Below are 57,399 nucleotides of genomic sequence, written 5' to 3'. Positions count from 1 at the left end.
GACAACCCCAGGAGTCATGTGCAACTTGTTTGTACCTGTGTATAAAAGTGTACCCCAAAGGGGGGGACTGATTGTAGGGGGGATGCTAGAATCCATAGTGTTTATTTGGGTGTTAGTCCTTTGTCACGGTGTACGTAAGGTGTAGTGGCACAGCAGTGGGTCTGTTCGCTAACAACTATCATTGTACCTCACCTGGCAGTAAACCTAGTCGGCTGCTTTCGATCCTTATCTGATTTGTGGCCTCTGATGGCTCTGTCAGAGTCTGTCATGTTGACTAATTGCGCATGGTTAACACATTAGACGGGGGAGCATACGCATGCACGCAACCGAAAGTTTATCATCATTGACGGAGTAGGGGGCCTGTCAGGAACCCATCAGGGCAACACTGCCTGCCTGATGACAGTGAGCAAGACAACAGAGGTAATGCTTCCACTCTACTCTCACTGATGAGGCCTCAACCAGAGTACTGTGTCCGTTCTGGGTGCCATACTTCAAGTAAGATTGGAAAAAGTACAGAGAAGAGCAACAAAAGTGATGAAAGGTCTAGAAAACATGACCTGTGAGGAAAGATTGAAAGAACTGGGTTTGTTTATTCTGGAGAAGAGAAGACTGAGAGGGGATATGAGAGCAGCTTTTAAGTATCTAAGGGTGTGTCTACACAGCAAAGTTATTTTGAAATAGTCTACACAGCCAAACCGCTGTTTTGAAATTAATTCGAAATAGCGGTGCGCTGATTTTGAATTTGGTAAACCTCATTCCACGAGGAATAACGCCAAATTCAAAATAGCTATTTCAAAATAAGTGCTGCGTAGACACTTATTTCGAAATAGGGGGCCTCCAGCCTTCCCAGGGTGCCCTGGTGGCCACTCCAGGCTCAACCAAGAACACTCCTCTCCCTCCCCCCCTCCCCAGAGCCCTTAAAGGGGTTGACTCTGGCCAGCTCCAAGCCTGCCAGCCCAGAGCCAGCAGTCACTGCCCTGACCCAGTGGCCCCAAAACATGAGCCAAGCAGCCACTAGCAGCCAGCCCTCTGCCGCTCCCCAGGAGCAGTCTGCCAGCTCCCAGGACCCTGACAGGGACTGGAGAAGGCAGGCACCTTCCCGGTCCAGGGTGGAGATCATGGACCTTATTCAGGTTTGGGGGGGATGCCCCCAAGGTCCATGATCTCCGCACTAGATGGAGGAACATGGCCGTCTATGGCTGGATAGCTGCCAGCCTGGCCACCAACAGCCACATTCAAACCCAGGAGCAGGTTTGCATGAAAATCAAGTTGGTCCGGCGAGACCCCCAACCCTGGGCCCTGAGCTTCCCCTCCTCCTTCTTCCCTTGGCTTCCCCCTTCCAGCTCCCTCCTCCCACCCTCTCTCTTTCCCCTCTCCTACCTCCTTTCTCCAGTCTGACCAGTTTCATTTTCCCTCTGCCCCAGTTTTGATAATTAAAGAGAGTTTGTGTTCATGGAAATACACGTATTTTATCTGACATCAGGAAGGGGGCTTAGGGAGGGGAAAGTGAAAGGATATGAGGGAGGAATGAGGCACAAGCCCCCAGTGGGGCAGACCAGGGAGGCTTAGTCCTCCTCAGGGTGGAAGCTCCCCCGCAGGGCCTCCTGCATACTGACAGCCCCCCCGATGGACCTCCCGCATGGCAGCCTGCAGAAAGTGCAGCCAGGCTCGCAGCAATGCATCCAAGGGAAGCACCAGAGTGCCCAGGGGCAGGGCAGCTCTGGCTCCATGTTGCAGAGTGCTGTGGTGTCCCGAGCGAGGGCAACCAGAGCTCACAGAGACAAAATGCTCATCGAGGTAGGCAAGCAAGCCCGGAAACCTGAGAACCGGCTGTCTGAGGTCTGTGCTTAAAGGCCCACCCCCCAGTTAGCATCAGGCAGCAGCCCACACAGTAAATCCTGACCTGATGCCCTGCTGGACCTGGTTTCGACCGGCCTTAAATGCGATTCAGCATCCACTCAGCTATTTTGAAATGCATTTTGTGTGTAGATGCTTTATTTCAAAATAACTTATTTCAAAATAACTCTGTAGTATAGACATACCCTAAGGTTGTTAGAAGGAGGAGGAAGAAAAATTGTTTTCCTTGACCTCTGATGATAGGACAAGAAATAATGGACTTAAATTGCAGCAAAGGGGGTTTAGGTTGGACATTAGGAAAAACTTAACATAAGAGTGGACATACTGGGTCAGTCCATCTAGCCCTGTATTCTCTCTTCTGACAGTGGCCAATGCCAGGAACGGAACATCCTGCCCCATCACCCATTCCAGGTTCTGACAAACAGAAGCTAGGCACACCATTCCTATCCATTGTGGCTTATTGCCATTGATGGACCTCACTGCCATGAATTTACCTAGCTCTTTTTGAACCCTGTTAAAGCCCTGGCCTTCATAACGTCCTCTGGCAAGGAGTTCCACAGGTTTACCATGCACTGCATGAAGAAAAACTTCCTTTTGTTTGTTTTTAAATTGCTACTTATTAATTTCATTGGGTGACCCCTAACTCTTACGTCATGGAAACAAGTTTCCTGGAATAATCTGGGGAAGTTGTGGAATCTCCATCACAGAGCTATTTAGGAGCAGGTTGGCCAGACACCTGTCAGGGATGGTCTAGATTAGTGGTCACCAGCCAGTAGATCGGGATCTACTGGATAGATTTTGGAGCCTCTGACAGGTGCTCCTGACTGGTTTGGCCAGGAAACTATCAAGTGCCCGCACTTCAGCTGTCCTGATGCTCCTGCCCTCTGCCTTAGAGCTGCCCCTCCCCCCAGGAGCCTCTTGCTTGCTGTGCAGGGTGTAGGAGGGAGAAGCGGGGGGCACTGTCATCAGGGTGTCCCTCCCTCCTCCCCCTGCTCCACACACACAAAAGAGAATGGAGGAAACATGGCAATGCAAATCTGTCAGTCGCATACACACTGTGTGTGGGTCTGTCATTCTCATACACACACTCAGCCCTTCGCGCTCGTCTCCTGACCCAACACACACGTGGGGGGATTGTTGTTACTTCTGTTTGTGCTCGCAAAGTGGGTTAGTTTGGAGATTTTGACAGGTCTGTGCATTTCGTAATTTTCATTTCTCTCGCGCTTAAATTTAATTCTTTGAGTACAGCCTCTTCCCGACTTACGAACCAGTTACGGACCAAGCAATTGTTCAGAACTGGGTTTGTTCGTAAGTCAGACTCCATAGAGTTACACGTGACTGCGCTGTTCATAAGCACGGATCACGTTCGTAACTCGGGGTCCACCATTTATGACTGCTTCAGTCGTAACTGCGTAAATGGTGCAACTCAGGGACTGGCTGTAGTTTGAGTTCTAAAATATCTAATCAGGGGTGATTGAAGTAATTATCCCTGCGGGAATTGCTGCTCCTGGAAGTGGCTGGCATGTCCCTGCAGCCCCTGAGGGGCAGAGCAGGGGGTCTCCACATGCTGCCCTTGCCTTCAGACACTGCTCCTGCAGCTCCCATTGATCAGTAAAGGGGGAACCGTGGCCAGTAGAAGCTGTGGGCTCAGTGCCTGTGGATGAGGGGCAGCACATGGCCCCATGGAGCCACGGCTGTACATGCCAACCTCTTCCAGGAGTGGTGCAGGGCTGGGTCAGGAGTAAGCTGCCTTAACCCCACTGCTCCACCACCCAGAAATGGAGTCCAGCCAGAGCCTGCTTCTGAAACCCTGTCCCAGCCCTGAACCTCCTCCTACACCTCATCTCCTGCCCCGAACGTGAGTCCCCCTGCAGCCACACTCCTTCCCTGAGCTTGCCCCCTGAAACTCCTCCTGGACCCCAATCCCCCACCTGGGCTTAAGCCCAGAGCCCTTCCCACACTCCAAACCCCTTGGCCCAGACCAGAGTCTGCACCCCCACCCCATATGTCACAAGAGGGCGCTGTTGCACGGGTGATTGGTCTGGCAATAGTCCCATGTAACACGGGAATATGCCTTTAACAGACCTTACTGCAAGCAATTAAGAAGCAGTTCAAAAGCAATATTTAACTTGAATAGTTAACAATCTAATTCTTAACCCAATTTTCATCCACATTCTCACACACTTCGCTCACCCTCTGGGGCTGGCCAAACCCCAGGTAGTGATGGTTAATTTGACTGAGGCAAGAGTCCGACATGCACATCACTCCAATATTCCGAATCGATGGCCTCTGACCCGTGTGGCAAATCGGAGGGGTATATATCCCCTCGGCGAGGGGCAGTTTGAGTGGGGTGATGTCCGATGATCTCACCAGGAGCATCCTGCTTACAATACCCAATTCTGCTCACCTAGCCACAAGCGATAAGCAATGGCATGTCCTTGGTCGAGTTCTTCCCTCGCTGACTCTTCTTATTTGGAAACTTTGCCTCCTTTGTGCGGTTTTGCTTCTCTCTTTTTCTCAGTGATAAACGAGTCCATAATCCACTGGGGCGCTGACCCGGACCCTAGCATGGCCTCTCATGCTGGCCATTCACACTCCCCATGATTTGTGACACCTACCCCAGGGTAGCCCAGGGAATTATCGGGGGGCTTGGTGCAGGGCTGCAGCAGGAGCCGACTCTTCCCGCTCGCCTCAGTGATAGGAGCCAGAGAGACCCAGCAGCCTGCTCCACCCCACCATCCAGCTCCCAGCCCGTGGCTTTCCACTTCCCACTACTCTAGTGAGCGTGGGGGGAGGAGTTGGGACCACCGATGCCTTCACCTGCCAGGCCCCCGGGTAATTCCTTGGCTGGTGTCCCCTGGGGGAGGGGGCTTTGGGAAAATGGGTGGAGCTGGGTTAGGGTTTGTGGTAGGGTGGGTTGCCCTGGACCCCACGCCTGGGGTACTGGGCAGAGGGTTGTCCAGGTTTCGTGTCCCCCAGGGGCCGTTCTCCTGGCATGAATCCAGGGGACTGGACTCGATGGCCTCTCTAGATTCCTTCCAGTCCTGTGGTTCTATGATGATCTGCCGCTGCGACATACAGCTCGCAAATTCTCCGGTTCTCTGTGCACCTTAGCCAAAGGCTCAAGGGTTTCGTAACCTCCTCCTGATTACAGCTCTGCCCTCTGTCCTGGCAGGATGGCTCTTCCTTGCACAGACATGTCCACCCCTGTGTCTTCCCACCCAAGGTGTTCTCTGCCATTAACCCTGATAGCCTTGGCGTGCTTTGCACCTGGCCCATGCAGAGGCAACTTTTACAGATCCTGTACGGTACGTGGCAGCTGCCTGAAGTGTTCCTGGGTTGCCTTTTGCCTTTTCTTTCTGAGCACAGGGCTCTGTCTGTCTATTCTTGCAGCTAGCTAACTAGTTTTCTAATACGTAGATCAGCCCCTGAGGAGAAAGGGGCGGGGACAGGAGCTGAAGGGTGTTGATGGGGCAGAGGGCTTTGGGGAAATGGGTGGAGCTGGGACAGGGCCTGTGGTGCCGTATCGGTTGCAGAGCTGAAACCAAAGACACAAACAACAGCACCAACCCCAACAGCGCCGAAGTCACAGGCGACCTCAGAACCAGATAAGACCTCGGCACCGGATAAGATTCCGGTACTACCCGCACCACAGGTGCCGAACCAGGCCCAGCACCAATAAAAGCCAAGGCAAAACCCACCAGACCACTGCCTCGTTCGCCAAGCCCGGAACCAGGGCCCCCTCCACTGACACTGATACCTCCTCCATTGGCACCTCGGTCATCTGCACCACGAGATGCTCCTGATTTCCGGCACCGTTCGTACTACAGGTATAGTACTGATGCACCAGTACTGATGGCACTGCAATCTCCATCACCCCGGGACAAATCCCCCGTGCCACCCTTTTGGTCTCCATCACCGACTAGATGCTCCTCCGTTTACCGAGATCACCAGTGCTCTCGCACTACTAGAATATGACGAAGACCGTAGGAATGTGTTTTCGTCTCTGCCTTCCTCTCCAACTGGACCATATACACCTCATGACAGACACCTACCATGGTACCATCACTGTCCTCCATGCTGTTCTGAGTGGTCACCATGCTGTCATTGCACTCCCTCACAACACTGCTCTACAGCACCACTCACACCTGTCCATGGATCAGTACCACGCTCCTGTTCTCACAGTACTCCTCCACTGGCAGAGGGACTAGACACCGGAGGGACAGATCAGCAACGAACCAGACCATGAACCACAAAGTGCCTCACCAACACACAAATCATCCTCCTTTCCCAACGAGGCAGTCCTTCCAGACGCCACGTCTCCAACCAATGACCTGCAACAATTTCACGAGTTTTTTTTAAAGGGTTGCTACCAGCCAAGAGGTTACTCTGAAGTTCAGAAAAAACAACATAGTACTCCTCCACCCGGCTGCCAGATCAAAGATTGTGCAATTATGGAAGCAATTATGGCATGGCTAACACCCTCATCGGTTCCACCTACTAACAAGAGGGCCAATGAGATGTATTTCATACCCTTGAAAGGCATGGGCTACTTATTCCTTCATCCACAACCGAACTCTCTAGTTGTGGATGCAGCAAATAATTGGAGATCCAAAAAACCTCAATACAAATCTGCTGTCCATGATAAAGAACACAAGAAACTAGATTTGTTCGGTAAGCAGGTATATTCCTCCTCCACTTTGCAGCTCCATCCAGCTAATTACCCTGCATTACTTGCAAACCATGATTTCAACAATTATGCCAAATTAACTGAGTTAATGCAGCACTTACTCGATGACAAACAACCCATCTTGAAATCCGTTGTTCAGGAGCGTTACACCATTTCATGAACAGCGCTTCGGAACAGCGATGTCAATAGTCATGTGACATTCTTCCTGGTTACAAGCGGGAGGGGTACCAAAGGATTTATAAACCAAGGTCGAAGACTTACCCTTCCACCAGAAGAAACATTTTGCGCTGCAAACACTGAAGTTTTACACTCTAACAAGAATTCCAGCACAACAATGCACACCCTAGGGATGTACACACCACCTTATCGTAGGAGAGGTTACACCCCTTACCAGAGGAACCAAGACTTCTCCTACGAGACTGTATTAACTGCTTACAGCTTGCAATAAATAAGAAAGTGGTTAAGTAGCCCTGGAGTGTCCTGGTTTCCCTTGGATCTAAAATAAATCGAACCACCCGACAACTGCAGCATCACACTGGGAGTTCACCCCCAAATCGCTTTCAGAATCACTGTGTCCCAGAATGGGACTCCCCCAGCCTGCAGGTCTGACCAACATTCTTCGCTCCCAGATGTGTACAGCGGGACGTGGGGTTTGTGGATGGGTCCCTGATGGAAGTGGGGGTGGGAAGCCTCGCCAGTTCTCTAAAGACTCGAGGGGTCTTGTCATGTGTCCCCCCAACCTGGGCAGGGGCAAGTGGCCAGCAGCTGGCAGGGCCAGAGCTTCTCCTCTGCTGGCCACACTGCCTGAGAGAAGAGGCGCTGCCCCACCCAGTGCAGCAAGAGGGGGAGAGAGTCCCCCCCTCCCACCAGGCAGAGCTGTCCATCCATTGGACGGCTGAGAACAGCTGCTTTGGGGATGCTGTGGGACCCGAGAGTGCCTGGGAGATTCCTGGGGGGCTGCCACCAGCAACAGTGGCTGGGCTCACTCCTGCACACCCCACCCCACCCCCGCCATCTCCCAGCTGGGTTGCTCCACTTCTCCTCCTCTGCGCAATGAGGCTGGGAGCCAGGTTTGGGGGAGCGCAGCAGGCTGGGGCCAGGCCCCTCCACTCCCCACCACCACCAGGAGTGCGAAGGGCCCCAAACCCTGCAGCCGGCACAAGGCCACCCACCAATCCCCTGGGCCGTGTCACTCGGGAAGGGGCAGACTGGGGGCAGGGAGCAGAGGGTGGTGGGGGATGGGGGACAGGGAATGGTGGGGGGCAGGGAGCAGAGGGTGGTGGGGGATGGGGGACAGGGAATGGTGGGGGGCAGGGAGCAGAGGGTGGTGGGGTGGGGAATGGTGGGGAAAGGGGTGGAGTGGAGGGAGTGGAGAGAGGCAGGGCAGGACCTGGGGAGAAGGGAGGGGTTGTCCCAGGCCCTGTACCCCCTAGTGCTGCTGCCAGATCATGGGTAGGGAAAGGGATGGGATGGGGTGGCACCCGCAGCAGCCTCACAAGTCCCAGGCTGCCACTGGCCCTACTGCCTGAGATGCTGTTGGCTGCCCAGGACAGCTCAGTGCGACAGACACCCCCTTGTTCCAAGTAACGCGGGATGGGGAGAGCGCGTGGGCCCCAGGCTAGTGGTGGCAGGGGGAGCAATCACTTGGGGGTGGGGAGGTCACGTGGTCCCCTTTGGCTGGTGCCCCGTGCCCATCCCCAAGTTCTTGGCATGGCTCACGCGGCCCCAGCTCCGTGAGTCGAGGATCACAGCAGAACCCCACTGAAAAGTGTCCAGCCCCTCGGATTCTCCTGGGAGTTGAGCGTCCCTGTGGGTGCTCTGCCCAGCGCCTTTGATGGGAGAATTTCTCCACGCACCCCCCAGCGCTCTGCCTGCAGAGCTGCGAGTATAACGGGCACGGCCTGGGCCCCTGGGTCCTTCTCCAGCGAGCCCAGGCGGAGGTGAGTACTGCCTCCGCAGCGGGGCTCCTTGGCTGTACACGGTGCTGGCGCTGCTTAGTTAGTATTTTTCTTCTTCCTGTTTAAAACCCCCCACAAAAACGTGTTCGTTTCCACCTGGCGGCTCTCCCGGTTCCAAGAGGTGTTCCTCTTGTGCAGAGGCCACCCCGTGTCTGCTGGCCACTCTGTGTGTTAGGGGGACTCCCATGTCCTCCCAAAATGCGCTCACTGTCAAATTAAAAGCGCGGACTGGGGAGGACAGGGAGCGGCGTCCGAAGCTGTTGCTGCTCCAGGCTCCATCAGACCTGCATCCGACTCTGGGTGAAACTCTGCAGAGTCTCAATCAAATACTCCGAGCCCAAGCCGAGACCTGCTCCCTGCGCTTCCCCAGGCAGGCAGCGGGAAGCGGCACAGACTTGCCGTGACTTCGGCACCAGTCACTCCACAGCTGAGCACTTGGGGCTCTGCAGGCACCTCCGGCTCCCACCGGGTTTCGGCAGCTGCTTCCCAAGGTGCGGAGGCAAAGGGCTTTCAGCTGCCCGCCTCTGAGCATGCACCCACAGCCCCCTCAGTGGCCCCGGTGCGACCTCTGGCTCGGGGCAGCCCATTCAAAGAGCCGGAGCAGCACTTCCCTTTGATCCTGCCGCTCCGCTTGGGCCTTTGATGTTCCCGAGGCTGCCTGCCTGCTAGGCCCTGCAGCAACAAGGAACGGTTGCTTGCCTTTCGTAACTGCTGTTCTTCGAGATGTGTTGCTCATGTCCATTCCACGCAGGTGTGCGCTGCGTGTGTGTCGTCAGGAGATTTTCCCTTTAGTACCAGTTGGGCCAGCACGGGAGCTCCCTGGAGTGGCGCCGCTATACTGGCTAATATATACACCTGCTGCCTCTCCACCCCCTCGGTGCCTTCTTCCCGGACTACTCCGATGAAGGGGAGGCGGGCGAGGACATGGACATGATGTGGCGGCACGTCGGGGTTCCCCCGCCTCCTGCACCCCCGTAGTGGTCCGAACTGACTCCACCAGCCAGTGGAATAGAGGGAGTTTATTGCTTCTCCAGGATACAGCACAGCAAAGATGTAATCCGGTTACAGGGCAAGCCTAGGATGCCTCCGCCCCCCTTTATATAGGGGAGACTGGGCCCTTAAAATCCCAGCCCCTTGCTTAGGCTGCTTCCTCCATGATTCCAGATAGAAACTAAAACTCTTCCAGCCCTGCCCCCCAGCCAGGTGCTGGTCTCTGCCCTCCTTCCTTTGTCTCTCCCTGGGAGGCTGAGCCTGGGTGTCTGGGTTAATACACATTTGGGAGAGTCCGTGAGAATCTCCCATCACAGCGCAGGGAGACCCCAGGTCACAGAGCAGACACCCCCCCACTACGCCACACGTGAGCAACCCCTCTCGAAGAACAGCAGTTACGAAAGGTACGTAACCATTTCTTCTTGGTCGAGCGATGGCTCATGTCCATTCCACGTAGGTGACTCCAAAGCAGAAAGCCAGGAGGTGGGGTCGGAGTCCTAACCTTCCACGGAGCGGAGAACAGCCCCACCGAGAGCAGCATCCTCCCTGGCCTGGTGAGACAATGCATAACGGTTGGTAAAGGTGTGCACCGAAGACCACGTGCTGCCCCACAAAGATGGAGACCTGAGCCACAAAGGCTGTGGAGGAGGCCTGGGCCCTAGTGCAGTGGGCCATCAAAGCAGGGGCCGGCACCCCCACCAGAGTATAACGCTCCTTGATGCAGGATGTGAAATCCTCTGAGCGGAGACCCGCTGCCCCTTTAGCCTCCGTGATTGTGACAAACAACTGTGGGGACTTACAAAAGGGCTTTGTCCTGTCTAGATAAAAAGCGAAGAACCTCCCGTCATCCAGCGGGCAAGGCCTGTTCCTTAGCAGAAGCATGCGGCTTGGGGTAAAGCACTGAGACATGAAACCGAGACATCTCCTTTGGCAGGAAGGCCGGGTGGACCAGAGTCTGATTTTATCCTTTAAAAAAAACCCCATGTAGCGGGGATCTGAGGTGAGAGCCCTGAGCTCTGAGACACGTCTGGCCGACATGATAGCCACCAGGAGCAACACTTTCCAAGACAGGCCTAGGAGCAAGCACGTTGCCAGAGGTGCAAAAGGGGGCCCGGTGAGCTTGGTCAGGACCAGGTTGCGGTCCCTCGGTGGAACAGGATGCTGGACATGCAGGTAAAGCCTGTCCAACCCCTTCAGAAATCTGTGGACTGTGGGGTCTACGAAAAGCATCTTACCCCAGAAGCCTGGGGTGGAAAGTAGAGACAGGTGCCAAGTGGACTCTAATGGATGAGGGGGGCCGTCCTTGGACCCTGAGTTGAGGAGATAGAAGCCCAGGTCCCACTGGTCCTGGACTATGGGAGGAATCCCCCTTCTGAGTAGCCGAAATAGAGAAATGCTTCCATTTGGCCAGGTACGTGGCCCTAGTGGAAGGCCTCCTACTCCCTAGCAGAACCTCCTACACCCGCTCTGTCAGCTGTGGAGCTTCCAAGCCATGAGGTGCAGGGACCGCAGGTTCGGAGAGTGAGGGAAGCCCCAAACTCCCGAGCCCTCAGGATCACCTTGTGTACCAGCGGCAACGGAGGGGGGAGGAAGGGGGATGCGTAAAGCGGACCCTAGGGCCAGGGGGTGATGAGGGCACCCCCAGAGACCTGCGACCAAGCCCCATGAGGGGACAGAACTTGGGACACTTTCTGTTCTGGCGGGTCGCACACAGATCCAGGTGGGGAAATCCCTACCTGTGGAAGGTTTGGAGGGCCACACCCACCGTGAGAGACCACTCGTGGCTGGTGAGGGCCCTGCTCAGCTGCTCTGCCAGAGTGTTCTGGGTCCCAGGAAGGTAGGAGGCAATTGGGTGAATATCCGCCTCAATACACAGAGCCCAGAGCTGGAGGGGCAAGGCCATCCTAGTAGGGGTGTCGGCCTGAGGAATGTCCACCGTTGGGTCGGAGTCCTCTGCCTCCCGCTCCACCTGCACCCCCAGACGACAAAGGTCCTGGTGTGACCTCAAGTCCATGGAGGGCATTGAAGGACATGCCCCTCCCAGGGCTGAGACGGAGATGATGACCCTTTCAGGCCGATGTCTTCCGGGTCACGGGTACGAGAGGCCACCTGAGAAGCCACTGAGGAGGCCACCACGGAGGGCTGAGCCGTAGGTGGCGCACTCTCACCTGTAGACCGGGGTGAGGCATGCCCCAGAGGCAGGGACTGCCTCAGTGTGGGGGAGCGGGCCATTGGGGTCGCGGCTGGGAGAGCCCTGGGTAGATGGACTCTGGCCTGCGGGGGCGCACACCTGGGTCTGATAGTAGGCCCAGGACACCAGGAGTTGGCTGAGGCCGCCAGGGATGCTGATGTGGCTGTGCCAAAGTACGCCAGTGCCGGGAGTGGGACTGGTGCCATGACCCAGACCTGCATGCCTGGGATGAAAGAACGGACCCAGCCCCCGAGTCGGTGGAATACTCGGAGGCCGTCCAGGGCAGTGCCATAGCAGTGAAAACCAGTGACCTGTGGTTTGGTGCATGCCTGGCCATGCACTCAGGCTTTCCACGGTGCTGAGGAGGTGGCAGTGACGTGACAGGGCCCGGTGCTGGACCTCCAGGAGCCGGAGTAGTGTGTGCAGGTGGGCCCAGTGGCAAGGGCATGGCCTGGGTCGGTGCCGTTGACTAAGGCGTTGTCAGTGTCGAGGGACCTGGTGCTGCCACTTTGGCACGGCGCCGTCTAGAGTCGTGCTCCCTCGCCGAGCCTGACGCCGGAGATGTCAACTCGATAAGGTCTCTAGTGGCCTCGCAGGTGTCAAGGGCTCCGGGAGGTCCTCCACTGGGCCGCAGCCGACACGCCCTTGATGGTCTGGGGGCCGAGCCAGATGGTGCCACATGCCCCACCTCAGGGCGCACTACCGGTACGAGCCTCTACTGGGTCTCAGTTTCTTCTGAGGTACCAGGGATGGAGGTGGGTGCCAAGGTCTCCATGGTGACGCACGAGTGCAGTGCACTCTAGGTTGCTGGTGCTGGGTGGGAAGCCGCCTCCATTAGGAGAGTCGTCAGGTGGGACCCTCCTTTCCTGCTTTGTACGCGTCTTGAACCCCCGCAGGTCTTGCAGGGCTCAGATAGATGGGCTTCCCGGAGGCACTTTGGGCCGGCTTTGTGGGGGTCCCCACAGGGCATAGGCTTCTGGCACACACTAACAAACTATTTCCAGAAGATAAGAGAACAGTTAACCAGAAAATACTAATTTACAAGACTTACAAAACAACCAATAGTCTTGCAGCATCTTAGAGACTCATAAAAAACGTAGACGGTGGGTTGTGCCCACGAAAGCTCTTGAGACCATCTACGGTTTTTTTATTACTAAGGTGCTGCAAGATTATTTGTTGTTCATGTTTCCAGTTAGACTAACACTCATCCCTCCCTCCCAAAACTCATTTACAAGACAGCAGGTGAGAACTGCGAAAGAGCAAGGACCCTCATGAGCGGTGAGACGGGACTGGGTGCGTGCAGGGCCAGCATTAGCATTAGCTAACGTAGCAGCGCCACTCCAGAGGCCTCCCCTGCTGGCCCAGCTGCTACTGCTGAGGGAAACACTTCCGACGATGCGCACACGCTGCGCGCACCTGCATGGAATGGACGTGACGCTCACTTGAAGAAGAAGAAACAGCTCAGACTCACACGGCACCGACATGCTCCTCCGCTTCCTTGGTGCCATCGCCACCTCCCCCTGGCACGGCACCACAGCACACACTGCTCAGCACCAGTTCCACCGTGCAGCCCCTCTCCTGGGTCTCCTCTCCTGGAGGGGGCTATTTCACCAGAGCCACAAGCACAAACCTGCCAGTTCCTCACAACCTGTCCCCACCTTTCCAATGGGGAGGAGGACGACTGGGAGAACGAAGACCTTTCTCCACCCTATTACCCACCTGAAAAGAGGGATCCACAAAGGTAAAATACACCTGGCACATGATACCCATGGTATGTCCACCCTGGGAGGGCACCAGCTGTACCATTCCCTGGCTACCTGCCACACTGGGGAAACTGGGAACGCTACAGAGCACGACGTACTAATTGCCCTGCTACAAAGAGGCAAGTCCTCCACTCTCCCCCAACAACCCTGCAAGTGGAGGTGGACTCTAATGCTGAACCTCCACTGGACACACACACATGGAAATCACAGGGGATGAGTCACCTATGGCCCCTGGGCACCCCCTTCACCCCAACAAGCCAAACTGCCCACGACATCCACATCTCCGGATGAACACTCCCACTTTTAGGGCCTCTTTAAGAGAGTGGTGGACGACCTCAGTGTTGTTTTGGAGGGCAGGGAGAGGGTCGAGAGTGACCTGGACAGATTAGAGGACTGGGCCAAAAGAAATCTGATGAGGTTCAACAAGGACAAGTGTAGAGTCCTGCACTTGGGATGGAAGAATCCCAAGCATAGTTACAAGCTGAGGACCAACCAGCTAAGTAGTAGTTCTGCAGAAAAGGACCTGGGGGTTACAGTGGATATGAGTCAACAGTGTGCCCTTGTAGCCAAGAAGGCTAATGGCATACTAGGGTGCATTAGGAGCAGGGCTGGACGGAGGCATGGGTGAGCCGGGCAGCTGCCCAGGGCGCCAACCGATGGGGGGCGCCTGATGGCAGCTGTAAGAGGTGCATGGCATCCCTTACAGCTGCTATCAGGTGCCACGTGCCCGGCTGCCACAGTGCCGGCCCGCTCGCATCCCCACGGCACCGGCCAGCAATGTCCTTCCCCCCATGTCCGCGGGGCCCTACAGTGCCTGGCACGCACTCCAGCAGCGACGGCCGGGCCGGACTGGGCTGCGCTTGTGCCGTGCGTCCCGGAGGCGGGGCTGCGCGTCAGCGGCTGTAGCCGGGCTGTGCATGTGCCCTGCACCCGGGGAGCAGGCCTGTGCACCCTAGGGGGGGCGGGCCCACTCCCCACGGGCAGGACCGCACATGCGTCATGCATCCGGGGGTGATGCCACACACCCGTATCCAGGGCACCAGAATACTTCGGGCCGGCCCTGATTAGGAGGAGCATTGCCAGCAGATCCAGAGAAGTGATTATTCCCCTTTATTTGACTCTGGTGAGGCCACATCTGGAATATTGTGCCCACTACAGAAAGGATGTGGATGCATTGGAGAGGGTCCAGCAGACAGTGACCAAAATGATTCAGGAGCTGGAGCATATGACCTATGAGGAGAGACTGAAGGATTTGGGTTTGTTTAGTCTGCAGAAGCGAAGAGTGAAGGGGGATTTGATAGCAGCCTTCAACTTCCTGAAGGGAGGTTCCAAAGAGGATGGAGAAAGGCTGTTCTCAGTGGTGACAGATGGAACAACAAGGAGCAATGGTCTCAAGTTACAGTGGGGGAGGTCTAGGTTGGATATTAGGATAAACTATTTCCCTAGGAGGGGGGCGAAGCACTGGGCTGGGTTCCCTAGGGAGGTGGTGGAATCTCCATCCCTAGAGGTTTTTAAGTCTCAGCTTGACTGGCTGGGTTGATTCAGTTGGGGTTAGTCCTGCCTTGGGACTGGATGCTCCTGAGGTCTCTTCCAGCTCTATGATTCTATGGTTCTAAGTCTCGAATAACCAACATGAGCTCGCAGACATTGCAAGCCACTGCTATCTCCAAAATAGCCCTCCCATCAATGCAGCCATCCTGCAGTCTGCACAAACTATACAGCAGACCCCTGCCTCCATCGCACCCACAAGCGAGCGTGTGGACAGGAAGTATTTTGTTCCCTCTAAGGACACCACCCTGCTCCCAACTCACTAGTAATGGAAGCAGCTAACCAGAAGAACAAGCAACACCAACAGTTCAAGGTCATGTCACCCAACAAAGATAATAGAAGGATGGAGGTATTTGGGCGGAAAGTATACTCCTGCTCCACCTCGCAATACAGCGTGGCCAAATACATGACGCTATGAGCGAAATACATAAACGACTCCAAAATACAAACTTTTATTGTGACATGTCTCAAGACAGGACACAGCAATTGCAGGTACTGGTCTCTGAAGGCCAATTAACCTCCCACACAGCGCTCCAAGCTGCGTTAGATGTTGTGAACAGGGCCGCCAGGTCCATAGCCACAGCGGTCATCATGCATCGTGTATCCTGGCTCTCATCTTCCTCCTCCTCAAGGGAAATCCACACTGCAGTAGAGGATCATCCATTTGATGGGCACAAACTCTATGCTGCCAGCACCAATGAGGTCCTTCGCTCTTCAGCAAGCATGAGATCCTTGGGTGTACAAACACCTATACTAAAGAAGAAACAAAGCAGGTATCAGCCATACTAAGGACAGCGCTACCCCTATTACTCACACCAAGCACCAAGGGCGGCCCGTGGCTATAGGCGGTCTTGGCCGCCACCTAGGGTGCTGCCACCCAGGGCACCCGATGATGACATCACGGGGGCGCCCAGGTTGCCCACCGATGACGTCAGTCCATTGATGGCCCTGCAGGTGGGGGTGCCGATTGTGTATTCCACCTGGGGCGCCAGCTGTCATAGCCCGCCTCGGGCCGCTCCTGCCACGCACAGCATCGACCATACGATATTCATTACCAACAATGCCAGCACTGCAGAGCCCAAAGCCATTGCCCTCCACCTTCTGGGCTAAACCAAACCTGCAGCCTCCAATAAGCAAATTTAAGGCATCGGTCCAGAGCACTGAAAACAATCTACTCTCCCTGGTGCTTACAGTGACCAACCTGTCCTTCACCTTCCATCTGCGACCATTCTTCCATCCTTCACCTTCCATCTGCGACCGTTCTTCCATCCTTCACCTTCCATCTGCGACCATTCTTCCATCCTTCACCTTCCATCTGCGACCGTTCTTCCATCCTTCACCTTCCATCGGCGACCATTCTTCCATCCTTCACCTTCCATCTGCGACCATTCTTCCATCCTTCACCTTCCATCTGCGACCGTTCTTCCGTCCTTCACCTTCCGTCGGCGACCGTTCTTCCATCCTTCACCTTCCGTCGGCGACCGTTCTTCCGTCCTTCACCTTCCGTCGGCGACCGTTCTTCCATCCTTCACCTTCCGTCGGCGACCGTTCTTCCGTCCTTCACCTTCCGTCGGCGACCGTTCTTCCGTCCTTCACCTTCCGTCGGCGACCGTTCTTCCGTCCTTCACCTTCCGTCGGCGACCGTTCTTCCATCCTTCACCTTCCATCTGCGACCGTTCTTCCATCCTTCACCTTCCGTCGGCGACCGTTCTTCCGTCCTTCACCTTCCGTCGGCGACCGTTCTTCCACAACTGGGAAGCTTTCACTTAGGAGCATTGGGGATCATTCAAGCAGCATCTACCATCCCATTCACATGCCCACCCTCCAACCACCCCCCTCCTGTCCCACTTTAGGGACCTTTCTCGTGTGCTATTGCTCCGTTCAGAGGCATAATGCCTTATCCGCCTTGGAGCCAGTGCCTGCTCAGCATAGAGGGAAAGGGTTTTATTCACATTATTTCTTGCCAGAAAATAAAAATGGGGGATGGTGACCCATTCTAGACCTCTGGGGTCTGAACAAATACGTATAAAAACAAACATTCAGGATGGTCATTCCTTCCACAATAATCCCAGCCGGGGCGGCCCTAGACTAGCTGCCAGCAACTGGTGCCCTAGGTGAACCATGCAATCGGCGCCCCCACCTCCAAACCCCTCAGTGATATTGTACCGCCATTTGGCGCCCTATTTAACTTGGCGCCCTAGGCAACTGTTTAGTTCGCCTATATGGACGGGCCACCCCTGCTCCCAGCACTGGCGCAAGGAGATGGGTTTTCAGCTCTCGACCTCCAAGACGTGTATTTTCATGTTACTATCCATCTGGCACACAGACACTTCCTCAGATTTACACTGGACAATGACCACTGTTGATACATTGTCCTTCCCTTTGGTCTTTCCAGAGAGCCACGAGTATTTTCAAAGGGGCTGGCAGTGGTAACAGCATATTTAAGGAAGCAGTACCTGATAATCTTCCCATATGTGAATGATTGTCTGCTGAAGTCTTCATGCAACATCAGTGACGATGCAGTGCTTCCACAAGCTAGGCCTACAAATAAACAGAGACAAGCCAACATTCACACCTACCCAACAAACCCACTTCATAGGCATCTTTCTCAGCTCCACTAGCGGTCGAGCCTCTGCCACAGGGAAGTTCAGAGCAACCTACACACCATTCACATCAGCCCAAAGGTCACAGCTCGCGACTGCCTCCAGCCACAGGGACACATGGCAGCCTCCACCGTCGTCGTCCCCAATGCCCGCCTGCAATGAGAGGCCTTCAGACCTGGCTAGCTTCGGCATCCAAACCCAAATGGCACAAACTCCTCAAGCACCTCGCAAGGCTGTCCAGTCAGGCTCACTACTGTGGTGGACCATCCCACTACACATATGCAAAGGGGGTTCCATTTCAACACGCACCCCCAACAATCACCATCGCAACAGATGTATCCCTCACAGGATGTGGAGCACACATAGGAGCAAGCACAATGCAGGGACTCTGGTCCACTTCCGAAACCACCCTGCATATCAACCTCCTCGAGCTCAGAGCTATATGCTACGCCTGCCTCCACTTCCTCCCTGTCATCAGAGGCCACAATATAAGGATCATGACAGATGTAGCATGCATGTTCTACCTGAAAAGATGTAGCATGCATGTTCTACCTCTGCACTGAGGCCATCAAACTGGAGGATTTGTGTCTCAAACACATCATCACCATATCCGCCACATACCTTGCTGTTATCCATAACGCCAGTGCGGACAAACTCAGTCATTGCTTCCCCATGCAACATGAATGGGAGTTGGACAACTCCATCCTACATGCTATTTTCCAACGCTGAGGGTTTCCCCAACTCGACCTATTCACAACAGCCCAGAACAAAAAATGCTCAGAGTTCCGTTCCAGAGCAGTCCTGGGATCCTACGCCAGGGGTGATGCCTTTTTCTCCCATGGACCAACATGGTTTTTATGCCTTCTCACCCATATCCGTACGTAACAGGGTCATACAGAAGATCAGAACAGACAATTCGCAACTCATCATCATAGCATGGGCGTGGCCAAGGCAACCATGATAAACCCTTCCTGACTGGAATGTCGGCCCATCCATCCATCCCACTCCCGTCCAATCTCTTCTCTCAACGCAATGGCCAGATTCTTCCTCCCAACATTGATTGTCTCCACCTCAGAGCCTGGCTACTCAATGGTGCTCCCCTGAAGAGATAGTGTGCTCAGAGCCAGTACGCACGGTCCTCCTGCCCAGCAGGACTCAAGCCACACAAAAATGGAAGAGGTGCACGCAAAAACATACCTCCCCATCCTCTTCACTCGAGCCTTGATTATTTACTGGAACTTAAATCCACAAGCCTGTCTACTAAATTCCATCAAGGTCCATCTTGCTGCCAACACCACATTCCCCCCTTATGCCACAGCATTTGCATATACCCCGACATCAGACCACCAACACATCCCTGGGATCTACCTCTTGCCCTTAACGCACAAACCCTTTGAGCCTTTGGCCACATGCCTGCTCTTATAATTCTCCATGAAAACAGCCTTCCTGGTTGCACCTTCTGGGTCTCAATCACCTCCACCAGAAGGGTGGAAGAACTTGCAGCTCTCATGGCAGACCCTTCATATACCCTCTACTTTTGAGAGTCATGCTTGCACACACCCTAAATTTCTACCCAAAATACATTTTTCCTTACAGCTAAACAACTCCATTCACTCACCAGCATTCTCCCCAAAACCACATACCAATGGTTTTGAGTCTGCCCTGCCCTACTAGACATGCATGGCACTATCGTTCTACCTAAATAGAACTAAACCACTGAGAAGGACTCCTAAGCTCTTTGTCTCCGACGTGCCACGATCTCAGGGAAATTCCATCTCAAGCAGAGATGGTCTAAATGGATAGCCAACTGCATAGGCCCATGCTACTAGCTCCACCAGGTCCAATCTCCTGCCTCCATCAGAGTGTATTCTACACCTTCCATCTCCATATCTACCATCCTCCAGTCATCTGAAGAAGCGGGCTGTGCCCATGAAAGCTCATGATCCCATCTACATGTTTGGTTAGGCTATAAAGTGCTACCAGACCATTTGTTGTTTTTTTTAGTTTTTCCTGTTACAGACTAACTTGGCCACCCCTCTGAAGTTCCTACACCATGTTCCCCTTGTCAACAAGTGCAAGGCAGCCACCTGGGCATCAAATTTCACATTTACACAACACTATGCCCTGTTACAGGACTTGGCAGCCTACACTAGAATGAGCAGAGCCGTTTTGGCTGCAGCCTTCCAGCCTGATCAGAAGCTCCGATTGTCCTAAGGGACACTGCTTATAGTCACCTGAGTGGAGCACCCATAGGTACATCTCTTGAAGGAGAAGAGAAGGCGACTCACCCATGCAGTAACTGATGTTCTTTGAGAGGAGTGTCCCTGGGGTGTTTCACTACCCACCCTCCTCTCCTCTGGCTATGACTATCTGTTGTAGAGAAGCTTCAGGGGGTAGCCAAGTTAGTTGGTATAGGATAAACTTAAAAAACAACAAATAGTCTGGTAGCACTTTATAGCCTAACCAAGCTTGTAGATGGGATCATGAGCTTTTGTGGGCTGTGAACACTCATGATCCCATTTATATGTTTGGTTAGTCTTTAAAATGCACTGATCATGCGTGTGCTATTTATACTCTGACAGTTGCGCACAGCCTGGGGTAAGGGGTACTGCTGAGAAAATCGCTGATGAAAGGTGCTGGGGTACATCTTGGCTTGTGTGGAGCATCCAACCTGGCCAATCATCTTGAAGAATGTCAGTTGCTGCACAGGTGTGTAACCTCTGCTGGAGAAGCTGGAATGGTGCCAGCTTCAGGGAGTGGAGCACTAAGGCTTGTAAAGCAAAGAACCAGGCCATGGGTGAAGTCCTGGTAACCACCCCCCAGAAAATCTCTACATTTTTAAACCAGCCTCATGGTTTTGGGGGGCAGATTCAGTTATGTTTGCACTTTGTGTCCCTGGCTTAGGATGAGGGCTGCTGCCCAGGTAGGGGTTTCCTAGCAGGGACGAGGCTCATCACTTTTTGGGGAGGCAGAGGCTGGAATGGTTGCAGCTGGGAGGTGGGAGAAGGCAGAGCTAGCAGCCCCCACTGGGGGGGGGGGAGGGCTCTGCTAGAGCAGTGTTTCTTAACCAGTGGTAGGAGTACCCTTAGGGGCACTCCAGAGAAGTGTCAACACACATGAAATTTGGAGAAAACTGAATTTTTGTTTTAAGTTGTTCAGCGTTTTGTTATTTTTGTACTTTTTACACCCACAACTTTCATCACCTGCCCGGCTACGATTCAGTTGTTTAAATGAATGTGGTGCAACAGTAGAAGAAAATGTGTGTGTCTGAAAACTAGGTCCTGGGGCTACTTATATATATTGGAAGAAGGGGGACTTTATGAAAAAAGTCCGAGAAACACCCTGCTGGAGGACAGATTCACGAGCCCAGGTTGGGGGGGGGGGGGTTGCTGGGAGATGCAGAAGGAGACAGGTGGGGGGGCCGCTGGAGAGGGTGGGACCAGCTGCACCCCTCCCCCTACGAGGAAGAGGACCAATAAACCCCGCCCTCGCACATGTCTCAGCGTTCTTTCCACGCCCCTCACGTGGCCACGCACCAGGCTCCGCTTCCGCACGTGGCTCCGGGACCGCACCGCTCGCCCCGCCCCCTTGGCGGCCCAGCGGCGATTGGTTGCCGGCGCTGTCAGTGCGCTCCATGGGCGGGACCAGAGCTGGGTCTTTGTGTCTGAGTCTGTGCGCTGGAAGAGTCGGGTCGAGAGGCAAGTACCGACCCCCCCGCCCCGCCCCGCCCCCTGGGACCCCGGCCCGCGCCCCGCCCCCTGGGACCCCCATCTGCCCCGACCCCCCCAGGCCTGCGCCCCCACCCCCTGGACCCCCATCTGCCCCGACCCCCCCAGGCCTGCGCCCCACCCCCTGGACCCCCATCTGCCCCGGCCCCCCCAGGCCTGCGCCCCACCCCCTGGACCCCCATCTGCCCCGGCCCCCCCAGGCCTGCGCCCCACCCCCCGGACCCCCATCTGCCCCGGCCCCCCCAGGCCTGCGCCCCACCCCCCGGACCCCCATCTGCCCCGGCCCCCCCAGGCCTGCGCCCCACCCCCTGGACCCCCATCTGCCCCGGCCCCCCCAGGCCTGCGTCCCCACCCCCTGGGACCCTGCCCCCCCCCAGGCCTGCGCCCCACCCCCTGGGGCCCCCATCTGTCCCGGCCCCCCCGTCCTGCACCCCACCCCCTAGGGCCCCGTCTGTCCCGGACCCCAGTTCTGTGCCCCCACCCCTTGGGGCTCCTCGAACTACCCCCGGTCTCCCAGTCCCTGGGGCTTCCTGATCTGCCCTGGGCCCCCCCCAGTTCTCTCCCTCCCTGAACTCCTCGTGTCCCCTCAGTTCTCCACCCCCCAGATTCCCTGGCCCCCCCAGGTCTTTGCCACCAAGGGCCTGGGGTTCCCCCATTTCATTCCCAGCACAGTGCTCCACCTTCAGACCCCCAGGGCTCCCTTGAGGTGAGAAACAGGTTTTGACCCCCTGATTCCTCATCCTGGAGACCCCTCTGCCTCCCTTGGGCCCCTCAGTCTTCTGCTCCTTGAGGACTCCCCTTGGGCCTCCCGATCTCCCCTCGATCAACATGCAGATACTGATCTGACTCCTCCCCAATTTGCTGCCCCCCAACGTTCTCACATATAGACCCCCCTGCCTCCCAGGACCCCCCATTCCAAAACCCCCAAACCCTTGCAAGGCGGGAGGCAGGTATTGGTCACTCCTGGATCACACACACACACTCACCCCACACACACTCCCTGTCTCTGAGATCACCCCCCGGACCTCCCTGAATGCCCCCAGGGTGAGGGGCAAGTACTGACCACTCCAATCACCTGGCTCCCCCAAACTCTTCTGAGGTCTCCCAGTTCTGTGCTTCCTCTGGGCCTCCCAACTCCCCTGAGATGGGAGGTAGCTACTGGCCACATCAGCCCCGCAGTCATCTGCCCCCAAACCCTCTGGATCCCCTCTGAACTCTCTGGGGCAAGTGGCAGAGTCTCCTAGTCCTCCATCCTCCAGTGTGCCCCAAATTCCCATGGGGTGAGAGGCAGGTACTGGCTTCCCTGAAATTCCCTGGGGCTCTCTCCCCTTCCCAACTCCCCTGGGCTTTCCTGAATGTCTCCCAGGAGGAGGCAGTTACTAGCCCCCCTGGGTTCCTCTGCCCTCCAAACCCTCCTCCACCCTGAACTCCTCTGGGGTGAGGTACTAGTTCCCCCAGAGTCCACTGCCCTGATACCCCCCAGTCTGCTGCCCCCCCCCCCCGCCCTCCAACCTGCTAGGCCCTCCAAACTGTCCTGGGCTGAAAGGCAGGTAGGGTCACCCCTGGCAATCCACTGGAATGTCCCCAAACCTCCAATTTCCCTGAACTCCCCTGGGAAAAGAGGCAGGTACTATTCCCCGGGGCACCTCTCTGACAGCTTCTGGCCCCTCTCTCCCTGGGATCCCCCTAATCCCTCCCTGTCAGAATTAGGGGTGTTACGAGGCAGGTAATTGACTAATCTTGTAGTTGATACAATTTATCAATAGGGGTAGGTGCTCTGTCCCACACGGGTCCAAGAGCAACCCCCACTGCAGCTCTGCAGTTCAAATGTAGTCATGACTTTAGGCGCCTACTAAATTTAAAGTGCAGAACCGCAGTGGGGGTAGGTCCTGGACCGCCTGGCCTGGTTCTTGGGGGGGCTCTAGCTCCGAGAGCAAGCAGTAGGTACCCTGGGTAACCCCTCCCGCATAATACCTGTTCTGCTGCTTGGGTTCCTTCTGGGGCGGGGTGCTCCCTTCTTGGAGATGGAGGGGGGTCTCAGGGTTAGGATGCATGTGTGTGGGACTCTCCCACGGATATCTGCGTGGGGGTTGCCCTGAGGTGTGGGGGGGAAGGCTCAGGATGGCGGTGTCCCCCCAGATATGGGGACATCTCAGGACTGACACCTGCTGCTTTATGTGGTGGGAGGGGACACCTGCGGCAGGGCCGTGGGGAGCTGGCCTGAGGCTGTTGTGGGTTGTTGCTTTGTCGGGTTTGCTGCCAGGCCCTGGGCGCTGCCTGCTGGCAGGTCAGAATGTCCCTTGCTGAGCAGCGTGGGAGAGGAGCTCCCTGTGGGAGGCTGGCTGAGGCCCCACTCTTGCAGGGCTCTGTCCAGTGCCAGGCTGGCTGCACGGTGCAGAGAAGTGTTGCCACCGTCGCACCCTGGTTTGAAGACAGCTTAGTTGCTGGGATTGGGGCAGGACCCCAGGGCCCGGACAGTGCCTGGGAGCTTTGCCCCTGCTGTGCAACTTCTCCAGGCTTTGCATGGGCTGGTTTTGGGTGTGGGCAGGGCCTAGCATAGCTTCCAGGGCAGCTCCTTGTTTGTGCTGCCTGCAGAGGGCGGCCCCGTGCCAGGACGGGCAGCTCTGTTGCCCAGAGTGCAGGAGCTTCCCAGCCTGGCCTCCTCCAGACCGAATCCCAGGGCAGGGAGTGCCACTGCGGAGCGAAGCTGGGATCTGTGGGAGTAACCTGGCTGCTGGCCTCTTGTGGCGTGTTGGACCAGGTGACTGCAGCCTGTGTTAGATTGGTCCCATCCCTGAAGCGTGAGGAAGGGAGCTGGGTGTTATCTGGGCGTGAACAAACTAGCAGGGGTGTGGGAGGCGGGGACCCAGGACGCCTGGGTTCTATCCCAGCTGATGGGGGAGGCTGGGCGCCAGGACTCGGGGGCTCTGTCCCAGCTCTGGGATTGGGCTCCCAGGCCCTGGGACCTAGTGCAGATCTCTGGCTCCTGGCTGGGACACAGGGAGCTAGAAGCCGGTTCTCTCTCTCCGTGGGGGCTGTATGTGAAGCACCAAGGGGTTCCAGTGGAGCTCACAGCCCTTTTGAATTTCCCGGTGTCCCTGCACAAGGACCGTGTGGGCTGCCTTGGTGCCAGCACTGAGGTGCCTGTGTGTCCAAGAGGGGCGATGCCTTGCAGTGGGGTGAAGAAGGAGCCTCCCCTCCATTTGTGGCCCAGCCCTTGCCACGAGGACAGAGAGGGGCTTTCCGCGGCCCAGCCAGACGGCTGGGCTGGGCGGGCCCTGGGGAGGGTTAAACACGCAGCAGAAAGCGGTGTTGGAGAGCTGTGCCTGAGTGTGTCTGGATGGGACTGCAGGCCGGGAGCCTCCCCTGACTGACCATGGTGACCAGTCCCTTGGCCTGGCCCTGGCAGGGCAGCAGCTCACTGGTTGGTGAGCAGCAGAGCCAAGAGCAGGGACAGGTTGAGCACTAGGGGAGGGGAGGAGATGGTTCCAGCCTCCTGGCCAGGGCCACAGGGAGACCAGGTGCTGCGATCTCCCTCCCCCAGCTATGCCACTGACAGGCTGGTGAGGGCAGGAGTGGGTATGGGGAGAGCCAGGCAGCTGCAAGGTGGGCTGCAGGGGCAGAGGTGGGCATGGCCTGTCTCCTCAGGTGTTGGAACCCTCTGGGCTGGGTGTCCCCTTGCTCCCCACAGCTAGGGCATCTGAATTGCCCCCTTCCAGCCATGGGCTCCTCCCTGAGCAAATTGGCACCAATTCCTTTCTGGCTGCTCCCCCCGCCCCAACGTTGCAACCTGGTATGGCCTTCCCTGGCCAGAGCCAACTGGGTAGCGGGGGGGCAGGGGGCTGCAGAGGTGGGTCTCTCCCCATGTGATGTTGGACAAATGGTGTCCCCCCGATAGTGTTGCAGGGGCCTGGCTGTGATGTGGCTGCTGGCCAGGGGGTGTGCAGCACATTCATATTCCAGCCCTCACAGGGGTGCACCATCTGCCTAAATCTGCAGGCAGCCCGAGATACCTGCTCCCGGGGGGTTGTGCTATTGGAGGGTGCCGAGGGGCCTGCTGGAAGTTCGATGTATGTGTTGAACGGGGGGGGGCACTGGTGATCAAGATCTGCCCTGGGTTGGTCAGGAATTGGGTTGGGAAAGTGCACCAGCCGGGCCAGGGAAGCTGACTAGAGCTAAGTGGGTGCATTGGGGTTCTGTGTGTGGCCCTCACGCAGGGTTGCCAGATTCCACAGGTTTCCAGTCACGTTGGTTTTTTCCCTGAAAGTGCCAGTGTGAGGCAAGGCCACGCGAAGGGATTGCACACAACATTGACTGTGCACGCCACGTGCGCCACTGGCACAGCCTCAAAATTCTAGTTACACAAGCGCAGGGAGCAAAACTGCCCTGGCCCTGGAGACCGGCTTGGTCACAACGATCTTGTGGCTCACTGAGATGAAAGAGGCCGCTCACTAGCCTAGGTTGCCCATCGCTGGGCAGGGAGATCAGTGGTTTCTTCTGGCCTTCAAGTTTTTGTCTTATCAGCAATCTCAAGCCCCTGTGCCCACCGACTCCCCCCCTCCCCAGCTCCCGTCAGGGACTGGCCTCAGCAGCCTCTCCTCCTTGGCCCAGCCCTCTGTGTGCTCTCTGACAGCTGCAGCAGTGCAGCTGAGGCCTCTGTGCTTGGCCCCCATGAGCAAAAGGGAAAGACTGAGAAAGAAACGGCCTTGGCCCTCTGGGTTCCGAGTTCCAGGAATTCACCAAAGGCCTCTGTTGCGTACTGGGGGCTGGGCAGGAAACCATCTGGGCTAGTGCCCAGCGGTGGTACAGCCAATTGCTGCTGCGTGCCGGGATATATGTGGCAGGTGCTTCCTGGGCCACGTTGTGGTCATGGCAGCGAGTGGGAGCGGTGCCCACTAACGCCACTTTAAGGGGCCCAGAGTTCACCAGCTAGTGACTAGCTTGGTCTATGCTGAAAACTTGCCCCATGTCCCCGAGGGCCGTAGTTGTGCCAACCTGACACTGGGCATGGGCGCAGCTGGGTCGAGGGCAGGCCGCTGCTGACCGCATGCGCACCGTGTGCTAGTGTCTCTGCAGCGTAGTCATGGTGCCAGAGCCAGACCTGGACCCCTGAGGCATGACAAATCTTGAAGCCCAATGTCCTTGGCAGGCCATGAAGGAGGACTCAGCATCCGATTGGACCCCTGGCAGGACAGGGGCTTATGACAGATATAGCGGGCAGGGAGCATGTCTCTGTCCTCTCCTGCAACCAGTGTCCCCTGCAAGCTATGCACTTGGGCAGCTGTCCAGGAGAGATTCAAGTGTCCCCCAGTTGATTAGCAGAGCACCAGCAGCCTGCCTTTCTGGTGATGGTGCACATCCACACCTGCCTTGGTGCACAGAACAAAATGTATTCTGCACATGGAAGGAAAAACAATTCATTGCCTGCAACCCTCCTCTGTCTAAGGACAGCATGAAATGGGTGCTTGGAAGCACTTTGAACAGCCTCTGTCCCTGTGCATGCTGTGTTCAGGATGTCTCTTACAGCCAGCCCCACCCACCAGCTGGGCCCGTGTCCCTTGGCGCCATTCCTGAGAGCAGTGGCAGCTTGGGGATCCTCTTGGCTCTCTAGTGTCAAACCCTGCAGAGGCCAGGCCAGGCCCCAGGACTGGAGGATGAAAGCGCAATGCCTATGTCCCTGGCTGGCTTCAGGCTCCCTGGATCCAGTGGAAGCAGCTGAGGATGGAGGAGCGGGTGGGAAGGGGGAAGCCATGGGTGCATCTCTGCCTCGGGGAGACACACTGGAAGGTGGGGCTGGGCAGGCATCGGCGTGAGTGTACCTGTACCCTCGGGACCGGAGTGGAGGTGATGCTGTAGACGTGACAAGCCCGGTGTCCCATTCCCTGCACGCTCCCTCCCCCCTTGGGAGCTGAGGGGAGGTGTTTTATAATCTGGAACTGCAGATCCCAGCCTGCTGGGGAGGCGAGCCATGGGGCCGGAATTCAGCACGGCATGCTGGGAGCTCTGTAGTGGGTACCAGTAATGCCCTGTGGGGTGGAGGCCGTTCATGAAGGGTGAGCCTTATGCGGGGCAATGGGGCGGCGTTGGGCACAGACAGAGAATGAGACTGGGGCAAGTCCATGACAGAGCCTAGGATAGAACCCTGGCCCCCAGCCCCCCACTTCTGTAACCACTAGATTCCACGCCCCTTCCAGGGCTAGGGATTGAAGCCAGGAGTCCTAGCTCTCAGCCCTCCCTGCTCTAACCATGAGATTCTACTCCCCTTCCAGAGCTAGGGACTGAATCCCTGGTTCCCCGCTTCAACCAGTAGACTCTGCTCCCCTCCCAGATCTAGGACTCCTGGGCCCCTCACTGCTGTAACTACAAGATGCTACTTCTCTCCCATTCCAGGGCACCCTTAGGAGGCATGTCCCCTAGTGCCTGGGTCAGCTGGGCCTTCCCGCTGTCCCTATGTTCAGTTTCGTGATGGCTGGCCCCAGGGAGGGTACCACCTGCCTGGCTCTTCCAGGACAGCAAGTCTCCTTCCCCTGGCTGGCTCTATGGGACTGGGGCAGCTGGCAGACAGCTAGGAATGGCTGAGGAGAAGCTGCATCAGGGTGGACGTGGGGGCGAGGGATCATGCTGGTGGAGGGGCCAGGGCAGCTGGAGACGGAGAGCCCAGCTGTGGCTGCTGCTGTAGCCTGGGTGCTTGGGGTGAGCTCTGTTCTTGTAGCCTCCCCAAGGAGCAGGGCACCACAGAGCGGTGCCTCTGGCAGCTCGGGGCTACCTGCTCTCCGTTGCACCCCTCTTGGGTAGGCCCAGCCCTGCCCCATCCCAAGGCGTATGCACGGCCCAGGCATAAGCTGGGAGGCATGCCACCTCTGGGCTCAGGGGAAGCGTGGTGCAAACACACACATGGCTCTGCACCTGATGCAGCTTGCTCAGCCACCGCCCCCGTGTCAGTGCAGAGTGGCTGCTGGAGCTGTGTGTGGCTGGCAGAGCTCTGAGCGGTGGCTCTGGAGTGGGCAGCTCTCCTCCCATGCCCAGGGCTGAATACCTGGCAGCTGGGAGGCAGGATTGCACCGTGCACCTGAGGCCTAGGCACATGGCACCCTTGGGGACCAGCACTTCAGAAAGCAGGCTGGGAGTCAGGGAGGGGGACAGACCCTTCTATGTGAGGGGGGGGTGGCAAGGACTCTCACTGCAGCCCCTCTGCACCAGGTCCGGATCCCACTACTCACCCGGCTGTGGAATCACTTGCCTTTCTCCAGGCTCTGTGTTCAGTCTGTGCCTCCTTCCTCTCTCCATACAAGTGTGTTTCAACAGGGTCCCTGGCCGGGAGGGAGGCTACCCTGTGGCCAAAGCAGGGAATTGCTGATTTCTTTCTCACCTTTGCTGGGGCTGTGTTTTCCCCAGTGGGCTGTGCTGGGTGCCGAGTTGCAGAAGATCTGCCCCAGTGTGATAGACCTTGGCAGGTGGCTGCAAGAGATGGCGATTTCCCTGTGGGAGCCAATGAATGGCTGTACCATCCTGCCGGCCCGTGTCCGATGGTTCCAGTAGCATTGCCCTGGGGTTGCTCCAGTCACTCCAGTAACAAAGCTCATTCAGGTGGGTGCAATTCCACCAGGACTGACCCCTTGGGTTGGATGGGCGCTGCTGGATCACAAGGATTCTACTTGGGTGCTGCCAGAGCCAGGTGGGGCATTGGGTGGGGTCCTGGGCAGGTTAGACAGGATAATTGCAAGGCTCCGTTCTGGCCTTTACTGTCTGGGACCAGCCTCTGTGTGGTTTGTAGCCTCTGTCTAGGTGAGGCTGCTGGTTGATGTGTGCTCTGGGATCATGCCAGCCCTGCTGCTTACTTTGCTCTGATCTTTGGAGATTGGCTCTGCCCCTGCATTTTCCCAGTCTGTGCCAGTGGTCCTACCCCAGCTCCCCCCTGCATTGTACCCTCCTGTGCCCCTGGTCTGCTCACCTATCATCTAGCAGTCTGGCCTCCGGTCTCCTAGGCTTGTTCCCTCCCCAACTGGGTCATGCTTCCTTCCAGTGCCCTATGCTGGCAGCAGTGGGGTCAGCTCACTCACTGAGCTCCTAGCCAAGTCATGTAACATAAGAACTAGGGGTCATGAAAAGGAATGAACAGGTAGCAGGTTTAAAACAAACAGGAGAGGAAGTAATTCTTCACTCAGAGCGGTCAACTTGTGGAACTCCTTGCCAGAGGACATAAGGCCAGGACTTTAACAGGATTCAAAAAAGGACAAGGTCCATCAGTGCTAATAAGTCAGGATGGGTAGCGGTGGTTGATGTCCCTAGCCTCTGTCAGAAGCTAGGAATGGGTGGCAGGGGAGGGATCACCAGTGGCTTAGGCTCTGCCTTCCCAAACCACCAGCATGGCCACGCCCACACTCTGCCCCTAGAGTGCCTGCTGTAGGCATTCTGGGGGTGGAGTGATGCTTCCCCCAGCACCTGGTCTCCCTGTGGCCCTGGCCAGGAGGCTGGAACCATCTCCTCCCCTCCCCTAGTGCTCTGGGAGCTGCCCACAGCTCCTCTTCCCTCTCCCTGGTGCTCCAGGGAGGCTGGGGAGCACTGGGTGCACTGCCCTGCTGAGTCGTGGAAAAGCTCCCCTCCCCCCCCCCAGTGGTTGCAGTGCAAAACCTCAGCCTGGGAAGCTGCCCAGGGAAGGATAATCGCCAGGGGCCGGGCATGGCTCGGGTATGAGCAGTTCAGAGCGAGAGCCTTTTCCTTGCCCTCCACTGCAGAACCCTCATCCCTGCCTAGCTGCTCTAGAGCGTCCTGCCGGGGCTCTGCCCTGCCCCCTCTGTGCCCTGCCCAGCCCCTTGTTCCTGCCCTGCCGGGGCTCTGCCCTGCCCCCTCCCTGCCCTGCCCAGCCCCTTGTCCCTACCCTGCTGGGGCTCTGCCCTGCCCCCTCTGTGCCCTGCCCAGCCCCTTGTTCCTGCCCTGCCGGGGCTCTGCCCTGCCCCCTCTGTGCCCTGCCCAGCCCCTTGTCCCTGCCCTGCCGGGGCTCTGCCCTGCCCCCTCCCTGCCCTGCCCAGCCCCTTGTCCCTACCCTGCTGGGGCTCTGCCCTGCCCCCTCTGTGCCCTGCCCAGCCCCTTGTCCCTGCCCTGCCCCCTCTGTGCCCTGCCCAGCCCCTTGTCCCTGCTCTGCCGGGGCTCTGCCCTGCCCCCTCTGTGCCCTGCCCAGCCCCTTGTCCCTACCCTGCCGGGGCTCTGCCCTGCCCCCTCCCTGCCCTGCCCAGCCCCTTGTCCCTACCCTGCTGGGGCTCTGCCCTGCCCCCTCTGTGCCCTGCCCAGCCCCTTGTCCCTGCCCTGCCGGGGCTCTGCCCTGCCCCCTCTGTGCCCTGCCCAGCCCCTTGTCCCTGCCCTGCCCCCTCTGTGCCCTGCCCAGCCCCTTGTCCCTGCCCTGCCCCCTCTGTGCCCTGCCCAGCCCCTTGTCCCTGCTGGGGCTCTGTCTTGCCCCATTCCCCCCGGTAGGCGCTGCCGAGCAGGACGCGCAGGGGGCCGCGCAGCCCGGTGGCGGCCCCCCCCCCACGAGGCGCGCTGCCCCGCCCCCCCACGAGGCGCGCGCTGCCCTCCGCCACGTGTTCGCGCGTGTGCCGAGCCGAGCGCGCCTGGCCCGGCCCCGCCCCGCCCGCGTGTCTCGCGGCTGCGCCCCGCGTGGGAGGGACGCACGTGGCCGCGCAGGTGTCCCGCGCCCCGCTGGGATTAGAGGCGGGCGCGGCGCCGGGCGGGTTCCTGCCGCGTGGGGTGCGCCTGGCACGTGATGGTGCGCGCGGGCGGGGGGGGCGCCTGGATCCAGCCTCTTCCCGCAGGGGGGGGCGGCTGGGCACGCGTGGCCGGGTGGGAGGCGGCTGCACGCGCCTGCCGTGGGTGCCCCCGTGGCTGCTGAAGGAAGCGGCTGCGCTGCCTTTTGCGCCCCCTCCTGGGATCATTGGGGGGCGCTGCAGGGGCGGGGCGGGGTCCATGTGTTCTGTGGCCCGCACCCTCTAGTTCCTGGCAGTGGGAGGGGGTCAGTGCCTGCTGGGTAGCATCCGGAGCGACCCCCCCCATGCAGTGCTGCAGGAGCGGGACAAGGGGAGCTGCTGTTTCGGGAGCAGCAGGAAGTGGGGTTCTGGGGGGCCTGTCTCTGGTGCCTGATCCTCTGCTCTTCATCTGCAGGCCTTGAGATGCCTGGGGAGAACCCTCCTGCCACGGAGCGGCCATGTCAGCCCCTCGTGGAGCGGGGCGTAGCCGTGGGACACGCAGCAGTGAGCACCAGCTCCAAGCGGTGCTCAGGGCTGTTGGACAAGCCGGCTGCGGGCAGCAGGAAGGCCCCCAGTGTGCACCCGCCAGCCAGCGAATCAGAGAAGGACTCTGGCTTCTCAGGTAGAGATGTGTCCTGGGGCAGCAGGTGATCCCAGCCTCCCTACCACATTTCCTGGCCCGGGAGGTGACTGCTGGGAGGGATGGGGGCATGCATGGGGCTCCCAGGATTTCACTCCAAAACCAGGCTCTGGAATTGCTTTGTTTCCTGGGGGAGAGGCAGCAGGTAGCCCAGAGCTGAGCCTACCTCTGGGGATGAGAGCCCTGGGATTGCTGGGGCCTCAGGCTAGGGTCCCCCCAGCGCCCCAATGGGAGGCTCCCCAATGCTGTTTTCTGTCCCGCAGCTGCAGCCCCATCTCCTTTGACATACAGTGTGTTGGGCCCGTGGCATATAAGAAAAGCCCCCTCCTTCCCAGGCTCATTGCGCAGCATTATTGCTGGGCCTTGTGTGGTGATACAGGTAGGCTCCAGGGTGGAGAGAGCCATGCAGTGCTGCTCATTTGGGGGCACCAGTCTCTTGTTGCCTGTTCTCTGTTGCCCTCTAGAGGGCATTGGCCTCTGTTGCTCTGGGTGAACATTGTCTGCTCTTGCAGCCCCCAGCTCAGAGCTGATCTGCCAGGGGAGCTGGTTCAGTTGCCCCACACTTTCCCATATAGAAGGTTTTTGTTACCTCAGTATAGAGGCTTTGCCCCCCCCCCCATTCCCAGTGCCTGCAGACCTATAGAAGGGTCTTGCCTCCCCCCATGAAATTCTGCTCCCATTTTGCTGAGTGGTGGGAAAATCACCATTTCCCTTCCCCGGTCTGAGTTGTCAGCAAAAGTTCAGCAGTGGCTGCAGTAATAGTGAGGTGAGGTGCAGCTGCTCCCCAGGACCCCACGGAGGACTGACCCCTCTTCCTGTGGTGAGAACAGGCAGTTGGCCTGGACTGACTCGCTCGTCTCCCCAGTGCATGGGCCCAGTGGCCTGTCATCCTGCAGGGGACCCATATGGCAGGGCTGTCCTGACCTTCTCCCAGCACATGGCCTCAGTAGCCTGTTGTCTGGCAGGGGCGAGGGGCACGCAGCTGGGCTGCCCTGAGCCCCTGACCCCTCCTTCACCCAGCTGCTGACTCTGCCTGTGGTCTCTGAAGTGGGGGCCATGACCCTGTGCTCTCAGAGATAAGGGGTGATGTGATGATCAATCCAGGAATGCCCTCCAGGCACCCAGCCACCATGCGAGGAGCTGGCAGAGTTCCCTGGGGACCGGACCCATCTGTGCAGCAGGCAGTAAAGCACAGCCAGGAGGAGAACAAGGACCGTTCACAGGTGCTTCATCCCTGGAGTCCCATCTGTCCTGGGGAACCAGCGCAGGATCCTGCGGTTATGGACAGCATCACCATGTAGAGGCACAGGGATGGGTCTAGGGCCTGGGCTTTCCTCACCTCTGAGTGTTTGACTCTGTGGCCTGGACAGCATCATCCCTCCTGCCCCATGAGACTGCAGGGGATTGGGAAAGCTGCCTCAGAGGGTCCTGGGGAACACGCACGCCTCTCATCTGGAGCCTGCCCCGTGGACAGAGCTTACAGTGGGGCTAGGAGCTGGCTCTGACTTTGTTTTGGCCTTGGAGTGTCAGGGAAATCGGGCCTGTCCTGTGCTGCCCTGTCTCAGCTGGAGAATCCCCCATGGGGGATGCGGTGTGATGCAGGGGCTTGGGCCCCCTATCTCTCATGCCCTAAATGAGCAGACAGTGGGTGCTGATGAGATTCCAGCCCATGGCAATGCTGCGCCTAGCACCAGACTATGCAGGAACAGACCCACGTGTGGCGCTCTGGCAGGGCCCTCACACCCCTATCTCTGGCTTGCAGGACTGTCTGAGACACTGAGGCCATTTGGGCGTGGGGGCGTACAGACAGCTGTCAGGGGTTTGCTGCCTGCTCCTCTCCCTGTGACTTGAGTCTTGCCACAAGGTAGCCCTGGTACCACCCCCCTGCTGCCTCTCATGCTCTGCTCTTGTCCCCCTATGCAGACACAAGTTCGGAGTCTTTGAGTACGCTGGATCAAGCTGACCTAGAGGAGCCATCCATCTGTGCCTCGCACTGGGCAGCCAAAGGGCCGAGGCTGCGGATGGCGCCGGGTCTTGACAGCACGTTCGCCAGATTCACCCCTGTTTACATTGTCAAAAATGTTATCCTGAAACAGGTAGCCCTCCTGCCCACTAGACCTGAGTCCCTGGAGCTCAGGCACGCCCCAGCAAATCAGCAGCACCCCAAAGCTGCAGGGATGGGACTAGCTGTCCCGCATGGTCAGTGGGGAGGGAGGGCAAAGCAGCTCTGAGCCTGATGAGGGGCAGTCCCTAGACACAGCTGTGCTTTCCCAGCAGTTGCACCGGTGGCATGCCTGCCAGAGGGAGATGGAGAGCAGAGCTAGCACTCACCAGCCCCCTTGTCCCTCCTGGCCCAGTTTCCCAGGTCTCAGTGCTCAGAGTCCAGGCAGCTCACCTTCCTCTCCTGCTTTTCCTTTGCAGCCCCTGGGAGCCTCTTCCAGTGCACAGCTCCTGGCCTGGAGTGGCCAAGCCTCCCCAGACACTGTGCAGGGCCAGGCCCGGCTCCTATTCCTCCAGCAGCCCGTGTCTGCAGCCACACTGAAGCCACTGCTGCCTGGCCGGAAGCCTCAGGCCAAGGACACCTACCTGCCCATCCTCAACGCCTACCCCAAGATCGCCCCCCACCCAGGGCACAGCCAGGAGAGCGAGGCTGCAGCCGGGTCACTGCCCCGAAGTGGCAATGCTGGCCATGCCAAGAGCAAGCGTTTCTGCCTGGAGGAGACTTGGGTGTCGTCCTCGCAGTCAGATGCCCCCGCCAGCAGTGGGCTGCGGGAGAAACAGCACCCGGGTGGCACCCTGCCAGTGACTTCTGTTGGCACCTTGGAGCCACTGTCCCAGAACACTGTCACTTCGTCCACAGAGCTGGTGTGGCCAGCCAATGGTTCTGTCACGGCCCAGGGGAACCCAGCGCTCCTGGACCTGGCCGAGGGGAGGATGCTGGCTAGGGCCTCCAAGAAGCTGGGTTCCAGCCTCGGGAAGCAGCGGCGCTTCCACAACACAGTGGAGATCCTGAGGAAGTCGGGGCTGCTGGGTGTCACCCTGCGGACCAAGGAGCTGATCCGGCAGAACAGCAGCACCCAGCGGGAGATCGCGGAGCTGCGGGAGCACGCCCGGCTCCTCTGTGAGGCTGTGCAGAGCAACGACTCCCAGGCCTGGGCTCGGCTCCAGGAGGCAATGAGTCTGTCTGCCTCCTACTGGGCCCGGAGAGGCACAGGCCCCCACATGCCAGCCAAAACTAGTTCCCAGAGCCGAGGGGCCAAGGTGGCCTCTGCCCCCACAGACTTCAGCGGGGAGTCCCCGCCCAGCTCTTCCATGAGCCTGACTCTCTCCCTGGAGCCCTCAGCGCACGCGGCTCTGCCTTAGGCCCTGGCACCGCCACTCGCTTGCTTGGCAAATAAACCTGCTTTGAACACACACCACTTGTGACCGAGTTCCCAGGCCCCGTCCCTCCAGTCTGGCAGGCAGGGCCAGCCGCACTCCTTTCTAGTGAGCCAGGAAGGGAGATGATCACTCATTCCTGCTGCAGCCTGTGCTGCTTGGCTCCATCCCCTAGTCCTTGCCCAGAGCCTGGCTCCAGACTGGAGGGGCCTGGCTTTGCACTGCTGTCTTGGGCCGCCTGGAGCCCCTGGCCCAGCCTTTGTGCTACATGAGCCGCGCTAGGGGAAGAGGCTGTGTGCCAGGCTGGGTACGACTGGCCCTTCCCACATGGTGGAGAGAGCTGATAGCTTGGTGCTCTGTGCCTGCATGGCTCTCTGTCCTCCCCCCTTGGGACATCAATGTAGCCAGGGTAGGGGTGCTCTGTGCCACCCCTGGGCTGATGTGGAGGTGGGTTACAGGCTGGCAGGGATTCCACGGAAGGGCTCTCTTCTGTTGCCTGCTCTAAGGCCTTTTGCGGGGAAGAGAGCTGGGGATTTAGCTGCCCCATGCAGGGCTAGTGCCTGTGTCTGCATGCCCAAGGTCTGTGCCCATGGGCTTCTGGTGCCTTCCTCCCCCTAAGGGAACGGGTCAGAAACAGCTGCAGATTCCAGTGATTATCCATCACCCTGCTCCTCCCCCACAGCCAGCACTGATGTGCCCACTCCTCTCCCCAGGCAAAGCCTGCTCTAGGCCTTCACCTGCAGCACCTGACATGGTGCCAGTGAGGGACATACTGAGGCAGCTCTAGGGTCACCATGGGGTGCTGCCTTTAGCCCTTGAGGGAGCTAGCCTAGCCCCCAGCACTGCAAAGCTCCAGGCTGGTGGGGTGTTGGTCACTGGCAGTCAGTGCATCTCCCACCAGAGGCTGTCCAAAGTCCAGGGCTACATCTACACTGCAGGCTTTTTGCGCAAGAATGGCTGTTCTTGCACAGGAACCCACAGAGCAGCCACACTGCCTGCCTGCTCTTGCGCAAGATGATTTACAGTAAAGCATGGGAAAAGAGGGCTTCTTGCACAAGAGCTGTGCTCTTTTCTAACAAGTGTAAGCTTTCTTGTGCAAGAGGGCAGTGTGGATGCTCGGCAGGGGTTTATTGCGCAAGAAAGCCCTATGGCTAAAATGGCCATCAGAGCTTTCTTGCACAAGAGAACATCCACACTGCCATGGATGCTGTTGCGCAAAGCACATGGCCGTGTTCTTGTGCAAGAGTTTTTGCACAGGAACCCGCCAGTGTAGATATAGCCCCCTGCTCGGGGCCAGAGGCAGTGGATATAGATCAGCGTGCAGCAGGGGGCTGACCTTCAGAATCTCAACCATGGAGCTTCATATGTTGTGGGTGAAGGGATGAGCAGATGGTGAGAGGACCTTGTGGTTCTGCTGCCTCCAGAATCCTCCTTACCCTCCAGGGCACCTGTTAGCAAGAGCCCACTGCCACTCAGGGCAGTGCTGGGGAGTCAGGCCTGGGGGAGAAGTTAGGAGAGAGCAGAAGACCATTTTGGTTGAGTCATTCTGTCTCCCAAGCCTTTTCCCAGCCCCGGGTGTGGTTAGGGGTCATCTGCACTTGCACTCAAGTTTTACAACTGAGCTCACAATTACGGTAAATTTCTAGGTCCAATTATTCCAACTATTTTCCCTCCCCCTATGTTCCCCACTCCCTTCCTAGGCTCCACAGCCCCTAGCACCTCCACTCCAGTGCCCATGATTCTGAGTGGTCCAGCAAGGCTAGGGGTCTGGATAGCAAAATAAGAGGAACTAGAATTGCTTGTGTATCAGCATACATTGGATCTTGTTGGTATTACTGAAGCCTGGTTGGAACTGTTTGCTTGACTGAAACCTTAAACTCAACAGTGAGAAATGAGTCAGGAAGGCTCAGCGGGACAGACTGGTATCAGACAAGAAAAATGGTCTCAAATGGTTATGGATCAATGTCCCCCTGCCGAGCACAAGATGGAATATCAGTGTCTGCTACAGGCCCCCCCGCCCGCCCCATGACACAAGGGGATGAGACGACTAGTTCATTAGATACAACTGTTGAAAGAAAATGTGATCACAGGGGACTTTAGTTTGAATGACTCACACTGAAGGTTTCATGCTGCTAGGGTGACCAGATGGCAAGTGTGAAAAATTGGGATGGGAGTGCCCATATAAGACAAAACGCTAAATATCAGGACTGTCCTTATAAAATTATCTGGCCACCTGACATGCTGCCAGTACTAAAATATCCTTGGAGTTTCCAAACATGATAGACAACAGCTTCCTAACTCAAAAAATGTTAGTTACCACAGGGAAATTCTTAAACCATAAAGAGGAACTGAAAAATTAACAGTAGCTTAGGTACAAGTGATTATGACTTGATCATGCTGATAAGGTGTAAGCTGCACAAAGTCCAGATCATTGATAGAGATACATGGTGCTTTAAATAAGCCAAATTTCCAAAGCTGAAAACAATTCTGAGCCAAAAATGGGTTGGAAGATAAATTTAATCAGAAAAATGAGAATGATAACAGGGAATCATGTAAGAACACTTTATTACAGGGGTGGGGAACTTAAGGCCCAGGGGTCAGATATGGACCCTGGCTTCCCTGGATCTGGTCCCTGAAGCTTGGGGCTCCCCTCCCAGTGTTGGGGAGCCCATGTTGGTGCTCCAGCCCCCCATAGTTCTCCCACAGGGCTGGAGCACACATCTACTAGGCTGGGCCCCCAAGGAGCTGGTGTGGGAGGGGAACATGGGGAGTGTCTTTCTCAGTCAGTCACATCAGTGAAGGGGTTGTTTTGGCTTCTTACTTGTGTGTGGCCCCAGACTGATTTTTCTTTGGGTCAGCTGCCCCAAAACCAAAAAAGGATCCCCACCCCTGCTTTACTAGGTGCCCCAAAAGCCATAATTGGTGACGAATGCCACACTGGTAAAAAAAAAAAAAAAAACCTTGCTCTAGGAGGAAAGTGAAGATAGCTAAAATAATCAGAACACGAGGGAAAGTTGATAGTGATGAACACAAATCAGAAGTTAGGACCTGCAGAAAACCGATAAGGGAAACAAAGGAACACAAGGAAAAATCGAGGGCCAGCAGACAATATGTTTTTGAAATTATTACAAACAAAAAGAATCCTGGCAATAGTATTCATCTATTAGTATATGGAAATGGTAGAATACAGAAAAGGCAAAAGTATTCAATAAATATTTGTTCTGTATTTGCGGAAAAAGCAGATGAAACCATCTCACTGTATGGTGATAACACTTTGCATTCCACTTGCATCTCTGGAAAACAGTAAACAGAAGGTACTAAAGTGAGATATTTCAGATAACCCGCATCTAAAACTTTTAAAAGAGTTGGCTGATGAGCTTGCTGGACAGTTCATGTTGCTTTTACAATACAAAAATACTGGGGAAGTTCTGGACCAAAGCTAATGTGTCAATATTTTAAAAGAGTAAATATGATGACCTAGGTAATTATAGACTCAACAATCTGACACTGATCCTTAGCAAGATAATAGCAAGCCCGATATGGGAGATGATTAAGAAAGAAATAAAAAGAATATTAGTGCCAATCAATAGGGGTTCATGGAAACCAGATCTTACCAAACTAACTTAGATAGCTTTAGTGATGAGATTACAGCCTGAGACTTCAGTAAGATGTTTGATATTTTAATTAAAGAATTACAATGATATAGATTTACCATGCCACACATTCTGAATTAAAGTCTGGTTAACTGCTAGGTCTCAGAAGGTAACAAGGGAGGAGCAGGAGGGTTTCTTATGTGGTCTTACAGGGATCAGGTATTGGCCCTCTGCTATTTAACATTTTTACCCTTCACCTGGAAGAAAACATATAATCACCACTGATAACATTTGCAGCTGGCAACCCTAAACCCTAACCAGCCTCCGCCACCTCACCGGAGCCTTAGGCAGAGAATAGCTCACACTTTAAAAAGCCAGCTGTTCTCTGTTTGATAGGCCTGGGGTGGGTGACTTCTTATGCTGTTCCCACCCCCCAGCAAAATCTCTTAACTCCCATTGGCCAATCTCAGTTTCCAGCCAATAGGAGTTGAGAATTTTTGCTGGGAGCAGAGGCCGTGTAAGAAGCCTTCTCCCTTCCTCCTCGTCATCCCCCCTTCCCTTACCTCTCATGCCTGGAGCGGATCAACGCGGAGCTGCCTGCAGCAGACAGTCTGCCTCAGGTTTCTGCTGGTAAGCGCCTCCTAGCAAGATCCTGCCTGTGGCACCCCAGCTCTTCCCTTCCCCAGCCCTCTGACCCCTCCTGCATCTATACACCCTCCCAGATCTGACATCCTAATCTTCTGCCTCAGATCACAATCCCCTCCTAGCCTAGGCCGCATCCCTGTTCCCTGCCCTAGGTCACAAACTCCTCCTTCTCCCAAACTCCCTCCCAGACCCCATTCTCTTTCCTGCACCCCAATCCCTTCCCCCAAGCTCCCTTCTGCACCCAGCCTCCATGCCAGACCCCCCGATCCTCCTCCATTAAGATCTTGGAAGAGTGTGGCCCTCAACCACTTTCCAAAATCTTGGAGTGGCCCCCCGGTCAAAAATTATTGCCCACCCCTTTACATACAGGTAGGTCGCTCAGGCCCAGGCTGTCTCATACAGGGAAGGGAGGGATCACATGAGGATTACTTATTGGGTTTAGGGTTGCCAAATGTCCGGTATTTGCACGCACTGTCCGGTAAAAAAAAAATCAGAAAATACCCGACACATGCAATGTCCAGTATTTTCTGATTTTTCCAGCTGCGTACCAGAAGGAAACCTAGCGTGGGCGGGGGGAGCGGCTGAGAGTCCGAGCTTGGAGGTGGGGCCGCGATTGCCACCGGGAGCTCTTGGTTGTGTGAGGAGGCGGGGAAGCCTCCTCCTCGCTCATGTATCGCCGGGAGCCTGCGCGGGACAGGCAGCAAGTGCCCGGGTCTGGCCAGCAGGGAGCGGGCCTATCTGCTCACTCCCCCTCCCTTCCTGGCCGGTTCTTCCCCACTTCTCCTCCTGATCTTCCCCAGCCAGCCCCCCTGCACCCCCAGCTCTGCTTCCCACTGTCCTGTTCCTCTTCCTGATTTCCCCCGGCCAGCGCTGCCTCACCTCTCCCCACCCCCACCAGCTCTGCTTCCTGCTCCCCCTTCCTTCCGTCCAGCCCCATGGCCCCTGCCCCCTGCAGCTCTGCTTCCCGCCACCCCCCTTCCTCCTGCTCCCCCCCTTTCCTTCCGGCCAGCCCCATGGGCCCCACTCTGCTAACCCTAACCCCCCCCCAGCTCTGCTTCCTGCTAGCCTGTTCCTCTTCCTCATCTCTCCTAGCCAGCCAGTGCCGCTGCACCGCCCCCGCCTGCTCTGCTTCCCACTTCCCCTTCCTCCTGGCCAGACCCACTCCCCTCCCAGCTGGTTCCCCTCCCCCGATATCCCGCTGCCAGCCCTGTTCTGCCTGCCCCCATGACCAGCCCTGCTTCCCATTGGCCCCCCATCTCCCCCGGCCAACCCCGTTGCCTCCCCCCCCCCCCCCCGTTTCCGGCCAGCACCGCTCCCCTCCTGGCCAGTCCTTCTCCCCCCCCCTCCCCCCATGAAGTCTGGTTTTTTTTTTTTTTTTTTTTTTAAATGACTACCTGGTAACCGCTAGTGATCCTATCCCTGTGATTACCACAGAGATTTAAACTGAGAAGCAACTTGCCTCTCCCCAGCCCCAGGTTCTTGGAAGTTGTTTTTGTTTTTTTTTTTGCTCAGCAACTTTGGTCCGCCCGGCCCCCCTCCCCCATTTTTCCTTCAACAGAATTTTTTTCTCTGTGGTTTCTGGGGGGAGGGGGGGTAGTATTTTTGTTTCAACCATCTGGCAACCCAAGTTGTGTTACCCTAGGGTATCTGATACTGGCCTGTCAGCAGACAGGATACTGGGCTGGATGGACTGTTGGTCTAACCCACTATGGATGCTCTTATGTTCTTAGGGTACACACAGCACAACCACAGTGCTCAGGTTCACACCCACCCTCATATATACAATGCACATGGTACAGCCTATCACATACACAGCACACATGGCACAGCCAGGCTGCTCATATCCAGACCCAGCCTGTCAAATACATGGCATGGCCAAGCCACTCAGGGCCTAGGGTTGCCAGGTGTCCGGTATTGACCCGGACAGTTTGGCATTTTCGCCTCCTGTCCGGTAAAAAAAAAATGCAGAAAATACTGGACACCTAAAATGTCCAGTATTTTCTGGTTTTTTTCCCCTCCCAGGTGAAAATACCATACACTTGGCAACCCCACACTCAGCAACTGGGCCTGGGCCCAGGCCCTGCCCCTGGACACCCTGCTCACCTGGTTCCGCAGGGAAGATCCCTTCTGGCTGGACCAAGAAAACAAGATGGCCACCTGCAAAAAGCCTAAAGACTTGAGCAAGGGGAAACAATGCCTTCCCTTGGTCTTAGTGCTCAACCTCTCCTCTTCCTATCCCTCTTATGATTCTGCATCCACTTAAAGGGGCCATTTATTTGCTTAATTTTTTTTTTTTTTTTGCTCTGCTCAACAACTTTGGTCCCCCCCCCCCTTTTTTTCCCCTCAACAGAATTCTTTCCTTGGTGTTTTTTTTTGGGGGGGGGGCAGGGGGAGAAGGGTGTGTTCAGTATTATTGGTTAAACCATCTGGCAACCCTCTCAGGGCCACCCTATCATGTACACAGTGCACATGGACTGGCTACTCAGACCCAGATCTAGTCTGTCCTGAAACACAGCACACAGAAGCCCTACAATCAGGCCCAGGCCTGGGCTGCATCCTACATGTGTTTCCAAGTCTAAAAAACCCCACCCTGGCACTGTCTTTCAAACAGGCCACCTCATTGCAGAGTGAGGGGGAGTCAAGTCTAGGCCACATTTTAACAATTTACACACCAATGTATCATTTTCAGGATGTTGATGTGCAAGGTGACTGCACCAACACTACACCTGAGAACTAGAAAAGGAGATGGGGGGAGGGAGGGATACTTGGGCTACGTCTAGACTGGCATGATTTTCTGCAAATGCTTTTAACGGAAAACTTTTCTGTTAAAAGCATTTGCGGAAGAGAGCGTCTAGATTGGCACGGAGGCTTTTCGGCAAAAGCACTTTTTGCAGAAAAGCGTTTGTGCCAATCTAGACGTGGTTTTGCGCAAGTAAGCCCCGATTGCCATTTTTGCGATCGGGGCTTTTTTGCACAAAACAAAGGACTTTTGCCCGAACGGGAGCAGCACAGTGGTTCCACAAGAAGCCCTGATTTCTTACATGAGCTTGTCAGTGTTCTTGCGGAAATTCAAGCGGCCAGTGTAGACAGCTGGCATGTTTTTCCGCAAAAGCAGCTGTTCTTGCGGAAAAAACTTGCCAGTGTAGACACAGCCTTGCAATGCAGCCCCTGGCCCAGCCATGGGCAACTTAATTCACGGGATACACGTGGCCCATGGAGGGGGGGGGTGCCCTGTGTGGCCTACAACACTGCGCATGCGCAAAGCTGCCAGATACGCTGGTTTCCGCGTGATCAGGTTTTGCTGTTACTCACCCAACACGCACGTGACGCCAGGTAAGGTCGGCGCTGGTCGGTAAGAGCCACGTGCCTGTTGCAGCCAATCACAGCGCTGCCATGGTTCCCTCGGCACCGCACATTGGCTGTGAGAGCGGCGCTCCGCTGCAGCCAATCACAGCGCTGCCATGGTTCCCTCCGCACCGCACATTGGCTGTGAGAGCGGCCTCCGCTGCAGCCAATCACAGCGCTGCCATGGTTCCCTCCGCACCGCACATTGGCTGTGAGAGCGGCGCTCCGCTGCAGCCAATCACAGCGCTGCCATGGTTCCCTGGGCACCGCACATTGGCTGTGAGAGCGGCGCTCCGCTGCAGCCAATCACAGCGCTGCCATGGTTCCCTCCGCACCGCACATTGGCTGTGAGAGCGGCGCTCCGCTGCAGCCAATCACAGCGCTGCCATGGTCCCGTGGGGGCAAGCCCGCGCATTCGAGCCCCCCCAGGGCCCCCTTCTCCCTGAAGCGCACTATCTCCTGAGGGGACACATGCCCCTCCCCCCGCCCTTCCCCTGACACCAGCCGCACCGGCTGTGAGCGCCCCCCGCCATAGAGCCCGGAGGACCCGAGGCTAGAGAGGCCCCATTAGCCCCTCCCGCGACCATAGAGTCTCGGCGGCCCGAGGGTAGAGCGTCCGGCGGGCGAAGCCGCTCTCCCTGGGCGGCACGCCATAGAGTCTGGAGACGCGGCGGGGCGAGCGGCCTCCCTACGGGCCGTCGCTGGACACCACAGACCCGCGGGGCGGGGCGCGACCCCAGGCTCGCGCTCCATGCCCCCCGCATGCGGGGTCACGTCACACACGGCGCCGGTGAGCCAGGGTAATGCGCATGCGCGGGGGCAAGAGGCGCGCGTTGTTTTGACTCGCGGCGACAGAGCCAATCCCTGCGCGGAGGGGGCGGGGCGTAGCCTTACTGCCCGGGTGCCGCAGCCCACCCGCTGGAAGGCGTCACGTGACCGGGCGGAAGCGGGTGGGGCCACGAGGCCTGAGCTCTGCTGCTGGCGGGAGTAGGACACGCTGAGTCCTTGCGCTTGGGGAGGGGGCATCCAGGCCTGGCCCCTCTCAGCCCCCAGCCCGACCCCGGCGGGGCTCCAAGCCCTGCCCCAGCCCACGTGCCCTCGAGTCTTTTCCACCCCTGTGCGAAATACATTTTGTTATGTACCCGGGTGCGGATGTGCACCACCAATAGAAACCCAAACCTAGCGCTGGGCGCTCTGCTCATCAGCGGGGCACAGTAGAATCTCTGCTCAGCGGCTGCCCCCACCCCATGCCCTGACTAGAGGTGTCAGTTTTGGTTGGGTGTATTTCTGGAGACTTCATCACATGACATGCTTTTTAATTTAAAAAGAATCGGTGCTTCCTGGAGATTCACTGGGAACTCTCGTCCTTACCGCCCCCTCCCCCAAACTCTGGCAGGCAGTGTCAAGCCCCCACCTGGGCAGGGAGTACTATGTCTGGAATCCTGGATTGCAGTGGGGGAGCCAGCCCTAGTCCTACTGTTGGGGGCTTCCAGGACCTTCTGGGAAACAGAATAATAGAATATTAGAACTGGAAGGGACCTAGATAGGTCATCGAGTCCAATCCCCAGCATTCACGGCAGGGCCAAGTACCATCTAAGTCTTTCAGTGCCTGACCCCCTTCTAGCCATAAAGAAAGTCCCCTGAATTTGTCCATGACCTTGGGGTAGGGTTAATCACAAACACCAGGCTGGGAACCCCTGCCCCAGAGTCATTGGGTGCATCTAGACTGGCAAGATTTTGCGCAAAAGCAGCTGCTTTTGCGCAAAAACTTGCCAGCTGTCTACACTGGCCATTTGAATTTGCGCAAGAGCACTGACGTTCTAATGTAAGAATTCAGTGCTTCTTGCGCAAATACTTTGATGCTCCCGCTCAGGGATAAGCCCTCTTGCGCAAGAATACTTGAGCAAGAGGGCCAGTGTAGACAGGCACCTTCATTTTTTGTGCAAGAAAGCCCGATGGTTAAAATGGCCATCGGAGCTTTCTTGCGCAAAAGCACGTCTATACTGGGCTCTGATGCTTTTGCGCAAAAGCACTTTTTGTGCAAAAGCATCCGTGCCAATCTAGACGCTCTTTTGCAGAAATTCTTTTAACGGAAAAACTTTTCCGTTAAAAGTATTTCCGCAAAATCATGCCAATCTAGACGCAGCCATCCTGTATTACCCCCTAACAGATAGGTCTGTATAAGCAAGTAAATCTAGCATCAGTCAAGCATCAGGATAGGACAAGACCTTCACTGCCAGTGGCCACTTGTTACTGATTTATACCCAGGGGACACTAATACAACATTCTCACCTGGGGCACCTCAGCTGTAACCCCAAGGAATGGGCTGCCTTGAGCCAGTGGCGACAGCAATGCTTTGCAGTGCTGAGCTCAAGCCCCTGAAAGCTTTTTGGTGCATAACCACAGGGCTATGGACTCTCCATAAGCTGGATGATGCAGGTTCTTGCACCTGTCTGCAGTGTCTGCTCTGGACTCTCCCCAGGAATCGCTCCAGGCTGGGTTGTGAAGAATGGAACCCATGGAGGCAGCCCAGACCCCGGAGAAGAGGAGGAGGTTCACCGTGCAGTTGCAGGACCCTGAACACAGCACGGTAGCAAAAGGATCATGGGTGGCTCTTGGAGGGGACCTGATAGGTAGCTGAGTGTGTTCAGGGCCCTTGAGATTCGCACACAGAGCAAGAGGCAGGAGGCCCCTAGCACCATGCTGGCTCTGTCCCCCCTCCCCCCCCCCCAAGTCCCCAGATACACCCTGCTTATCACCAGATGTTCAATTGCATGCGTGTGTTTTTTCCGCATGCTGCACTGGCTCTGGCCAGATAGCCCATACAGCAGGCTCCGATCAAACTGCCCAAAGAAAATGTTATTGCTAACAAACCACAGTGGTAACGCCCCAGCTCAGTGGTTACAGGTACACTAACTCATGCATGCCCTTGCCAATGGACCAGCCCAATTAGCGATGGGACTTTCCACTGCCTCCTAGACCAGACAAAGAGTTTAAAGCAAGGTATGAAAACAAACAATCCAGGATACACAACTTACATATCACCTTCCACTTTTCATGACGTTTGTTACCTCTCTTTGTACTTTCCTCCCGATGTTACAAACAAAATATTTCCATTTATTACCTTTGTCAAACCTTTTCATCGCGTGCTAGGTTGAGGCGTTCTTGTGCTGGCCAGCTGGAATGTGTTTACACTCAGGGTGCGTCTAGACTGGCAAGGACCAGTGTACTGGCTGCTTGAATTTGTGCAAGAGCACTGACTTTGTAATGTACAAAATCAGTGCTTCTTGCGCAAATACTTTCACGCTCCCGCTCAGGAAAAAGCCCTCTTGTGCAAGAATACTTGCGCAAGAGGGCCAGTGTAGACAGGGAAGAACTGTTTTGTGCAAAAAAGCTCCGATGGCTAAAATGGCGATCGGGGCTTTCTTGCGCAAAATCGCGTCTAGACTGGCCACAGACACTTTTGCGCAAAAGCATCCGTGCCAATCTAGATGCTCTTTTGCGGAAATACTTTTAACGGAAAAACTTTTCAGTTAAAAGTATTTCCACAAAATCATGCCAGTCTAGATGCAGCCTTAGTGTGCTTTAGCCATGTTGGTGACAAGTTTGTGTACTGGACTCGCAGGCAAGCATCTGCTTTTGGCAGGGCCTGGCAGTAGTTCATAGCATAACTTTTGCTAACTTTCGTTCAGGCCTCAGGCCTCACACCAGGCTCATGCTTCAGCCTTTCTCTTTCTACTGCTCTGCTCAGTTGGAGGCCCTAGCACAGAACTGGCTCTGCACTAGCCTCAGGGCTCCCAAGAAACACCCTGCTGGCACACTTGGGGTCACTCCAACTCCTACCTAGTGCCTCCTGAGAGGTCCTTGCCCCCACACAGCTGATTCTGCTTTTTCTCACCCAGGATTTGTTGCTTTCCACTAGGTGAGGCCTCTCTTCAAATCATCTTGCTCTTCAGCAGAGCCCAGGGCCCCTGCCCTGCCTGGGGCCACTTCCTATGCTGAATATGTTGTCACCGAGGCCTCCGTGCCAGTCCCCCGGCCTGTCAGGGTAACAGCTGCACCCTCGGGGTCTGGAGAGCAGGATACCTTGGGAGCACTCCCTTCAGGAAGCGAGGCCAGTGTCATACTCTCTGCTGCCCATGGGGACTCAGATCCCAGTCCCGTGCTGAAACCAGGGACCAAGAGCAACTGCATCATTGTCAGCCCTCGTCAGGTGAGGGGCTGCCTGACAGGCTCTTCTCCTTGCTGTTGCTTGGTATTGGAGGGGGTGCTCTCTCTGCAGGAGAGGTCTGTAGAGCAAGGGTATCCCCAGGCCCTGGCTCTCATTGCGCTTGGCTCTTGTGCTGTATGGCTCAGTGCCCCCATCCCCATCCAGGGCTTATCCATCTGGGCCTCTCTCTGGTGCCCCCCATCAAGGGCTCATCTGCCTACCCTACCCTCCCCTGGATGCCCCTGGCAAGGGTTTGCCCAACCCCACTTTCCTTGGCCTCTCCCCAGCTGCTCCATTAAGGGCTTGCCCATCCTGCCTCTTGCAGCCTCTCCTGCAGCCCAGCCTGTCCCCGGGCCTTACGTCAGGGACTCACTCAACCCCTCTCTCCCAGCCTCTCCCTGGTGCCCACATTGAGGGTTCACCCTTGCCCCATCCCTTGGCCTCTCTATGGGGACCCCCATCAGGGGCGCCTCAGCCTCTCTTCCCAGTCTCTTGCTAACGCCCCACCCAGGCTGCCACCCCATTTCTGATGCTGGGGGGATTCCCCGTCTCTTCCCAGCGGGGGAACCCCATCCTGAAGTTTGTGCGCAACATCCCCTGGGAGTTTGGTGAGATCGTCCCTGACTACGTGCTGGGCCAGACAACATGTGCCCTCTTCCTGAGGTGGGTGAGCTGACAGCTGGGAGAGCTGAGCATTTAGGGCAGGTGTTTGGGATCAGGCCAGTGGCTGGGAAACCTGGACTTTTGGGGGTAGCTGGGGGGCAGGCAGATGGCTGGGAGAGCTGGACTCTCGGAATGTCTGGGGGGCAGGTCGATGGCTGGGAGAGCCAGGTTCTCGGGATATCTGGGGGGCCGGCTGATGGCTGGGAGAGCCGCGTTCTCAGGGGATATCTGGGGGGCAGGCTGATGGCTGGGAGAGCCGGGTTCTCAGGGGATATCTGGGGGGCAGGCTGATGGCTGGGAGAGCCGGGTTCTCAGGGGATATCTGGGGGGCAGGCTGATGGCTGGGAGAGCCGGGTTCTCAGGGGATATCTGGGGGGCAGGCTGATGGCTGGGAGAGCCAGGCTCTCAGAGGGTAGTTAGGGGGCAGGCCGATGGCCAGGGGAGTGGGGCTCTCAGAGGGTACCTGGGAGATCCAAGGCTGGGGACAGGCAAGGAGAGTGAAGTGAACAGAAGAGAGGTTGCTCCAGTGCTCTGCTCGCTTCACAGCCTGCGGTACCACAACCTGAATCCCAAATACATCCATGAGCGGCTGCAGCGCCTGGGGAAGACGTACGCTCTGCAGGTGCTGCTGGTGCAGGTCGACGTGGTGAGGAGCCCCGGCACCTTGGCTCCCTCCTGGCCCCCAACTAGACCCTCTCCTGCCATGGTGCCTTGCGCACTCCCTACTGCAGGGCTGGAACCAGCTCCCACCCAGCCCCCTCCCCGTAGTGATGCTCCTGCTTCTCCAGCCTCCATGGCCTTGCTCAGCCATTCCTGTCATCCCTCCCCCTTCATCCCCCTCAAAGACTCCCTGCCTCCCGTCTCCTCTCCCATCTCGGTGGGGAAATTGCCCCCGTATAAGCAGGGAATCGCTCTTCTTTGCTGTAGAAGGACCCGCACCAAGCACTGAAGGAATTGGCCAAGATATGCATCCTGGCCGACTGCACTCTCATCCTGGCCTGGAGGTGAGAGCCCGCGGCACGGAAAGTCAGTGGCTGGGCTGGGCGGGCTCCATGCCAACAGGGCTGGGAGTGTCCTGCCAAGGGACAAGACCTATGGAGGACCTGGGGACTGGGTCAAGCCATCTAGGGCGTGTCCTGCTAAGGGGCATGGGACCCAGGGCCGCACTCCCATCTCTGCGGAAATGAATTTGAGCTGGTGGGGACCCTGGGGATGTGGCTGCCAGTGCGACCTGACTCCTGGGCAGGCAGGTCCCTTCTCCTGGGAAGCCCAGATCATGCTCAGCTGGCCGGGGGTGGCATGTCTCCCTGTCTGCCTCCGTGCATGCCTAGGCCTGCAAGCTGGAAGCTCCATGATGTGGGGCACCTTCGCTTGGGAGCATGCTGGCCCTGTGAAGCTCAGGGCAGGACCAGGCCTAAGCATGGAACTGAACACCAGCCATAGCAGTGCTTGGCTTTGAATATCACTCCCTGCAGGCTGGCGGGTCCAGCAGGCCTCAGCTTTGTGGCTTCAACCCTTTGTGCTGTGCACCAGGCCTCTCCCATCGTCTCCTGATTCCCGTATCTCTGGTTCCCCTCAGCCCTGAAGAGGCCGGACGCTACCTGGAAACATACAAAGCCTACGAGCAGAAACCAGCAGACCTGCTCAAGGAGAAGGTGGATCAGGACTTCCTGTCCAAAGTAAGGCTACCCTGCTGTGTGCTTCACTGCAGCAGTGCCATGGCAGCACCCCAGCTGGGGACCCCTGTGCCGTGAGCTTCCACACAGCAGTGCCCTGCCAGGGTTCCCTGTGCCGTGAGCTTCCACACAGCAGTGCCCTGCCAGGGTTCCCTGTGCCGTGAGCTTCCACACAGCAGTGCCCTGCCAGGGTTCCCTGTGCCATGAGCTTCCACACAGCAGTGCCCTGCCAGGATTCCCTGTGCCATGAGCTTCCACACAGCAGTGCCCTGCCAGGGTTCCCTGTGCCATGAGCTTCCACACAGTAGTGCCCTGCCAGGGTTCCCTGTGCCATGAGCTTCCCCACAGCAGTGCCCTGCCAGGGTTCCCTGTGCCTTGACCTTCCCCACAGCAATGCTGTGGCAGTACCCAGCCAATGTGGTGAACTTCCTCAAAAGTGTCCTCATCAGGTGTCCTAGAGCAGACGTGTCTCTCAGCAGTGTGCCGTGGGCAGGGAGAGAGGAGTTCAGCCCATGCCTGGTGTGCGTGTACTTGCCCGGCCAGGGAGGGGCGCTCCCACTCACAACCTGTGTCTCTTCCCAGGTGACCGATTGTCTGACCAGCGTGAAGTCAGTTAACAAGACGGACACACTGAGCCTTTTCTCAACATTCGGGGTGAGCCACCTGCTGCACATTGGGGGCAGACTGGGCCTTGCAACAGCTAGCTCCGAGCTCTGCCTTTTGGGACTAGGTAGCTCCATTGCTCCCTTCCCATCAGTTCACCCAAGACAGGTGCCCAGCTGAGTCTTTCCTTGCAGTGCAGGAGTTTGTCGGAGCAGGATGCTACTGTTGGGGAGGCATATGACAAGATGGCAAACTGGACTGGTCCCTCCTGCTGGGCCCCCCATTGATTTTAGCTCCCAGCCTACTGGAGCCCATGGGAGGACACATAAAGGGCTGCCCTTACCCCTACGCAGAATACACAGCTACCACGCATTTGGGGCATTCATCCACCCACCCGCCTCTTCCTGTCCCTGCCCTGTGGCTCTGCTTCCTCCAGAGGGTCTAGTTCACTTACAGTGACACAGCCTGGCAGAGCCAGTAGCAGGACATGGAAAGAGCCAGCCAAAGGGTAATGAGCCATTTCACAGGCAACTGCCAACCCCAGGTCTGTTTCTGAATTTCCCGCTAGTCAACGGGGGCCTTCGTTTAAAATCGGCTTTTAAAATATTTCAGTAGCGTGTTGCTTAAGATTGTATAAAATCACAGCTCTAAAAAATCATCATCTGCCCCCTAGAGGGCCCCATAAACCCTAAGTATGGCCCTGGACACACACGGGCTGCCTGCGAACCATGTCGCAGTGCAGCAGCAGCATCGGGTCTCTCCTTCCCCGTGAGCGTGAGGGGCAGAGTGCAGGGAAGGACCTGGCAGGGGGCTCCTTGTGCTCCAGGGGTAATCTGACTCTGAACATTGTCGTTTCAGTCTCTGGCGAATATTGCACGAGCATCCAAGGAGGATCTCTCCCTCTGCCCAGGCGTCGGGCCCCAGAAGGTGAGCAGGAGCAAGAGGGAGAACTCATCTTCCCCCAGTGCCTTATCTGTGTGGCAAAGGGGCTGCAGGGAATCAGGTGGGAGTGTGCGGAAGGGGCACAGCAGAGGAAACTGCTCCAGGCCCTACCCACTCAGGTCCCTGCTCCAATTTTTTTCCAGGCCAAGAGGATCTTTGACACCCTCCACCAGCCCTTTCTGAAGATCCCCAAGTGAGCAGAGCCCTCCCCTGCGGCACTGCCAGCAGCAGACAAGCAGGAATACATAGCCCCCTTGCCTGCCCAGCCTGGGTCCTGCCGGCATGCTGTTTGCCAGGGCTTTGGGGGACACTGTGCAGAACCAGGTGTTTGTGAGTCTGGACTTTTGACAATAAACCACACTGTGCAGCATTGCAGCTTGGCTGGACAGTGTCGGTTTGGTTCGTGGCACCCTCCTGCCCAAGCTGTGGGCAGGCTCACAAGAAGTGTGTGGGGGGGAAGGGGGCTCATCACATCTCACTGCCGGGGCCAGATAATGGGGGAAGCAGAAACGTGAGCTGGTAGCTGGGGAGGAGCATTTGGCATCAAGGCTCCCAATGTTCTGGGGAAAGGAGCTGGCTGGCTCAAGAACCTCAGCCCAGGAAGCATGAGGGGTCGGGGAGCCCCACCCGGTAGCCTCACAGCCTGTGTAGTAGTGTGCAGCTTCAGGGACATGCATTGCAGGAGTCTGCACCACCCTGGCACTCCATGTACAGACACAGTGACCCTGCCAGCCCCTTCCCTTCCTGCAAGCCACTGGGAAGCAGCAGCCAATAGCTGCTAGTGCAGCCAGGGGGAGATTTCCTAGAGCAAGGACTCCAGAGATACAACACTGTCTTGATTCACTCCCCACCCTTGTGTGTGCTTGGGCCCCGGCAGGGAGTGGTCACAGACCTGCAAGAGAGGCGCTATCATCCCAGCTTTGGAACAGTCTGTAGGAGTCCTTAGAGGGGTCTGACTTTTCCTCAAGGGCTCGCCTTGGAGCTTCACCATCATCTTAAACTGGGCCTCTAGCAGCACCCCAGAACCTTTCAGCACCTCCCACTGAGACGGACCCCTGGGGGAGACATACATATCCAGGGATCAGTGCCTCCTGCAGGTCCCACATGGTGCCGGCAGAGGTGGAACACAGCATAGGAGTCCTCAGGTTAGCAGAGCAGAGCAAAAGCTAAAGCACAGGCCATAGGGGGCATGCAGAGCCCCAAGCTGGAGTGAACGAACCCCTGTCATCCAACCCCCCCCCCCCCCCCCCGCATCAGATTCCCAGCAAGACCCCAACAGCCTGCCCTTAGCTCCCACTCCACCGAGCTAGGGAGAGGCAGCTCAGCCCCTGGGGAGACTCTTCCGCTTTGGGTCCTTGGTTGCTAAGCATCAGCATCTAGGCCCCTCAGATGCTCTCCTGATCGGTGTGAGAGACCCACATAGCCCCAGACAGCTGCGTGCCATTCACCCCCATGACTTAGCCCACCCTGAAAGAGCAGACAGCCCCTTCCCACCCACTGGGAAACTGAGGCACACCCAGGCCTCATCCAAACGATCCCCCTTTTGTCTTAGAAGTTACTGACTCCAAACATGGCCACTGCCACACACCAGGGAGCTGGGAGAAGGGGAGCAAGTTATAGGCAGTTCAGGAGCAGAGCAGGGCTCCAGGGCAGCCCCAGAACCAGGACTGAAAAATGTGGGTGGCCGTGAGCTGTTCCCTCTAGTTTTCCCATGCGTGTCTGGAAAGAATTTTGGTATTTCACCAATATGGAGGTGGTGTGGTGGGGGTGGGGCAAAGGGGTTTGGAGTGTGTGGGAGTGAAAGCATGCTGTCTTTCAGGGGAGGGCTTGGGGATGACGGATTCAGGAGGGGGCTCAGGCCTAGGGGTTGAATGGGAAGGGGTGAAGGCTTCAGCTGTGGTGAGACCAGGGATGAGGGGTTTGGGGTGCAGGCCGCCCTAGGACTACAGAGGGGAGAAAGGACTCCCCCAGCTCTCTCCCCACCATGGCAGCACCTGAGCTGTGGTAAAGGGGGTTAGGGTCTCAATTCCAATTGACATTGCTGTTGGTAGAGCAGAGACCCTGGGCACTGTTCAGCTACCCGGTAGGGTACACCACACATTATACCTGGGAGTTAGGAGTTAAAAAGAGGCAAGTTAAATAAAATCCCTCGAGTTGGACTAGTGGTATCTGGGGGGTACAGTGATTCAGTGGGGGCAGGGTTTCAAGGGTTTGGGGGGCAGGGATTCAGTGGGGGGCAGGGTTTCAGGGGTTTGGGGGGCAGGGATTTAGCAGGATTCTGAGGGGGCACAGGGAGTCACTGAGGCTTACGGGGGTGCTCCCCTGCCAATGGTCTCTGATCCTTCACTAAAGGTGCTGAGGGGGGCACCTGCAGCCTTGACCACCCCTCCCCAGTACTGGGGCTCCACCAAATGGCTGCACATACTATGCCCATGGCGCTGCTTGGCTCCCCTCCCCTAGGGACACAGGCCCTGCCTGCTTCCCATCACTTGCATCATTTTTTCCATCCATGTGCAGAATAAAATGTATGTGCACCCAGGCATGCAAAGACGTGCACCATCAATAGAAACACAGGTTGGCATCTTGGCCACTCTGCTAACTAGCTGGCAGGCATTTGAATCTCTCCTGGGCAGTCTTGCAAGCGCTCAGCTCACAGGAAACACTGATGGGGACATGAGCTGTATGACTCTCTCCAACACCCAAGCTTAAGGCTGTCCCTGCCCCAGCACGTCCTGTAGTCCGAGGGCTGCTAGGAACTAGGGATGTAATAGGGTAGTCAATTAACCAACTAACAAACAAAAGCTTATAGGCTAATGCTATAGACTACACGCATTCTCTCCCACCCCCCCGCTTGCCAGTAATTTTTTTAGCAGGTTGGCCAGCAGCCTGGCTTAGTCCTGACTTATGATGGGTCCAGAACCTACCCTCACTGCAGCTCTGCATTTAAAGTGTATTAGAATCCAGGCAGCCAGGCAGCCCAGCTCAGTTCCGGCTTGCACTGGGTCCGGGAACTCAGACCTCTCCCTAGACAGGGGCTGCTGCCACCCCGCACCGCTGCCTCCTCATCAGAGGCAGCAGCTTAGGGTGACAGGCAGCCAGTCCACAAGGAAAGCTGGTTTTTAAACTGGCTCCCCTCACAGACCAGCTAACACCTGGCAGGGGTCTTCTTGGGAGTGAGGCGAGCGCACTGGCTGCCGGCCACACCCCCAGGGACTACAGAATAGTTGACTAACCCATAAGAATTCATGAGGCTACTCGACAATTCTGTTAACATGCCTACTAGGAACCTCCCAGCTCCAGCCCTGGGGAAAGACAAGGCAAGGCGCCAGACTAAATCCTTCCCCCCAGTGGAGGAATGGGGGTGCCTGGCCCCAGGAGGAGTTAGCTGCCCTCTTACCCCCAGGGAATGGTCACTGGCAACAGGGAGCACCCTCTAGTAATGGCAATGAAAGGAGACAGAACAAGTCCCCACATATACTTGGATTTATAAACAAAGACAGAGATGCAACAGAACTCTCCATGGTCCCTCCCAGGATCCAGTAGCCACCTAGACTGCAGCCAGCAAGGTTTGGCCAGTACCCATCACAAGCACCAAGTGTGCCCAGAACAGCCTGGCCGTGCAGTCGCCAGCCAGGGTAAGAACGTGTCCTGTTCGGCCTGTAGCTGCCACGGCTGCCCCCTCATTCCCATGGCAGCAGGCACTGCATTGGCATCGCTGGATGGCCCCCAAGGAGCAGGGGGCCTGATGCAGCTAATGCCCAAAGAGGGACGCTGGCACTATAATCCAGCTGCAGGAGATGTCCCATGTGAAGTCAGCAGTCCCATCTCTGGAGCAGGCAGACACCGCAGCGGATGGGGTGGGATGTTCCAGCCCCATGGCCACTCTGTGCTGACGGCCAACCCCCAAAGCCTTGGCTGCATTCACTCCTGGGAGTGCTCAAACTCCTGCTTTATCGAGCTGGGGTCCAGCAGCTCAACCTTTCCTGGCCAGGTAGCCTCCTCCAAAGCCTCGTACTTGTGCTTCTTTCGCTTCTTCTTGTGCCTGGGGCTCGGCTCCCCCAGCATGGCCTCCTCTGCCCCCCTCAAACCTTCCTCCTCCCCTCCAGGAGGTGCAGGGCCAGAGTCACTGCTCCCCCAACCCCAGGACTCCTCAGGAGGCTCCTGCTTTATTGACACTGGCAGCTCTACTGGCTCCTCTTTCACTCTCTTCTTCTTCTTCTTCTTCTTCCTGGCAGACCCCAGCTCCTCCTGCACATCTGTGGCTGGTGTGGAGGTGGCTGCCCCCTCCAGACACCGCGGCTTTGGGCTGCCCCCAAAGGGTAGGAAACGCTGTCGGAGGCCCTCTGGAACCTGGGGAGCTGGCCTGGCCATGATGGCCTGACCAGGACTCCCGCTGCTGGGGTCCCCAAATCTCTCGCAGATGCGTATGCAGCCATGGAAGGAGGCTGTGCAGGACGGCTGGCCAGGGCGAGTGGAGGACGTTAGCAGGCAGGGACTGTCCGATTCCCTCAGGGCACTGTGGATGTCAAAGACCCGCTGCGTCCCATCAAGATTTGTCTTCAGTGTCTGGAACCCGACCAGGGGCACAGCATGGCCATCCAGGCTGAGGGGAAGGCAGGAGAACATCAGGTGAGCCCCAGGCTGGAACAGCACAGTAACCTGGGGCATGGGCTTGGAGGCAGCCTCACCCACAGGCCAGAGCCGCAGCCGTGCACCCACGCGGGACCAGGGCTCAGAACTGGCCGCTGTGTGAATCCCGGGCTTTGCACCACCCTCTGAAGAGCCAAAGGCAGTGCAGAGCTTGGGGGAAGAGCAGCAATTTCTCCACCCTACCTGGCCATGACCCTCCCTTCTGGGAGTCACTCCCTCCCCAGGGGGGAGAGCACTGGACGGGAAGGTAAGAGGCCCCACGTGGGGACGGACGGACAGATCAAGGGCAAAACCTCAGCACATCCCCGCGTAGGGGGCAGGAACGTCACCCTCACCACACACAGGGAGAGAGACTTGTCCAAATGCACCCAGTGAACGTTAAATAGACCCCCACGCACCCCAGCGCCAGGAACAGAGCCCAGATGTCCTGGCAAACATGCCAGGTCCCCAGCTCTAACCACTGGACACCACTCCCCAGCCACAGCCAGAACCCAGAGTCCAGGCTTCTCCCCCCCAAACCCCAGCAGGTCCGGGGCCTGCCCCTCACCTGTCCGGGCTGAAGTCTGCAGGCGCTCGGATCAGCCACAGCTCCTTGGAGGGGCCCCGCAGCGCCTCGGGGGTGAAGGGGCTGGAGGAGAAATCCGGGGGGCACTGGAACCGCGGCAGCCCTGCCAGGAGGACACGGTAAGGGGCGGATTATATGGGGGCTGCTCCAGGACCCCGGGGCAACCACGGGGACCCCCTGGCTGGTTCCCCCGCGCCGCTCGGGGAGCCCCCCCCCCCAGGTTCCCCCGCGCCGCTCGGGGAGCCCCCCCCCCAGGTTCCCCCGCGCCGCTCGGGGAGCCCCCCCCCAGGTTCCCCCGCGCCGCTCGGGGAGCCCCCCCCCCAGGTTCCCCCGCGCCGCTCGGGGAGCCCTCCCCCCCAGGTTCCCCCGCGCCGCTCGGGGAGCCCTCCCCCCCAGGTTCCCCCGCGCCGCTCGGGGAGCCCCCCCCCCAGGTTCCCCCGCGCCGCTCGGGGAGCCCCCCCCCAGGTTCCCCCGCGCCGCTCGGGGAGCCCCCCCCCCCCAGGTTCCCCCGCGCCGCTCGGGGAGCCCTCCCCCCCCAGGTTCCCCCGCGCCGCTCGGGGAGCCCTCCCCCCCAATTCCCCCGCGCCGCTCGGGGAGCCCCCCCCCCAGATTCCCCCGCGCCGCTCGGGGAGCCCTCCCCCCCCAGGTTCCCCCGCGCCGCTCGGGGAGCCCTCCCCCCCCAGGTTCCCCCGCGCCGCTCGGGGAGCCCCCCCCCCAGGTTCCCCCGCGCCGCTCGGGGAGCCCTCCCCCCCCAGGTTCCCCCGCGCCGCTCGGGGAGCCCTCCCCCCCCAGGTTCCCCCGCGCCGCTCGGGGAGCCCCCCCCCCAGATTCCCCCGCGCCGCTCGGGGAGCGCCCCCGCGCCCCCCCCCCAGATTCCCCCGCGCCGCTCGGGGAGCCCCGCCCCCCCCCAGGTTCCCCCGCACCACTCACCCGCCAGCGCCTCCCGGCGGGACCCGGCCCGCTCCATGCTGCAGCCGCCGAGCCTCGGGCCACGTGGGGCTGGGCAGAAGCTCGGCTCTCTGGCCCCGCCCCGGCCGGGCGAACTCACTAGCCCGGCAGGAGGAGTCCTCTTTGCGCCTGCTCTGTCCCCCCCCCCCAGCTCGGGACTTGGTGCGGTCCCGGCCTGAACCGTCCTCCTGGGCGCGTGTGGGCAGCCCCTCCCATGTCCTCTGGGCTCGGCCCTCGTCAAGTGGTTCCGGCGGGGGCTCGCGCGCAGGGACAGCGCCCCCCTCCCCCTAGCGGCGGTGCCCTGTATGTGCAGCCTGGGGCTTCGCCGGAGTGGCAGCGTGGCTGGAAGCTGATGACCTGCAGCCTGTTTCCCCTCCCCTGCCGCAGGCTGTGCTCCTAGGTTATGCCAAGGCACTTTGCTGCTTGCACCCAGCAAGCCATGCAGCTGGCTCTGGTTCAGAGCCTCGTCCTCTTCC

The 57,399-nt window shown here is 57.5% G+C and overlaps 3 protein-coding genes and 1 long non-coding RNA gene across 12 annotated transcripts; 2 read left to right on the top strand and 2 right to left on the bottom strand.

Moving 5' to 3' along the window:
- The first annotated feature begins 21,153 nt into the window (after nucleotides 1-21,153).
- On the top strand, nucleotides 21,154-35,121 carry LOC142823385 (CLOCK-interacting pacemaker-like). Of its 7 annotated transcripts, none has more exons than XM_075914372.1 (5): nucleotides 21,156-21,298; nucleotides 31,481-31,687; nucleotides 32,810-32,928; nucleotides 33,629-33,801; nucleotides 34,127-35,121. In XM_075914372.1, the coding sequence occupies exons 2-5, from the start codon at nucleotides 31,524-31,526 to the stop codon at nucleotides 35,066-35,068; spliced, it is 1,398 nt and encodes a 465-aa protein (XP_075770487.1). In that variant the 5' UTR covers nucleotides 21,156-21,298; nucleotides 31,481-31,523; the 3' UTR covers nucleotides 35,069-35,121. The 7 variants fall into 7 exon arrangements, with proteins under 7 accessions (XP_075770492.1, XP_075770487.1, XP_075770486.1 ...); XM_075914371.1 differs by lacking the exon at nucleotides 32,810-32,928 and adding an exon at nucleotides 28,724-28,915 and having other exon boundaries at nucleotides 21,186-21,298; XM_075914373.1 differs by lacking the exon at nucleotides 21,156-21,298 and adding an exon at nucleotides 28,776-28,915.
- Nucleotides 35,122-37,631: 2,510 nt separating this feature from the next.
- LOC142823398 (uncharacterized) lies at nucleotides 37,632-42,620 on the bottom strand. Its single transcript, XR_012898615.1, has 2 exons — nucleotides 41,425-42,620; nucleotides 37,632-38,376 (listed from the first exon to the last, which is right to left on the bottom strand). It is a non-coding gene; the product is annotated as an uncharacterized LOC142823398 (long non-coding RNA).
- Nucleotides 42,621-43,130: 510 nt separating this feature from the next.
- Nucleotides 43,131-51,140, top strand: ERCC1 (ERCC excision repair 1, endonuclease non-catalytic subunit). Of its 3 annotated transcripts, none has more exons than XM_075914416.1 (10): nucleotides 43,131-43,466; nucleotides 45,149-45,256; nucleotides 46,589-46,879; nucleotides 47,436-47,539; nucleotides 48,086-48,185; nucleotides 48,470-48,543; nucleotides 49,119-49,218; nucleotides 49,798-49,869; nucleotides 50,677-50,745; nucleotides 50,904-51,140. In XM_075914416.1, the coding sequence occupies exons 2-10, from the start codon at nucleotides 45,176-45,178 to the stop codon at nucleotides 50,955-50,957; spliced, it is 945 nt and encodes a 314-aa protein (XP_075770531.1). In that variant the 5' UTR covers nucleotides 43,131-43,466; nucleotides 45,149-45,175; the 3' UTR covers nucleotides 50,958-51,140. The 3 variants fall into 3 exon arrangements, with proteins under 3 accessions (XP_075770531.1, XP_075770530.1, XP_014430688.2); XM_075914415.1 differs by having other exon boundaries at nucleotides 43,134-43,456; nucleotides 48,467-48,543; XM_014575202.3 differs by having other exon boundaries at nucleotides 43,134-43,466; nucleotides 48,467-48,543.
- Nucleotides 51,141-54,225: 3,085 nt separating this feature from the next.
- On the bottom strand, nucleotides 54,226-57,144 carry POLR1G (RNA polymerase I subunit G). The gene is made up of 3 exons (XM_075914422.1): nucleotides 56,906-57,144; nucleotides 55,958-56,078; nucleotides 54,226-55,363 (listed from the first exon to the last, which is right to left on the bottom strand). Exons 1-3 carry the CDS (start codon nucleotides 56,940-56,942, stop codon nucleotides 54,682-54,684), a joined length of 840 nt encoding a protein of 279 aa, XP_075770537.1. The 5' UTR covers nucleotides 56,943-57,144; the 3' UTR covers nucleotides 54,226-54,681.
- Between the last annotated feature and the right edge of the window lie 255 nt (nucleotides 57,145-57,399).

This window comes from Pelodiscus sinensis, chromosome 33 (assembly GCF_049634645.1).
Source record: "Pelodiscus sinensis isolate JC-2024 chromosome 33, ASM4963464v1, whole genome shotgun sequence".
NCBI lineage: Eukaryota > Metazoa > Chordata > Testudines > Trionychidae > Pelodiscus > Pelodiscus sinensis.
The sequence above is the reverse complement of the archived record's forward strand: the minus strand, read 5'-3'. Positions and strand labels throughout refer to the sequence as shown.

What these genes read in the sequence shown, in the direction of transcription:
- LOC142823385 (XM_075914370.1), top strand. Translation starts at nt 30,019, where the DNA reads ATGAGCAGTTCAGAGCGAGAGCCTTTTCCTTGCCCTCCACTGCAGAAC. An exon ending in GAAGGACTCTGGCTTCTCAG is followed by an intron (nt 31,688 to 33,628) that starts GTAGAGATGTGT and finishes CCCCCTATGCAG; the next exon opens with ACACAAGTTCGGAGTCTTTG. An exon ending in AAAATGTTATCCTGAAACAG is followed by an intron (nt 33,802 to 34,126) that starts GTAGCCCTCCTG and finishes TTTCCTTTGCAG; the next exon opens with CCCCTGGGAGCCTCTTCCAG.
- ERCC1 (XM_075914415.1), top strand. Translation starts at nt 45,176, where the DNA reads ATGGAACCCATGGAGGCAGCCCAGACCCCGGAGAAGAGGAGGAGGTTC. An exon ending in ACATGTGCCCTCTTCCTGAG is followed by an intron (nt 47,540 to 48,085) that starts GTGGGTGAGCTG and finishes CTCGCTTCACAG; the next exon opens with CCTGCGGTACCACAACCTGA. An exon ending in GCCTTTTCTCAACATTCGGG is followed by an intron (nt 49,870 to 50,676) that starts GTGAGCCACCTG and finishes TTGTCGTTTCAG; the next exon opens with TCTCTGGCGAATATTGCACG.
- POLR1G (XM_075914422.1), bottom strand. Translation starts at nt 56,942, where the DNA reads ATGGAGCGGGCCGGGTCCCGCCGGGAGGCGCTGGCGG. An exon ending in CCGCCGGGAGGCGCTGGCGG is followed by an intron (nt 56,079 to 56,905) that starts GTGAGTGGTGCG and finishes TCCTCCTGGCAG; the next exon opens with GGCTGCCGCGGTTCCAGTGC. An exon ending in GCAGACTTCAGCCCGGACAG is followed by an intron (nt 55,364 to 55,957) that starts GTGAGGGGCAGG and finishes CCTTCCCCTCAG; the next exon opens with CCTGGATGGCCATGCTGTGC.